Genomic DNA, 72,089 nt, shown 5'->3' on the forward strand with positions numbered 1-72,089 from the left:
AAATTCATATCTATATATAGCTGGCTAGCTGTCAATGACTTCTTTTGGAGGTTGCATTGTTGTAACGGACGATGATGTGCCTAGCTATAGGCTCAATCTGAAGATCTGGACATGCATGCGTGCTTCATATTAGCAGGCATTGACTTGGCTAGAGATGCAGGGATATATGACGGATAACATTGCACGTTGAGCACACACAACCGAAAGAAATCTGGTTTATTTGTTGGTCATAAAAGTATACCTGAGTCGGACATAATCATAATCATGTATGTACGCCGTCGGACATACGTACATTTGATATAGATCAATGATGATGTGTTTGATGATTAAGAAAAATGAATTCTTATTAAGAATTATCATATACTATTGCTAACTAGTATAGTGGCCGTGCTAACGCGGGATGAACACTACGCCAGATTTGCACATCACTGCCGGCCTCATCACTGCTGGATTTGTGAGAACCGACAGTGATGTACCTTCACTGCCGGTTATGAGCTTGAAAAATGAAAAAATGATTGGTGCTGGGCTAAAACCGGCAGTTAAGGACCACATCACTGCCGGTTTTTGGCTTGAACCGGCAGTGTTTTGGCGGGCACTCATCACTGCCGGTTTAAGCCACGAGCCGACAGTGATTGGGCATTATCACTGTCGGTTCTAGCCAAGAACCGATGGCTTTGATTTTGTTGCTTAATTAGCTTCGTTTTGATGACTACATTGCTTGATTCTCATTCTAGTTCTTTCTCCATTCTAGAGAGCACTTTTCCAATTGGACATTTGTGCAAGGCTCAAATTATGGTGAATTCATCATCCAAAAGGTTGGTGTGTATGAACACATTTAAATTCCTAGCTAATTATTTCATGGTGGTCAAGATCATCATTGTTAGTATGTGATGCTATAGTTAGTTCTTAGAAGTAGAGTAGAATAGTTGTTCTTCAATATTGTGCAATAATTGTTTTTTACTACGATTTTCAATTTACAGGGCCGGTGCTACCAATTTCAATTTTTCAATAACTAGTGTACAATAATGTTTTCCAAAAATGATACTTTTGAGCTATAATTGTTGTTCATGAAGCTCGATTTCTTATTAATTCTTTGTAATTACTGTCTCAGTATTTTTTTGTGTAGAGATGGATCGAGAGTGGATGTATCTGTCCCGAACGGACAAGCGGTACATGCATGGCGTCAGCCAGTTTATCACCGATGCCAAAGCCTATGCTGGGAATGGGAACCCTGTCTTCTACCCATCCAAAGATTGCAAGAATCATATGAACTTTCGTCAATTGAGTCTATACGATCGTACTTGATTACCAGGGGGTTCATGCCAAACTATATGATATGGACTATGCATGGCGAGGTTGGTGTGAATGTTCTGCAGGGAAACGATGATGATGTGGACATGCCTGACGTAGCCATCCACGATGCTGACGAGGAACCAGGTGTCAACACGGAACCTATGGCCACAATTAATAATGTGTTTAGGAACACGCTAGCTGACGACACCGAGGATAACGATGGCATTTCTCAGCTGCTACGTAATGTAGAGACCGGATGTCTTAGTGAAAGACAGCTGAGAAAGCTAGAGAAAATGAGATAAGATGGCAAAACACCATTGTATAGGAATTGTCCAATGAGCAAACTGAAAGCCGACATCATGCTGTTAGAGTTCAAATCGACAAACAGATTGAGCGATAAAGACTTCGATCAGTTGTTAGGTATAATAAGGAAAATGCTCCCAGAAAAAAACGAGTTGCCAGAAAAGACATACTTGGCCAAGCAAATGATCTGCCCCATCGGCCTCGAGGTTGAAAAAATCCACGCGTGTTCCAATGATTGCATATTGTACCATGGAGAAAAATACAAAGACTTGAACAAGTGCCCATAGTGTGAAGCTCCACAGTACAAGGAAGGGCCGTCATATGAGGGTACCAAGATCAGAGGAGGTCCGTAAAGGTCGTTTGGTATTTCCCTATAGCTCCCCGGATGCATAGGCTGTTTGCATGTGCAAAGTTAGCCAAGCTGTTGCGCTGGCATGGCGAAGAGCGTAAGAAAGATACAATGATGAGGCACCCCGCCAATGAGCATGACTGGAGGACTTTCAATACTATATTCTATAAGGATATCGGTGGAGAGGTAAGGCAACTTTGGTTTGCTTTGAGCATAGATGGGATGAATCCTTTCAACCAGGTTAGAAGCAATCATAGCACCTGGCTAGTGACGCTCTGTATATATAATCTTCCACCTTGGGTCTGTATGAAGCAGTCGTACATCTAGATGCCACTACTGATCCAAGGGCTAAGACAACCTGGGAATGACATCGATGTGTTTCTGGAACCAGTGATCGATGAACTAGTGGAGATGTTTGAAAAGGGTGTGCCGGATGTTTGAGACGAGTACAAAAAGGAACATGTCACGATCAAGAGAGTACTTATCGCTACAATCACCAACCTGCCAGGTCGAGGTTCGTTGTCCGGAGAAAAGACAAAAGGCTATACTGGATGTGTCGAGTGCTTGGACGACACCGATGTGGTAAATCTACCAAATAACTCAAAGATAGTTTATATGGGACACCATAGGTTCCTACCTAAGGATCACCCTTACTGCAGGAACAGAAAAGATTTCAATGGTACTATTGAGAAATGCTTAGCTCCAAAATATCGAGACGGGCCTGCGATACTTTGAGAACTCAACAAACTGGAGGTTGTCCTTGGGAAGGGGGACAATGCAGTAGCAGCGCCTGATGGGAGCGTTTGGAAGAAAAAATTAGTTTTCTGGAAACTACCTTACTAGCTATTTCTGAGTGTACGTCAGTGTCTTGATCCCATGCACATCACTAAAAACGTGTGCGCTAACACTCTTAACACCTTGATGGACACCGGGGGACATCGAAGGATTCACTAGCCACATGCCTGGACATGCAACACTTGGGAATCAGGAAGGAGCTGCATCCCGTGGAGCTAGAGAATGGCCAGTTCAAACTTTTGGTTGCGTCATGGACATTGAAGAAGGAAGAAAAGCGTGCGCTTATTTCTTTCTTCAATGAACTCAAAGTCCCGACGGGCTACTATGCGAACCCGAAGATGCTAGTGAATATGAGAGAACTCAAGTTCAACTATGGCCCTATGAAGGCCCATGACTGTCATGCCATTATGACTCAGCTACTCCCTATTGCCCTGCGTGGTATCCTCCCCCCAAAGGTCCGCGCCCCAATCATAAAGCTTTGCTTGTTCTTCAACGCGATCTCAAAAAAGGTCATTGATGTGTCCACGCTAGAGCAGCTGTAGCGGGACATAGCCAAAACTCTCATTTGGTTTGAGATGCATTTCCCACCGACTTACTTTGATATCTCATTGCATCTACTCATTCATCTTGTTGACCAAATTAGAGCCCTTGGCCCAATGTACCTGCATCAGATGTTCCCTTTCGAAAGATTGATGAAAGTTTTCAAGAGGTATGTTAGGAACAGATTTAGGCTAGAAGGGGGCATGGTTGAAGGATGGTCAACGGAGGAGGCCATTGAGTTCTGCACATATTATCTAGACATCAAAAGGGTCGGAGTTCCAGAATCTCGTCACGAGGGAAGACTACGTGGCAAAGGAACAACTGGGGAGAAATCTGTTATAGTAGATGATCCTGTTTCTTTTGGGCAGGCATAGTTCACTGTTCTCCAGCAAGCCGAGGGTGTGATGCCATACATTGATGAGCACAGACAATCGCTGCAAACTCTATATCCGAGCAGGTCACAGGCTTGGTTGGATAAAAAACATACAGTGGAATTTGTCAGCTGGTTGCGACGTCGCTTGCTTGGAATAAAGTTGGGTAATCAACTGGATGCCTTAGCCAAGGGACCTTCGAGTACATATCTTAAGTACCAAGGGTATGAGATCAATGGATTCATATTTTACACAAAAAAACAAGATGGAAAGAGCACATACCAAAATTGTGGTGTTCGTTTTGATGCTCATGACAAAAACGGCAACGTGCAGGCGACATACTATGGTTTCATAGAGGAGATATGGGAGCTAGCCTATGGTCCGTTGAAGGTAGCTCTTTTTCACAGCCAGTGGGTCTGGCTCAAGAAAATGAACACTGACAGCGAAGGGTTCACTGCTGTTGATCTCACTAAGACCGCATACAGAGACGACCCCTTCGTCCTTGCAAGAGATATTATACAAGTCTTTTATGCAAGGGACAACAAGACAAAAGGAATGCTAAAAGTAGTCCTAAAAGGGAAAAGGAAGATTGTTGGTGTCGATGGAGTGACATACGAAGAAGACTACAGGGGCTATCAGGAAATGCCTCCATTCGGGGTGAACGTACCCCTACCTATCCTTCAAGAGGGTGAAGAACTTGCTTACGTACGGATTGATCACAATGAGACCCTCATTGTTGGTGCACCTAAAGATAGTTAGATTATTGTTAACTATGTAATCATTATGTAGACGTTGTATCAGTAATTCGCACTGAATATTTAATTTATATTTTGTGGGCATCTCTATAATTTAATTATTGACTATGTAATCAAATATTAAGATGATATTCACAAACACTATTATTTGATAATTATAGACCATTAATTAATTATCATAGAATTAAATAATCAAGACACAAATTTTTGTGTTATTTTAGAATATAAACTAACTGCATTATTTCTATTAATAAATAAATAAAGAAAAGAAAACTAAGCGAACTCCCTATCCTAGCTCAGCGGTTAAGGCCGCACACTCTGTACTCTGAGACCCACGCTCGAATCCCAAGTGGGTCAAGCTTTTTTGATTTTGCATTTATTATTTAGTAGTGCATTACATTGGGATAAAAGAAAAAAATAAAACCATTCTAACCGAACTCCCTATCCTAACTCAGCGGTTAAGGCCGCGCACTCTCGACCCCGCGACCCACGCTCGAATCTCAGGAGGGCTGAACTTTTTTATATTTTTTACAAAAAGGCTGCGATGGCAGGCTCCAAACCGATAGTGTTTTTTATATTTTTTTACTAAAAGATGGCGGCAGGGCCCTTCACTGCCGATTTTGGTTTCAAAACCGACAGTGATAGCTTCTATCACAGTCGGTTGCTCAAACCGATATAGAAGGCCTAATTTACTGTCGGTTTTTAAACTAAAACCGATAGTGATGTGTAGATGCTCCTCACATGCCAACAGTGCTCCCATGACCACAACAGTTGGAACACTGCTCCCACCTACCCGGACAACTTTAGTTCAGAAATAAAAATGTACCACAACTGCTAGCCCCTATAAAATCATCCTCGGTCAGGAGCTAGCCTCTCCATGCATGTTGGTTTTAGCTAGGCCTTATCAGCCATAATACAATGTTTTCCTCTCGCAACAAACCACAGATATCGTTATGCATCGTAGTCCACAGAAACCGATAGTGATAGCCACCTTCACTGTCTGTTCTATTTAAAAACCGGCAGTGATGTCCATTCCCCCCTATATAAAACAAACTGCCAGCCACATTTGATCCCACCCACCCACGAACTCTCTTAGTCTTATTTCTCACGTTTCACTCTCACTTCTCAAGACATCCACTCTCTCTCTACGTGATTTGGTCATGGCTCCTGTATTTTTCAATGGTATTGATATGTTGTCTTCTCTAATATTCTATCTATATTCATTGGATCTATATTTATATTCATGTTTCTTTGCATTCTATATTTATATATATTCTTATTCCTTGCATTCGATCTATATTTAATTATGTTGCCACATTTTACTTGGAAGAATTTTTTTGTGCATATATTTTATGTTCATATTTTTTTTGTATTTTATCGATCAGGTGGTATGAACAACGGACCTCCCTCACCACAAGAAGCAGGTTTTCACCCTGGTGATAAGCCATTCGCTCCTAATGTGGCCATTCCACGGTTCCCTGTTCCAGCTATTGTATGAAATATTTTCCGACATCTTTTATTTTTTGATGCTAACAAATAAGTGTAATTAGTTTAATATCATTGTTGCATGCATATATGTCGCAGACTATATCCCTAATAGATTGGCTACGAACATCACTTAGCTGGTTTTTTTATCTCGGACATCATCGAGAACACGACATCTAATGCAAGTGGTCGGCTATGGACGTGCAAACTCAGTTTTTCATCCCTGTGAGGGGTTTAAATCATCAGAACCATATCCATGGGACGGGAATACAGAGCCCGGACGTGACAAGGGCCCAATTAAGTGCCGTGCGCATCTGTTTAGAGGCACTTCGATGTATTTGCTATGATGTGCTTGATTTTTCGCACTTCAAGGCACTTGCTTTGCATGCTGGTGATATCCCCACCCCGCAAGCAAGCGAATGGTTTGCGAGCTACAACCATGCAGATGTGGTAAAATGGTCACTTATACCTGAGTCGTGGTTATTTGTTGTTTATTATTGTAATAACATTCTCTAATTTTCTTCTTTTTCTCCGCATGCAGATTGCGCTACAGGACCTTACCTATGCTGCATGTGGCTTGTGGGCCATTCTAGACCAAGCTACGGAGCAACTCGGGTACGATTGGGACTTCTGTAATGGAAACCTCGGCCAGCTCACTATAGAAGGACGCTAGTACTGCATAAGGATTACTAACAGGGGCAGTGGTCATTCAGTAGGTTACATCTATAGCCGACCATTCTTTCGATATTGTGAGGCACGAGAGAGTGCACTCATACAGGCATTGAACTTCATCGATACAAGCGGATACATAATCCGTGACATCAATTACCATATATGGCTACAGAGGCATGTTAGTGTGCGTGGCCCGATCGATCTCGGCAGTGATTCCGATAGTAATTAATGTTTATTTAGCTAGGTTTTCAAGGTCGTAGTTTAATTGGATTCTAATTTTAATATGTACAGCTTTGTGTATTTAATTATTGTCATACATGTAATTCATGTAACATTTGTTGGACAATTAGAAATATACATTCCGGTGTCGTATTGGTGTCAAAATTATTCTCAGGCTAGAACGTGCCACGTGTGAAGGAAACACCAAGTTTGGGATTTTCCAGAGATGGTTTGCTACTTTACGAGGTTTAATTGAATTTCTACGCGACGAGACCGTTTAATTATAGGCTGAACTGAGTCTACCCACAAAAAGATCCGGAATGGTGCCAACCTTTTACACTGGCTCTAATGTGCCCTAGGGATAAGAATTTTGTGGAGGTAGATGAAAAAATCTATTGGGTCCAAGATGAAATTCACCATCTTCTGTCTCATTTGGCATAGAGAAAAATATAATAAATAAATAAACTATTCAGAAAAACCTAAGATCCTATGTGCGGTCTTAATTTGGGTGTAGAAGCTTGCCAAAAAAAATTTCAAGCCATTTCGACATAGGCGGAGTATACATGCTTCATAGAGGTACATGTGGCATTTCATCGAACCATGACTATACACATAGGTTATCGAGGTTTCTGTGGTTTATATGTATTCCGGTGCTGTATTGGTCTCAAACTTTTTCTTAGGCTTGCACGTGCCACGTGTGAAGAAAACACCAAGTTTTGGATTTTCCGGAGATGGTTTGCTACTTTTTGAGGTTTAATTGAATTTCCGCGCGACGAGACCGTTTAATTATAGGTTGAACTGAGTCTACCCACGAAAAGATCCAGAATGGTGTCAAACTTTTACACAGGATCTAATGTGCCCTAGGGATAAGAATTTTGTGGAGGTGGATGCAAGAATCTTTTGGGTCCAAGATGAAATTTACCCTCTTTTATCTCATTTAGCACATAGAAAAATATAATTAATAAAAAAATGATTAGAAAAACCTAAGATCATGTGTGGGATCTTAATTTGGGTGTACAAGCTTGCCAAAAAAATTTTAAGCCATTTCGACATAGACGGAGCATACATGCTTCACGGAGGTACATGTGCCCTTTCATCAAACTATGACTATACACATATGTTATTAAGGTTTCTGTGGTTTATATGCATTCCGGTATTGTATTGGTCTTAAACTTTTTCTTAGGCTTGCACGTACCATGTGTGAAAGAAACACCAAGTTTTGGATTTTTTGGAGATGGTTTGCTACTTTCTGAGGTTTAATTGAATTTTCGCGTGACGAGACCGTTTAATTATAGACTGAACTGAGTCTACCCACGAAAAGATCTGGAATGGTGCCAAACTTTTACACAAGATCTAATGTGCCCTAGGGATAAGAATTTTGTGGAGGTGGATGAAAAAATCTATTGGGTCCAAGATGAAATTCACCCTCTTTTCTCGACACAGAGAAAAATATAATAAATAAAAAAATGATCAGAAAAACCTCAGATCCTATGTAGGGTCTTAATTTGAGTGTACATGCTTGTCAAAAAAAAATTTAGGCCATTTCAAACTAGACGGAGTATACATGCTTCATAGAGGTACATGTGCCCTTTCATTGAACAGGTACTATACACATAGGTTATCAAGGTTTCTGTGGTTCATATGCATTCCGATGTCGTATTGGTCTCAAACTTTTTCTTAGGCTTGCACGTGCCACATGCAAAGGAAACACATAGTTTGGGATTTTTCGGAGATAGTTTGCTACTTTTTGAGGTTTAATTGAATTTCCGAGCGATGACATCGATTAATTATATGTTGAACTGAGTCTACCCACGAAAAGATCTAGAATGGTGCCAAACTTTTACATAGGCTCTAATGTGCCCTAGGGATAAGAATTTTGTGGAGGTGGATTAAAAAAATCTATTGGGTCCAAGATAAAATTCACCCTCTTTTGTCTCATTCAGCACACAAACAAATATAATAAATAAAAAAAATGATTAGAAAAACCTAAGATCCTGTGTGGGATCTTAATTTGGGTGTACAAGCTTGCCAAAAAAATTTCAAGCCATTTCGACATAGGAATACATATGCTTCTATTTATTCAGTATGTAAAAGAATTTTTTTAATATATATAAACATCACTGTCGGTTTCAAAAAACCGGCAGTGATGAGAAGAAACCGACAGTGATGCTGGTTATCACTGGCAGTTTATTTTGTAAACTGGTAGTGGTATATAAAAAATTTTAAAAAATTGTGCCCGTCCTCGGGTTTGAGCTTGGGTCTCGGCTGCAGAGTTCAAAGACTTAACCGCTGCGCTAGTATAGGATGAGTGCCAAGGTTTATTTATTTTTTCTTTTTGACCGTTAGACCGCTTAATAAATTATGAAATTAAACCAAAAAAATTAGGCCACCTAGGATTCGAACACCGGTATCGGGGGCCAAGTTGCGGGGTCTTAACCATTGAGCCAGTAGGAGGTATTCGAAAGAAGTGAAAAAGATAACTTACTTATGTTGTAACCGCTACACGGCAATCACTATCGGTTTAAAGAATGGTCTGGCAGTGATATTTCTACATCACTGTCGGTTTAGACTTACAACTGGCAGTGATGTACCCCCATCACTGTCAGTTTATAATTAGAACTGGCCGTGATGAGGTCAGGTATAAAAGCCCAGCACGGGTTGAAATTATCCAAATTTCAACTCCGCGCCAACCGTTCCCAGCCCTGCGTTCCTCTTCTTCGATGCCGACGCCTATGCATCGCCCCATGCCAGAGCACCCGTCCACCGCCCCTTGCGCCGCCATTCCCAGCCCCGCGCTCCTCTTCTTCGACGCCGATGCCCATGCACCGTCCCACGCCGGAGCACCCGTCCACCACCCCCGCACCACTGTTCCCAGCCCCATGCTTCTCTTCTTCGACACCGACGCCCGTGCACCGCCCTATGCCGGAGCACTCCCCAAGCCGTCCACCGCCCCACGCCAGAGCACCGCCGAGGCCTTTAGGAGCACGCGGACAGCTGCTTTCCCACCCCACGGTTAGTGCGTGGCTCACTGCCCGCTAAGTGTTTGATGAAATGCCCCACGGTTGTTGTCTTCCTAATAGCAGCCGATTCCTATTGGATTGAGTTACATGCTATTACTCCTTGGTTTAGCTATCCTTGTATGTACATGCTATTACATAAACCAGTTAGTTTTTCCCTGAAGAGATTATGCTACCTACTGATTTGTTGAGGACCTAGTAATCATGGCCCTAAACTGTTTAAGAACCATTGGTGTTATTTGCATGTTGTCGCAATAAGTTATTCCCTTGAGTCACAACTAAGTGACCTTTTACGCTGTGTGCAGTCTAAGTATTTAAACATTGATCATCAACACCTCTTGACATAGTTAGATTGAATATGTGACAATGATATTAGCATATCTATCGCAAATAGTAGTTGCATAATGTTATGATATCTCTGTACTATGTAATTATTGCAAGCAATGGAAACTATCAGTTAAAGGTACATGTTAATGACTGTGGATGTCTTATTTGTGACGGTAGGGAGTGTTCTGTTTGTGTAAGAGTTAGGTAAGACTTTTTGCTCTTGCTTAAGCAATGATGGATTCTTGTCAAATGTGTACAGGTATAATCGCTATAGGTAGAGTGTCAATTGATTTTGATGGAATGTATAGCATGCTTAAAAAAAGGCATCTATAGATGTTTGTTCCAGAAAAAAGTTAAAAACAACTTTTAAAATTGGCTCGACAGCAGCAGCAAGTATGATTACTAAACCACATTGATCTCCGAATAATAAACAGTCCAATTATTGAGGTAATTTTTTATCATGTCAAGGATAAAGAACATTAAATAGATTTAGTTTGGCCATATAACTTGAATAATAACTCTTATTCAGTGAGTTCCATTACCACTTACCACATGCCTAATTTACTTAAATGTATAGGCAACCATGGCATGGTATGTAGTGCATGTTGGTCACATGCCTGGGATTTATCGAACCTGGGAAGATTGCTATGCTCAAGTCAATCGTTACCCTGGTAATTTGCACAAAAAATACAACACAGAAGCTGAAGCTTTGAGGGCCTACTATAGTCATCCGGCCTACCTTGCAAACCATGGGCAACCAGCCTACTATGGTCCAATAAATGCAAACCATGGCCATCCGCTGGCACTGGAGATCGAAGAGAAGCCACCCGCCGGAGATGTGAAGATTAGGTGAATTGCTCCTTGGTCTTGGAAAGATGTCATGCTTTTATTTATGGCTATGGTCATCTCTTTTCTTATTTGGAAGTTGATGTAGGCTTAGTTTCGTAGAACAGTAGGTGGACTTTGTTGTATGCGGTCAATCAAATAATGAATTTGTTCTAGGTGAACATATGCTATTATTTGACTTTGTTGTATGTGGACTTATTATTAGACTTTGCATTAAACATATTATATATATATGAACATATGCTATTAGTAGCTGTCCGCGGCCAATGTCATAGCCATGACTCATCGTCGCCTATTACCCCATCGCCAGAGAATAGATCGGCAATAAGAAGCGGCTGATATCGCTGGGACAGGAGAGTCACATGATCCGACAAATGGTGATGGTGTCAATCAGGTCGGTGAGAATGAGCAGCCATGGACCCCGTCTGGCCTGCTCGACCTAGGTCAAAATGACCAAGATGGCCAGGTAACTTTGGTATCATGTGACTATGTAGCCACACACGCTAATCAATTGAGAGGGTCATAGCGTACTTGGTGTCTCTAGTAGGAGCCTCCATCGTCCGAGGAGCCAGAGGGTTCGGGTAGCAGGAAGGCCAGATCCACGCGAGGCGTGTCAAAGATTCTTGTTGGTAGGAATGCACACTGGCACATTACTGAGTTCGATGAATTCAGGGATCCACTCTCACCGCTTATAGTTTTGACCAAATACAAGACTATCCTCGGGTTACTTGTTAGGGACTTCATCCTGATTAAGTATAGGAAGTGGATTGGAAAAGATAATGACCGGTGGAGGGTTCCCAAAAGCGAGAAGGATTACATATGGGATGTCAAGATCCTAGAGTATTTTACTTTCCCAGCCGAGTATGACAGGGAGTTAGTCAAGAAAAAAGCAAAAGAAATCATGGGGACATGCTTCAAGAATTTCAAGGGGACATTGTACAAGAATTTTGTCCTCCAAAATAAAGATCCAGATTTTGATGGTGGATAGTTTAGCAAGCAGAAGGACTTCTGGTAGGATTTCAAGGAATACAGGTTATCCAAGGAGTACTTAGAACTGAGCAGGAAGAATCAGGAGAATTCGTAGAAAGCGATGAATCCTCATCATCTCGGCTCTCATGGCTACATCAAAAAGATGCCAGAATTTGAAGCAGAACTTTAAAAGATGGATCGCCTTGCTGAAGAAGACATTCAGGTTGAGACCACCGATTAGGAGCCTAGATCGGTATTATACTATATGGGGAGAAATGTACGACACGCCGAGGATGGGAGCTTTAGCTCCTCAAATCAACCCATGAGCGACCTCATCTAGAGGATCTCCCAGGTAACTGAGGAGGTGAGGCAAGGGACTCGCACTTCTATTAGGGAGAAAGACGTGCTCACCCAAGCACTTGGAACTAAGGAGCACCCTGGTCACACTAGAGGAACCGGTGTTGTTCCTTGGAAACTAGCATTCCCCCAAGAATCTAACACATACCGGAGCCGCTCGAGGGGTAGAGCGGAACAGGAGGCAGAGTATTCAAGGAGACTAAAAGAGATAGAAGACAGAATGGAAGCATAGATTGAGGCAACCGTTGAAGCGTGAGTCGAGCAAATTTTGCTATCCAAGGGGTCAGCACTACCACAAAACCCTACTCCTACTACCTTTAGCCCATAGTTTAGGGGTCGCAGCAGCTGTGGATCGACCCCGCTCGACAAAGAAGAGGCGAATGTGCCTCATCCAGTGGACGACATCACTGAACCCATCAATGTCAGGTTGTACATCCGTCAGGAATGGACAAAGGACAAGGTGGCACTCGGCCAAGCCTGGCCTGCGGGAGACAGGACAATTAATGGCCACCCAATTCCACTAGGGTACGCTCGCATCACCATTGACAGAATACTTGATAAGAAGTATAACAAGATACCCATTGAGTACCCCATAGCGGAAGACAGGCCAAAACTTGGTCAAAACAAGGTCTCTCAAGTGGCCTGGCGCAAGCGCTTCATTAAGCTTGACCATCAATTATCCTCACATGATGAGGACGACTACGAGTCTTCACCCACCCACGATGATCACTCACCATCTCCCAACAGAGATCACTTCGCTCCTCATTTGGAGCCATCACCCCTGAGAAGACAGAGGTCTCCTTCTATTCCTCCTCGTCCGACTCCATCTTCATCAGCCCCGAGAAAAGAGACTCCTCCTCCTCCTCCTCCTCCATCTTCATCAACGCCGGGAAAACAGAATTCTTGTCGTCATCCTCCTCCTCCACCTTAGCCCAAAACAAGATCAAGGACATCCTCGCAGTCGCAGAAAAGGTCCTTAGATTCGGTCACTAATGCTCCCAAAGTGGACCAACAGAAAAGAAAAAGGTCGTTCAGTGGCAGCGTTACCACCTTGATGAAAGAAAAATTTACAGCACACATCTCGAAGGAAGATTGTGTTAGTTTCTTCAATCTCTGTGCCTCACTGCCTTCATTTTTGTTGAAGTCCGAATTCAAAAGGCAAGCATAGAATAAATACGCTACAACAAGAGATGAAGAAATACACAATAAAGATTTAATGAACATACAGAAGTACGTCGAAGAGAACCCAGGATTAACCATGGAAGAGGCCATGACCATCTATTATGATGTACAAGGGACGACAACACCGACAATGAAGTAAGAAAGGGGCAATCTTTTGGTTCCTGATCATGAGTATAAAAATCTGACAACATATATGCGCCAGTTACATGAATATTACATGGCTCAAGTAATAGAGACGGATGACTTTGGTTTTGAGGTTATTATCCGTTCGCCATATGTTTTCCATTATCCTGAAGAAGAGAAGTTCGATGTCGAGTGGGAGTGCTTGTTCCTGCTATACCAGAAACGCTCTCTCGATGTTCAAATATTGACGCTGTGGACTATGTAAGTACCCTATACGCACGATTTTACAATTAACTACTCTCTCGAGACACAAATTGTTAACTTTTAAGCACTTCCCATGATTTTATGTAGGTGTATAGCAAAATTTTGCATTCTAAAAAGCAAATGGGATTACATAGGCTTCTTGGACCCCATGCGAGTCAATGAGAGGACATGTCTAGGCCTTTATGGATGTGATGTGGAAGACCTGAAACAGAGATTGATTGCTGTTTTCGACGGATTCATGATGAAGAAGAAAATCCATATACTTCTAGCCTACAACTACGAGTATGTGTTCTCGGCTTTTAATTTTATGCTTCTTTTTTCATTAAGATTATTCGATAATTAGGATTCTGTGATTGCAGCAACCATTTCATCTTCATTTGTGTTAATCTTGCCAAAAATCTTCTCGAGGTGTGGGACTCAAAGAAAAAACCATTTCATCATCTGGATGCACAGGTGGCAGTGCTGAATTAGTAAACGATCCTAATAACATATTACTTTCTAATCACACATACCGCTTTCTAATGTTTTCTCCTTTTAATGTTGCTTAGTGTCCGAAGAAGACATATCGGTGGGACGCCGGTCCCATTCAAAGTTGTTGAAATGGAGGGGAAGTACCTATCACAACCGGCGGGAAACAATGAATGTGGGTTTTATGTAATGTGGGCAATGCTTCGCTACATTGGCGGGAAATCGGAAGAAGCCGATAAGTTGGTGTGTATAATCCTCATTTCATTTATGTCTGTTAATAATTCAACAAAATAATTTACTGTTCCTCTTTGATTATTATCTTTTTTGAACGACAGCGCAAGAAATATAACCACGAAAGGCTGTTCGACATGGAGATCATCGCATTGCAATCGGAGCTGGCAAAATTCATCTTAGCTGAGGTATTGGAAAAGGATGGAGTATTTTTCCATTGCACAATCCGTGAAGTAAGGACCAGTATGGCCTAGAGCAGCTCGCCAGATTATTGTAAGAAGTCCGAGGAGCATGTGTGAAGTCTAAGAACATTTCTTTTTTATTTTGAGGGATCGAGATGTGGATAAGAACATTTGAATTGTAACTGTAACATTTGTAATGTTTAATATTGATGTACCTTTCGTCTACGTAGCGTATATAAAGCGAAACCCGATTCCACGAAAAAATATAAATTAAAATCAATTATAAAACAATAAATTGCGAACGTGACATCACTGCCGGTTATCAGAAAATCGACAGTGTTGTCGTAAACATCACTATCGGTTAGCAACAAAACTGACAGTGATGGCACTGCCGGCTCGAGCCATAAACTGGCTTAGCCATCACTGCCGGTTCTTGTCACAAACCGGCAGTGATTCTTACTACAACACTGCCGGTTGAAACACAAACCGACAGTGTTGTTGGAACTGAGCTCTACCGGGTGGTCTTATGAACCGGCAGTGTTGGTGGAAATGAACACTGCCGGTTGTGTAAAGAACCGGCAGTGAAGTTGAAGAACACTGCCGGTTTTAGGAACCGATAGTGATAGCTTACCCTCATCACTGCCGGTATGGTTGTGCCGGTTCAAAATCCGGCAGTGATGGGGTATTTTGAACCGGCAGTGATGGGGTATTCTGACGTAGTGGAACATGTAAACAACCAAACAACGATATTTTTTCCATAGTTCAACTTTCACACAACTGTATGTATATGACCATGTATATGATACGAAATACACTATGAATAGCAAGGCATAATTAAAGTGATGTCTCGCCTTAACCATCTAATTTACAATCTACCTAAGACCTCAAGTAGGTCTTGGAGATCTTCAGGGAAGCTGTGAAAACATTCATTTGCACGGCTCTTCAAAACATCCACAAAGAATTCCGTCTTTAGTAAAGTTGATAGATGTGCATGGCAAATAATAAGTTAAGTTATTAATTTGCTATGTAGTGTACAAAATATGCATAGAGAAACTTATTAATTAATTCCCAAATATAAAGAAATAAGTTACAATTGAAGACTACTCACCTTGAGGCACGACCTTTGCATTGTTTGCCTTACTAGGTTTATTATATCGAGGCATCGCCATCACATCCTCGTCAGCACGCTTTCTGTCTTCCGTCTTTTTCTACATTAACTATTTGTCTGACACCGTCTTTGATCTGTCATTCTTCTACGTCCATAATATTGATCTGCATATGCAATATTATAATATCAGCGTCAAATGACATTTTTTTGTATATGTATGCAATGACCCATATAGATATACATGTGTGAGGATATGAGTTTCTTGTGAGATTGCGTACCACATCCTCATCAGCATGCTTCTTGTCCTCGTCTTGTTCTAGATCAACTATTTTTCGGCATCGTCTTTGATCGGCCCTTATTTTACATCCATATTGATATGCATATGCAATATTGTAATATCAGTGTTAAATGCCATTTTTGTATATGTATGTAATGAGCATATGTGAGTAGCGGGAGAGATCGCTGCGGAGTGGATCGTCACCCACCTGAAATATATCATTATTAGTTTATCTAATCTTCTGAAACAATATAAAGTTAAATAACAAAAAAATAATAATTCACATGCACTACTACAGAAAATCTTTTCCGAGGCGGGCATTTTGGATTAACCGAGGCCGGCAACAAAAATGCCTCGGATGAGAGGTCATAGTAAATAGAGGTATTTTCCGAGGTGTTTTGCTGCCCGCCTCGGTTAATCAAATAAAAAAAATCCATGGACAGGCCTGGCGAGCCCATCCATGGGTTGCCGCCGCTCGCTGGATAGCTGCCAGAGCGTGTCCGGATCCACGCCCAGATCTCACCCTCCCATGTTGGATCCACACCGCCTCGCACCAGATCCATGCCATGGGAAGGGAGGAGCGCCGCCGCCGCCCGGATCTCACCACCCCGCGCTGGATCCATGCCATGGGGAGGGAGGAGCGCCATGGGGAGTGAGGAGCACCGCCGCCCCACGCCCGGATCTCGCCCTCCCGCACCGGATCCATGCTGCCCCATGCCCGGAGTAGGAGGCCAGGGCCGACGTAGCAGGTGGTGCCCGGAGTAGGAGGCCAGGGCCACCACCGACGTGGCGCGTGGCCCCACGCCGCCGGGGCGTGTGGCCACCTCACCGCCGGCTTGCCGTGGGGGAGAGGGAGAGGGGCGCCAAGGGGGAGATGGTGTGGGAGAAGGAGAGGGGCTCGGCGTGGGAGAAGGAGAGGGGCTCGGCATGGGGAGAGTGGGAGAGGGGCGTGGCTGAGGGAAGAATGAGGAGAGGAGTGAAACCCGGAGTCGCTAATATATACTCGGAGCGATATATCAGGTTGGGACAGGTTGAGATGGACTGTTTGGGTTCTAGATGGGCCAGTATTATTCGAGGCGGGCCTTATAATATGCCCACCTCGGACCGTTGCATTTGCGTTAGAACAACCGTCTCAGTTAATCGATATTAGCTGAGGCGGGCATTTTAAGGTGTCCGCTTCGGTTAGTCGATTTTGCGAGGCGGTTTTTGTAACCGCCTTGGTTAATAAAAAATAACTACCTAATCGAGGTGGTTGAAAATACTGCCCGCCTTGGAGGCCTATTTCAAAAGGCCTCGCAAAATATTTTTTTAGTAGTGATGTATACATACTAATCTCTATGATATATTTATATAAAACAAACACAAGCATTTGGAGGAACTGATATCAAAAGAATCGGATTTGTTGATTGCTGAGTTATAACAGCCAGGGTACAAAAAGGATTAATTAAACAATTATAATCCTTTGAAGAAACAATACAGAGTTAAATATCAAAAAAAATTTAATCCACAGCTAGACATACTAATCTTTATGATTTATATAAAACAAACACAAGCATTGAAGGACTCTATATTTGGATTAAGTGTGTAGGCAGTTATTAACCGAGAAATGAGAGGTCACTTCCACTACGTAGAAAACGATTTTTAGCAACGGTTCGATTTTTTTGTAGGGGCGGCTAGTGATGGAGCCGCCCCTATAGTGGTGTGCTCGGGTGCCCAGACACCAGCCGCCTCTACAAATGGAATAGCAGGGGCGGCTAGTGTTACGAGCCGCCCCTACAAATGGGGTCTGATTTGTAGGGGCGGCTCAATCACCAGCCGCCCCTGGAAATGGTATTTGTAGGGGTGGCTGGTGATTGAGCCACCCCTAAAAATGGCCCTGTATTTATAGCTCCGATTTGTAGGGGCGGCTCAATCACCAGCCGCCCCTACAAATACCCCCCATATAAAACAGATGCAGCACCTTCTTCCTCCTCGGGTCACTCACTCCAACCCGTGAAAGAAAGGTGGGGAGGCCTTGGGCACCTCCCAAAAATTGCTCTACTAAGGGGAAAGGTTTTGGTCTTAAATCCTTTGGTGGAGAGGTTGTAGAAGGTAAGAAAATGCTATTCCATACTTTTTTTGAAGTTTTAATGGTTGGTTAGTGAGTAATTAGAGTTTTGTTTTTCTCTCTCTTCTATGGTGCTTGAGCTATTTATGAGCAAATTAGACCCAACTTTTAAATGTACTAGGGTCAATTAGGGAGGGGAACAAGATCATACCCTTATTTGGTCCATGTTTCTTGATTTTAGTGAATAATTAGTTAGTTTTATGGATGTTTCATGTGCATGTGATCTAGATCTAGGGTTTGGTTTTTTTATTAATTTTGTTTTTGTAAATTTATGTTTGATAAAATTGGACTAGGGTTTGTATGAAAGATATTGGGTAAAGTATAATTATTGCTAATTGTTGTCTTTGAAATTATTTATTGTAATAAATAAATATGTATTTTAATTATTTATGGATAAATGGGCCATTAATTAATTTTCCTCTACCATGGTGTGTTTGTATGCTTCATGTAATTATATTAGATTTATATTCATATATATCTGAAGTATATATAATTATTCTCAAATAATTGTTACTTTGATTTATTTTTATATATATCTGAATAAGTAGTCCTTTAATGTTTGTTTTGTTGTTGTTGTAAAAGATGGAGTACAGGAACTCTTGGATGTATGGTTCGTTAAGGTTCAAGGCAGGTTTCCGTGAAGAGGTGGATAAATTTATTGAAGCCGCAACGAAGCATGCAACGACATTGAAAGAGAATAAGGATACAATTATTTGCCCCTGTAAAGATTGCAAGAACCATATGGCATGGACAGATGTGACTATCATCAGATCACATTTGATTATGCGAGGATTTGTTGAGGACTACACAGTGTGGATTCATCATGGTGAAACGGTTATTGTTAACGACGAGGATGAGGAGGAATACGACGACGAAACCATAGAATCCCTGTCCCAATATTCAGCAGAGCTTGATGCACGAATGGATTTTGAGTTTGGTAATGAACAAGGTGGTGATGCTGTTGGTTGGGATGGTAACGATGAAGGTGGTGCCAATAATGATGGTGGAGCACGTGTCGGAGATGAAGATGATTTAGAGGACATGATTCAAACCCTTGGACCAGAGATTTTACTAAATAGCCCGAAAGGTCTAGAAAATTTGGAAATAGTGACAAAAGCATCGAAGGAGACTGTGTATGGTGTTGAAAAGGGCTATTCGACACATTGGACATTGCTACATTTCGTGCTTGAGCTGCTCATCCTGAAGGCTAAGTACGTCTGGTCAGACTGTAGTTTCAATGATCTATTGCATCTCCTATCATGGGTGCTGCCACAACCAAACTCAGTTCCCGCCAACACATACCAAGCGAAGAAGGTCATAAGTCCATTGACAATAGGGGTTGAAAAAAATACATGCATGCCTCAACCACTGTATATTTTTTCGTGGCGAAACGTTCAAGTCACTGGATAAATGTCCCCGGTGTGGGGCCAGCCGGTACAAGAACAATGACCTTTATGGTGGGGACGAACCCTCCACGGGGAAAAAGAGGAATAAGAAGGGTACAAAAAAGGTGGTACAAGAATCTCAGCCCCCAGAGGACACTCCATTAGGCAACGATGCAAAGCAGAGAAGAATTCCTGCCCTGGTAATGTGGTACCTGCCAGTGACCGACCGCTTGAGATGTATGTTCCTAAACCCTAAAGAAGCCGCACTCATGACATGGTGGGATGATGAGCGCAAGGTGGATGATGATAAGATTGCACACCCAGCTGATTGTAGTTAGTGGCAAAGGTTTGATGAGAAGCACAAAGAATTCAGCGATGACCCAAGGAATGTATGGTTTGGCCTGAGCACCGATGGAATGAATCCCTTCAATGAGAGGATGAGCAACCATAGCACATGGCCAGTGATCTTGACCATGTACAACATCCCAACATGGTTGTGTCAGAAGAGAAAGTACATTCTCCTCACTATTCTTATTTCTGGCCCTAAACAACCAGGCATTGATATAGACATGTTCCTCGAGCCCTTGATGCAAGAAATGGAGAGGCTATGGAGGCATGGGGAGCAGATGTATGATGCGTTCCGAAAGGAGGACTTCATATGTAGAGCAATAATATTTGTTACTACCAATGATTACCCTACACTGTTTGCTTTATCTGGACAGATCAAAGGGAAGATGGGATGCTTGGTTTGCTTGGATGGTACTACATGGGTGTACCTAGATGCATCTAAGAAGATAGTTTACCTAAGGAACTGGCGCTTCTTAAAGACAAGTTACAAGTACTACAGCAAATTGTTCTTTAGATTTTATGACAATGCCTCGGAGATTGAACCCCCTCCGGAGAGACGTCATAACGGAGAAGTTGGGATCAAGCATGAAGTCTCCGCAACTTATACTCCTCAACAAAATGGTGTAGTTGAGAGGAAGAACCGGACTTTGATCACTCTTGCAAGGACAATGCTAGATGAGTACAACACCCCCAAAGCTCTATGGGCGGAAGCAATCAACACCGCATGCTATGCATCAAACCGCCTATTCCTTCAAAAGTTCCTTGGCAAGACACCTTATGAGTTGCTCAATGGGAAGAAGCCGGACGTCTCCTTCTTTAGGGTGTTTGGTTGCAAATGCTACATCTACAAGAAGCGGCAACACCTAGGGAAGTTCCAAAGACGTTGTGATATTGGTTTTCTTGTTGGTTACTCATCAAAGTCCAAAGCATATAGAGTATTTAATCATGCCACCGGCTTGGTTGAAGAAACATATGATGTGGAATTTGATAAATCTAACAGCTCTCAAGGAGCACATGAGAATCTTGATGATGTAGGTGATGAACCATTGAGGGAGGCTATGAAGAATATTCCGGTGGGAGACATCAAGCCAAAAGATGATGAAGATGATGTACAAGTCATTGATCAACCTTCTTCATCAAGTGTGCCACAAGATGATGAAAAAGATGGGAGAGTAGAAAATGAAGATACTCATGTCTCCCATGAGGAAATGGTGGTACAAGCACAAGATGTTGATGCTTTACAACCTTCTCCTCAAGTGGTCAATAGAAGAAATACACCTCTCCTACAAGATCATCCACAAGATCTCATCATAGGGAGTCCATCAAAGGGTGTAATGACTCGATCTCAAAAACTTGCTTCATTTATTGCTCATCACTCTTTTGTCTCTTGCTATGAGCCTACCAAGGTAGAAGAAGCTCTAAAAGATCCGGATTGGATAAATGCCTTGCATGAAGAGTTGAACAACTTCACTCGCAATGAAGTTTGGACTCTTGAAGAGCGACCAAAAGGTGCAAGAGTCATTGGAACAAAGTGGGTGTTCCGTAATAAGCAAGATGATCAAGGTGTCGTTGTGAGGAACAAGGCAAGACTAGTTGCAAAGGGGTTCTCCCAAGTTGAAGGTTTGGATTTTGGAGAGACCTTTGCACCGGTTGCAAGATTAGAAGCCATCCGTATCCTACTTGCATATACATCACATCATGAAATGAAACTATATCAAATGGATGTGAAAAGTGCATTTTTAAATGGCTTTATTAATGAACTAGTCTATGTTGATCAACCTCCCGGGTTTGAAGACCCTAGATATCCTAATTATGTTTATAGGTTGTCCAAGGCACTATATGGGCTTAAGCAAGCCCCAAGAGCTTGGTATGAGCGCCTTTGGGACTTCCTCATTGAGAAGGGCTTCACCATTGGGAAGGTCGACACCACACTATTCACCAAGAAGCTTGATGGGCACATCTTCATTTGTCAAGTATATGTTGATGATATCATCTTTGGATCATCAAATGAAGACTCATGCAAAGAATTTGGTGAATTGATGTTGAAGGAGTTTGAGATGTCCATGATTGGTGAGCTTACATTCTTTCTTGGTTTTCAAGTCAAGCAAATGAAAGCAGGCATCTTCACCTCTCAAGAGAAATACACAAAAGATCTTCTCAAGAGATTCAAGATGGATGAATGTAAGCCAATCAAGACACTAATGCCTACCAATGGACATCTTGACCTAGATGAGGGAGGTAACCCGGTTGATCAAACTCTCTACCGTTCCATGATTGGTAGCTTGTTATATTTAATCGCATCTAGGCCTGACATCATGTTTAGTGTGTGTATGTGTGGTAGATTTCAAGCAATCCTAAGGAAACACATTTAATTGCCGTAAAAAGAATCCTTAGGTATCTTAAGCACACACCAAGCATTGGCCTTTGGTATCCCAAAGGAGCTATATTTGAATTAGTTGGCTACTCCGATTTGGATTATGCCGGTTGCAAAGTTGATAGAAAAAGCATATCTAGAGGGTGCCATTTGGTTAGTAGATCACTTGTGTCTTGGTCCTCCAAGAAACAAAATAGTGTGGCTTTGTCCACCGCTGAAGCGGAATACATTGCCGCGGGTGCTTGTTGTGCACAAATATTATACATGAAATAAACTTTGCTAGACTATGGTGTAGTTCTAGAAAAGGTACCTCTTTTGTGCGACAATGAAAGTGCGGTAAAACTTGCAAATAATCCGGTTCAACACTCTCGCACCAAGCACATAGCTATCCGCCATCACTTTCTAACAGATCATGTTGCTAAAAATGATATATCACTAGAAGGTGTGAGAACCAAAGATCAATTAGCGGATATCTTCACTAAACCGCTAGATAAGGCTACATTTTATAGATTGCAGAATGAGCTCAATGTACTTGATTTTAGTAACTTCGCTAAAAGATGAGCTTGTGTTGTCCCTTGCATTCATTGTAATATACAACATGTTTAATTTTTTGTAATGCATATAGGGCTTGTCTAACATGGTTAAGATAACCGCCGAAAAGCGTGTGAAGAAGCTTAACCTTGGATCAAACTTGACAAGCAACTAGATTTACTTACAAGTATTGCATGTGCATGAATGTTGTTTTGTTCCAGTTGCCCTTTTATTGCCTATTTTCATAAAAATAATTATAGCCTAAGGCAAAATACTTTGAAAAACTTGAGGGTTTGAGAGAGGTCACTCACATCAGTCCCAATTGGTGTTTATTTGGATCTTATTCAAGTTGGGACTTGATTGGAAACAGGCAACGCGGAGGAACATTGAAGATTTGCTAGAAAAGAGTGATCGGACGCTGCACCGGACTCTGCAGTCCAGTGTCCGGTCAGTTCATAGGAGGTGAACTCGCTGCGAAGGAGTGACCGGACTCTGTCTTTTAGCGTCCGGTCAGATGACGTCTCAGCATCCGGTCGTGTGAAGAAGACGAAGGCTAAGTTGACCAGACTCTGGCTGCGTCCGGTCGGTGTCCACCGGACGCGTCCGGTCGTGATTCCAGAGGAATTGGACCTCTCTGGAATCGATCGGACGCTGGGTGGTAGCGTCTGGTCGCTACCACTGGAGCGTCCGGTCATTAGATCTCGTGCGGTTTCAGAACTCCTTCTTCGATTCTTTTTTTCTGATCCGCTGGGGGCCACTATATAATGTCGCGTGCTCTTGACCTAACCTATCCGCCGTCATCACCGTATGCCTGTGCCCCAAGCCGAACGCCGTCGTGCTCGGCCCTGCCCTAGCCACCAGCCCGCGTGCACTCCGCCGCCTGCCCGCACGCACGCCGTCGCCAGCCCGCGCGTATGCTGCCGCCTGCTCCTACGCCGCCAGCACCTCCCAGTGCCGCGCCATGCCCTAGCCTCCACAAGCCTCATCAGTGCCACCCTCCACTGAGCCAAGCTCCACCATAGCAGCATTGCCATTGCATTTGCCCCAATCGCCGAGCTCGTGTCCTTCATCCTCTCGGCTGTCGATTCACCGCTTGCGTCGCCAATCTTTATCGAGTCAAGTCGGTGGTTTCCCGCGGATCGCTTTTCTTTTCTCCTCGGATCGTTGGTTCGTCAGGTAGCAAGCCAGTCGCTTCAAATTTCGTACCTACATTGCTTGCTCTCATAGGGTTTCGCATCTATTAGATATATCGTATTTACTTGTATATCCTTCTATTCCATCGTGTAGCGAGTCGATGCCTTTGAGGTGTCAGTGGACAGTTGGTCTTTTCAGCAGCAGTGTTTCTAGTCAGATCAGATGGCTCACACCAAGAATGTTGGTGGTGGTCCAGGAGATGAGGATCAGAGGCCCCCGCCTCACCAGCCTGTAGGACCTAAAGGCAAGGCGATGAAGAAGACTGCATCAAAGAAGCGCAAGTACCCTAATGCAGAGACAGTGAGAGCAACAATAGTTGCAGAGGCCATAGAGCGTGCCGAGAGAGGAGGTGCCCGCAGTGGAGTTGTCATTGTAGATCATCTGTCACCAGAGGCACAGGGCAGACTTAAGCAGATTGAGAGTCTTCATGGTAGTCCATCTAGGACGGTCATGATGGCAGGACAACGTCTTCCCATTGTGGATCCTCAGCCTAAGGGGGAGTCACAACAGGAGTCACAGCAGCAGCCCCCACCAGTAGAGCCTCAGCCAGCTCAGGAGACACAGGAGGGACAATAGTCATAGCAGCCTTAGGAGGGTGAGGAGGGTCAGCAGGCCGAGGAGGCCGAGGAGACCGAGCAGGCACCCCTGCCACAGCTACGCCGCTCTGGTCATTCCCGTGTTCCAGTCTCACCGAGGCCACCGACTCAGCGGAGGGGATCTCGTCCACCGCCTAGACCATAGGGTCCACCTCCAGTGACCCACCTTGACTTGAGGGCCGCCATGGCCAAGCAGGTTTAGCAGCTTCGCTTCGTGGAGTTTGATGTGTGGTTTCCACCCAGGAGGGATGAGAGAGCAGCAGAGGGATTCTACACGCCACTGTAGGAGGATTTCTATAATGTCTATCTGAATAGTGGAGCAGTCTTCAGATCTCAGAGAGTCTGCAGTATAGAGGCTATAGTCGCAGCAGCTGGAGAGCACATTCGCCCCTACCTTGCATATCTGTTGGGGCTGACAGATCTGATTGGCCGGACAGGATTGTATGTACCATCTTGGGTTCGGCAGTTCTATGCTTCGCTCTACATTGACCCGCATCATAACTTTATACACTTTGCATTTAGAGACAGAGACTACAGGATGATGAGTCATAGGGCCAGGGAGATACTAAGGCTATAGGAGTAGCCTGTTAGGTTACATGAGATATGTTATGGACAACAAGAGCCTCCCAGGCGTCCTCATGGTGGTTTGGTGCCCCCTACAGATCTTATATGCCATTGCTTCAAGGAGCCCTTTGGTGAGGGGTCGAGGAGGAACCCCAGTGACCTTACTCCTACAGCTAGAGTGCTAGAGGCTATCATAAGGAGGACACTACTTCCCAGGATGGGATACAGAGAGGGCTTGACTCGCCTCTAGCTTTGGCTCCTCAATGCCCTGATGCAGCAGACAATGTTTGATATTTGGGATCTTCTTCTATCTGAGATGGAGGACACGATAGCTGAGGGCTTCAAGGGTCACAGGCAGCTTCCATATGCACATTGGATCACATTCCTTATGCTCAAGGCTATGCATGTTAGGACACCAGAGATGGTTGCAGAGTACAGAGGTGCCACCACAGAGTTTCCAGCTTATAACATGGCACAGAGGATCAGGCATAGCACACCACGGGCACCCACTCAGCCTCGCCGTCGTCCAGATATACCAGAGTCTACAGCTCAGCAGGACGAGATTATCAGAGGCATAGCCGCTACTGAGGAGGAGCAACTTGAGGCCCAGGAGGAGAGGAGCGAGTCTAGTGACAGTTCAGATGATGACTACCTACCTATTCCTCATATGCCTCCACGCAGACATGATGCAGAGGCCAGCAGTTACAGCTCCGCTCCACCTGCACCGTAGACGGACCCCGCTTTGATTGCTATCCTTGAGCGGATGCAGCAGGATCAGGCTAGACAGGCTCAGGAGACCGCTGCCAACTTTGCACAGTTTCAGGCTCGTCAGGACAAGTTCCAGTGCCAGCAGTAGGTCCTCCGACAGAAGCATCAACAGATGCATCAGCAACAGTTACTCATACAGCAGCAGCTTTAGGGATTCATGCAGCATGTTGTGACAGCCATTGGGGCCCCACAGCCACAACCTTCGCCCTAGATTGGTCAGCCTACTACCACTATGATGACTCCAGCAGTACAGCCTAGTGGGCTTCAGAGTCAGGGACAGCCTCCAGCTCCGTTTGCTTCTCCCACAGTATAGGTGTCCCAGTAGTTATCCTCACTAGTGGTAGCCCCGCAGTTCACACCATATCAAACGGGCTTCACACCGGATCAGTCACCCTCGCTATTTGTACCTGACACGTCAGTCTCCAGGAGTCTTGGAGCATCTTTCAGCGAGTTGATAGGGATGCCTACACCGTCACATATGCATGCCCTAGGTCCTTCTACAGCAGCTCCCGTCGTCGTGACTACTCAGAGGCTACCTTCTTCTGTCGCATCTTCAGATCCTACGATAGACATACCAGCAGCACCTGCCCTAGCTCAGACCCAGACCGCTTCAGCGACACTTCCAGCCACAGAGGGTCAGTCAGTACAGAGCTCAGGGTCAGATGATGATGGCGCCTAGTTCTAGCTTGCTCCTCGTACCTCAGCGCCCAGCTCATCCGCTGCAGCCCCGCCGACCGACCCTTAGGTTTTGGTGTTTGATGCCAAAGGGGGAGAGGGTTTGAGTATGTAGACTCAGGGGGAGCGACTTTTAGGGGAGTCTAGTTAGCTATTAGTCTATTATATACATTTGGAGTTTTATTTGTGTGATACACTATTACTATTATGCATTCGTGTGTTTACTTTCATGCATACTATTATATCTATGTGATAGTGATATCTACATGATTGTGATATATGACATATGTGCTCTCTACTTTGTATTCATTGATATGTCATATCATTTGTGTTATGCTCATTTGCTTTTGCTTTCGTGTTTATACTCCGATGCAAATGAGATTTATTATTTGTACTCATGCTTATTTCATATCCTTTGAGTACATCGTGTTGGCTTGGGTCATATAAGCTTGCCTAACTATTTTGTTCTTATTGATAAAAGCTTATATGAACCAAGCAAGTCAAAAACCTCACTCTTTCACATACTCGAGGTGGTATTATCATCAATCACCAAAAAGGGGGAGATTGAAAGCATCTAGGCTCCTAGTTGGGTTTTGGTGATTAATGGCAATACAAGATTACTATGACTAACGTGTGTTTTGCAGAGGCAATTAAGTTAGGTCATGGTAATGGAGATCAATTGGGCAATTGAGGTGGTCATGCCCCTACGATGGAAATCGTTTTGGTTTTCAAAGGAAGGACGACAAGGTTAAGGATGACTAGTTCTAAGTGTCGATTAGAGTTAGAGTGACACTTAGAGTAGTTTAGGACTTTGTTTTTCCTTTGGCCGTACTATTAAGGGGGGTATGGATGGGTAGCTTGACCTAGATGAGTCTAGTGAGTTAGGTGTGGTGCACACTTATTAAAACTAGCACTAGGTAGCTCCTACATATGCCTAAGATCCAATGGAGCAAACTTCATTCACATATGATCGAGAGTTGGAAGTGAATGGAGGGTCAAATGCTGACCAGACGCTGGCTCCGGTGCGACCGGACGCTGGCTGCAGGGTCTGGTCAGTTCATTTGATCAAGGAGATTGCGTCTGGCACGACCGGACGCTGAGTGGTCAAGTGACCGGACACTGAGAGACAGCGTCCGGTCGACTCTAGTAAGGCTCCAGAAGAGAATATCTGCGACCGGACGTGTCCGGTCAGTACTGACAGGACCCTGGGGGTTCAGCGTCCGGTCGAGTACAGTAAGGTTCCAGTGAGGGTTTAATGCAACCGGACGCGTCCGGTCAGTGGTGATCGGACCCTGCCAGTGTCTGGTCAACACTTAAACACTGGTGTGCGGGTTGAACTGACCGGAGCGTCCGGTCAACATGACCGAAGCGTCCGGTCACCCCGCAGAGGCACATAACGGTTCGTTTTTCAGGCTGCCTTATAAATAGAAGCTTCACTCGTGTGTGGAGTCACTTTTGCTCATTCCAACAGCTGAGAAACACGTTTGTGAGTGCCAAGAAGAGCATGGTCCTAGTGAGGTGATTGAGATTTGAGAATCCAAGAGAGTAGCCTCATTAGTGAATCAAAGGAAGCAAAGTGTGCATCCACCGTTCTCATTAGGCTTTGCGTGGTCAAGTGAGAGTTCGTGCTTGTTACTCTTGGTGATCGTCATCACCTAGACGGCTTGGTGGTGATTGGGAGTTTGGTGATCACCCGGCGGAGCTTGTGGGTGACCCAACTCAAGTTGTGAGCGGTTGTGGGTGATTCACCGCGATGGAGTGTCGAAGAATCAACCCGTAGAGAGCACTTGATCCTTGCGCGGATCAAGGGGGAGCTACACCCTTGCGCGGGTGCTCCAACAAGGACTAGTCGGGAGTGGCGACTCTCCGATACCTCGGCAAAACATCGCCGCGTTCCTCTCTCTCTATTTACTTTGAGCATTTACTTTGAGCATTTACTTCGAGCAATTCAATACTTGTTTTTACATTCATAGAATTGCCATGCTAGAGTAAGTTTGGAACATAGGTTGCAAGTCCTTTGTGCGTTAGATTAATAGAAACACCTTTTTAGGCACAAGGGGTTAATTGGGCTAACCATAGGATTTAATTATTGCAAGAAAATTTAGAATTAGCCCAATTCACCCCCTCTTGGGCATCTTGATCCTTTCACACCTAACTCCAACTCCAGGAATGAGTTGTTTCCTTGCAAATGGTCTATTATGCCCTTGATTAATGTTTGTTGTATGTTTTGATGTCTGTGGGGCATATATATAAGTGAATATTTATTGCCAAATAAAATCTGATGTAAAATATATATAAGAAATTACACTTAATGGTATTAATCTCGAGAACACGGCCATCTTGGATGGATTAGTAATCCTCAAGATCAAATCAAATGCCTCTACTCCAACTCTAATCGAGTGATTCGTTGCCTCATTGTGAGTTGTGGCAGGTGACCGGGTTTGGGGACATGTTCTAGTGCTATGGGCTCCTGATATATTCCTGAGCCCAGCACCGCATTGGATGGTCATGCGTGTTCTTAGTGTGGTTGTAACAGGGCAACCGAGGGGGCGGTGGAAGAGGAAGACAACTAGAGCCTGGATCTGGAGGTGACTTCGTTTTTGCCTAGCGTGCATGTGGAGCGGCGGCGGAGAAAAGAAATCACACGTACTGGGAGGGGGAGTCGCACAGCTGAGAAAAAAGAACTGGTACAGATCATTAACGAGTGGCAAGGTGGGTAATTACCCCTTAACTCCATGTGGAAGTACAAAACTCAGAAAACTCTAGTCCCCTTTGAGGTGCTACAGAAAAAAAACGTGGAGTTGGCCTCCAACTCCACCTTTTTCTTGGAGCGGAGTTCTTGGAGCTTAAGGTGTTTGGCAACGCAGAGCTGGAGCGGAGCTACAAAAAAAACTGGAGTGGAGCAGCCCCAAACACCTTCTATATACCTGCATTCTGTCCTACAAGCTCTTTTAAGAGAAACCCTACCAGGCCGGCTTGTCTTCCAAGAAGATATTAATTTTTCTGTCATTTAGATAGAAAGAATCTAGGCTCAGCAAGTGAACTCAATTTAGCATCCCCCAAAAGTTTGGATTGCTAGTTTGCTTTCAACTTGTGCTATTTTCTTCTTTCAGATATATTTTTCATGTAAGATTGTACCACATCCCATATTCAATAGCTGGCTTAAAAATCCACTTACCTCATACTCCCTCTCGTCCCAAAAAGAAGGACGTTATGAGATGGGTGCAGGTAAAAAATTTTCAACTTTAACTAGGTTTGTAGAAAATGCGTGCAACATTTATATCTCTAAATAAGTTTATTATAAAAGTATATTCAACGATCTATCTAACGATAATAATTATGCATTATAAATATTAATATTTTTTATATATAATTAGTCAAAGTTAAAAATATTAATTTCTCAGGAAGCGAGAACGACTTCTATTTTGGCACACATGGAGTATTACCTTATATGAGTGCATTGAGTTATTTTCACATTAAATTCTTAATACCAAAACACTTGCTCTTTAGGTTGGCATAACATTGGCCCACTTATTAATTAGTCTCTGTCTGTGTTTTTTTCCCTATGCTCATCACTTTGCCGAAAGAATCTTGATCTACAGTACTCTTTTTTTATCCTACCTTCCATGGCAAGTGTACCAAGCAACAAGAGAGACGAAAGAGAAACCCAGGTCCACACAATAATTAATAATATGTATTACGTACGCGACGTGTGTGTGCGAACGACACTCTCTTCAGCCTGAGAGAATGACTAAAGAGTAGTTTACAGCCTGAGATCTACTTCCCCAAACAAATTTAAGTGATAGCTCGACTGGTTCTAGCAGCTTGTCCTGTTCAACCAGCCAAGCTGTGCTTTATGCCATTTGAAATTCTTGCGCAGTTCAAATATACCCATATATGCAGGCTATGCTATAGCCAAGAGCCATGTGTTAGCTAGTTCATCCTAAACAAAATGGCCTTGTGAGTATACATGCATACAGCAGGATAGCGTAACAAAGGGTGCTCGTTTTTGGCCCGAGAGTTCATAAATTCAAGTCAAAAACATCAGCTAACTCAATAAACTAGAATTAGACTTGTCCTCATTTGCTACTGGCCTAGTTATTTGTCATTTTTATAGACAGTACATGAAATTGTCAAATGCATTGAAAACTAAATAAACCTTCAAGCGGTAATGTCGAAGGAAAGCACGCTATATATGGTTGACTTTATTCCACCAAGTGGCAATACAATATGCTTGTCATCTGACTGCATTAATTATTATATGGTACGGTGGTATGTGTGTGGTACTAATCTCACAATTATCGTTTTAGTAAGTGTTTCAAAAAATAAATTAAAATGCAACAAGTACTCTCTGCATGTATGATTTTAAGGTTTGTGCTCATCCTCATCATGTCCTCATCCATAGATACAAATACCCTTATTTGGGAGGTCACCATCAAACATTCTCAGCACGTCTCTCTTTGTAATAGCCATCACATTCCCGTTCGGCTTACCCCATATTCGACTTGTTCGGCTTGTTTTTTCAGCTGAAACAGTGTTCTCTCTCACAACAATTCAGCCATAACAGTGTTTTTCAGCCAGTTTCAGCCAAGATTTAGCAAGCCGAACGGGGCCAATGGTTTGAATTGTCAAATAGCTTGAATTGTGAGTGGCGACTGGTGGCCCACCTGGCAGCCGCATCCGTATACACAGCTGTACAAAAAAATGCCACATGGCATTCCAAATAGGAATTTAATTTAGTTTCTGCCATTACGATAGAAAGATTAATATAATCTGTACCTACTATTTTTTGTGAAAGAAAGAAACTATTACTTACCAAGTGAACTTCAATTTTCATTAAGCATCCCCAAAAGTTTGGATTGCCCGTTTGTTTTCAACATGAGCTTGTTCTTTCATCTATGTTTTGTTTACAAAAGATTCTGCCACATCCATCTTGATCAGTAGGCTTAAAAATAATCTTGCGCTGATTAGGGGCGTTGAGTTTGCACATTTAAGTTCTTAATACCCAAACCCCTTGTCTTTATTAGCTTGGGATGACATGAGCCACTTTATTAATAAATTAAGTAATATGTATGACGTATGCTACTCTTCCGTTCAGTTGACATTCTTCGGATCACCTGAGCAAAGTAGTAGTTTATGGCTTGAGATCTACTTCCCGGCCAAACAAACCTAAAGTGATTACCAACTGGAATCTAGACTGTTATGTTCAACCTAGCTAGCCGTGTTTTATGCAATTTAAAATTCTTGCACACAGGTCATATTAGGGATGAAAACGGATCGGATACGGACGGATATCACCGATATTATATTTGTTTTCATATTTCTGTCCGGATTCGGATTCGAATACGGATAGTGTCAACTATGTCGGATAGGATACGATTGGATGTCGACATCATAAATATGCGATTTGAGTATTTGGATATGGATACGGTATCGGATGTTGGATATCTGGACTCGGATACGGACAGATCTCAACCCCTCTAAACGGATTCGGTTTCGAATACGGTCGGAAAATATCCGTACCGTTTTCGTCCCTAGGTCATATACACCCAAGCTAGCTCAGAACCATGTGTTAGCTAGTTCATCGTGAACCAAATGGGCCTTGTGAGTACATACTAGGACACCATAAGTCCATAACAAAAGGTGGCGTGAGAGTTCCTAAATTGAAGTCAAATTGCAGCTAACTCTAAACTAGAATTTCTCATGTCCTCATTTGTCAGTGGCCGCGTTGTGACATTTTCTTACACAGTCCATTCCTGGAGTCAAATGCACTAAAAACTAAAGAAATCATATCTGAAGTCATAACGGAGGAAGGCATGCATTCTACACAAGAAACTGGCAAAATAATGCTTTTTTGTACAAGAGATTGACGAAGTCACCACAGGCACTTAGCTGTCGACGGGCATGTCGCCTACCACTGAAAGAATAGCGTCGTTAAACCCTGGAATAAATCTAGGAAAATATGAGTACCCGTGTTAAGTCGGACACTTGAACCCGGGTGGGCTGGTTCCACCACAAGAAAGCCAACCACCTAAGCTACGCTCAGTTCGCGGCAAAATAATGATTGTTATCTGACAATAATCCAAACAGACAAGAGAAGTGGCAGATACATTGATCTAGTGGTTGATCTAGGGTCGGGCCAGGGCTGCAGCGTTTGGTGCAAGGCCAAACAAGCAACTTAACGTAGATCATTGTTTGGGCCACCAATTTGTTTTGTCCTCCACATCTCCAAACTACCAAACGGTTTCTCTCAAAACCTCTCCCCACAAGAGGCGAAAGAGGGCGACTCCTACTTCCTGTGCTCCCATCGGGCCGGAGCATCGACCCCCTCCGCCTCCGGCGGCCTCCTGGCCTCGGATGTGTTGGGGATCTACGTCTCCTTGCCTGGCAGTGTAGATTAGGTCCCTTTGGTTTGTATCCTGGCGAGTCTGCTTGGTGGAGGTGGTGCGACTTATGTGTAATAAGATTCTCCTCGCCCCGATCCACCTCGTCGTCTTCTCCTCCGAGGATGACGATGGGCTTCTGAGGTGGAGGTCGACCGGATCTGCAGAGATTCAGATTTCAGTGACTCCTGTGTAGGAGTGATGGTGTTGGCAGCACTACGAGGGGAGGCTTGCGGGGAAGTTATCAGGTTTGCGATGGACAGGTACGATGGACTGGCTCCCTCTCCTCCCAGTCTCCACTGGAATGGCCAGATCCAGCCTGGGTTTGCAAAGGGTGTGTCCCTGGCTGATGTTTGCTACGGTCTTTCTTCCCATTCGTTGTGGGATGCTACCACGGCTCTTCTCAAAGCCTCTGGACAATGGTGCTCTCCTGGGCGTATGGATAGGAGCCCTTCGTCTTGGCTTTCTCTGGAGACATGGTCGATGGCAGAAGTTGGCGAAAGGCGGCGACTTCAGTGGACACAAAGGCTCTCAAGGACTTCCTTATAATTTTCTTTTTCAATGAGGGCCTTTTGTGTAGTTTGGATGGGGCAGCTTCCTCCCATGTATCCTTTGCGTATGTGTTTGTATGTGTGCGCGCATCAGTATGTTTTCCTTACTTTGTAATATATGTTGTGCGTATTGTGATAAAAAAATTGTTTGGTCCTCCGATTGGATGAGGAAAAGTCCATTTCACGTTCCTCGACTATTGCGTGTCAGAATTGCCCTCGATCACGAAACCAATTTTTTATACTCTTCAACCCTTAAAATCGTCCTATTGATCTCCCCAAAGCGGTTTTGATTGACGTGGCGTCACGTTAACTGTCCTACGTGGCACCACGTGAACCACGAGAAAGATAAATCAGACTTTCATAATAGTTTATTAGAGAAGTCAATTAGATTTTATAAAAAAACTATAGAAATAACTTTTCAAAAAATTATCAAAATATTTTTGGAATAAATACACATTTAAAAATACTAAAATCTGATTTAATATTAGAAAATTCTTAAAAAACTTGTTTTGACTCAGAAAAAATGAAACCAATTTCATATCTTACATGAAATCTTTCTCTATGTTTTCTGAGCTAGGAACCATTATATGGAGCATGATTTTAGGAAATGCACGAGGTCCGGCGTCCCGAGCCCATCAAAATTGCTTTCCTACTTGCCCATGTGCTCCCGGTGCATGCGCAAAACTTACAGCGGCGATGACAAACGAGCAGTTGCATCCATCCGGATGTTGTCTACCAAGTCATAGAAATCAGATCGAGAGCCTGAGAAGTCACACACCAGCTGCCGCTGATGGTCCAATGAGCCGGCACACATCATGGTCAATGTCACGTAAAGAAGGTAGTGCTGCTACAAAGTTAAAATATATGATACATGTTGTTAATGTACAATCATAGCTAATTTTTTTTATTTTTTGAAACAAAAGGCAGGAGCTCTGCCGCTCAATTAAGATGAAAGAAAGTAATAATGTACAAGAAGGTTAGCCAACCGAGTAGCCAAAATGGCACCCAAGGGGCTAACCACCCCACGCGACGCGATTGAGCACAAACACGACACACTGCCATGGATCGTCGTTGCCAAGCATGGAAGCAAAGCTGCCAGCAGCTTGGACTTCCCATGGCAGGCCACCCACTGGTCACCTCCCGACGGGTCCAAAGGAACGACCGCCACCGGTCATCGTTGCCAAGCTCAACCCACGAAGAGCAGCTCCGACTTCCAGTCGCAAACCCATGCCTCGCATCGAGGCCGCGGCAATAATCCAGATGCGACACCTTCAGGAAGGGAGCGACGCCGATGGCGCCACCGTCGCACGTCCAAAGTGGACCGGGTTTTCACCCTTGGATGACATGCTAGAGGGGAACACGACGCCCCCAACAGGGAAACGACGCCCAATGGCGTCGCCGTCGCCAAGGCTTTCGCCCAAGAATCCTCTAGCACGAACGCCGGGTCGCGAAGCCGGACCCCCTGCCAGCCAACACCGCCATCGTCGCCATCCCGCCGCCCCACGGAAGCCCCTTCAGAGGGGCATCGACGCGCCGGCTGCACGCAGCAGCCGCACAGCTGCGTCGGCCGTCACCCCCTCTGTCCGGGCCGCGCATAGCCGGACCTGGCTCCGCCGCTCGAGTCCCAGTGCCGCACGACGAGGCCTCCACAGACCATCTTCGCCGGCCCAGGCACCACCGATGTCACAGCCGACCTCGCCGCCAGCCGCAACAGGGCGTGTGCCCCACCATCTCGGGCGCCGCCCCCTGCCTTGGGACCGCCCGCGGTGCCCCCCAGCAGATCTTGGGCCGCTCCGGGCGCCCTGGCCAAGAGCCACCACTATTGGCCGACCTGCCCGGCCGCCGCCGCCGGCGCTGGCAGGAGCCCCGCCTGCCGGACCTTGCCACGGGATGGCCAGATCCGGACGAGCAGAGCCAGATCCACCGCCGCTTCGCCGGAGAAGGCCACTGCCGCCCGTTGACTGCCGAGGTTCGCGCCTCCTCCCTAAAAACGGATCCAGGGAGAGGCCATCGCGCTGCGCTCCCAGCGCCCGCCGTCCAGCCCTGGCCTGGCACCGCACGAATCCTCGCCGGAGCAGCCAGGACGCGGTGCTCCCCAGCAGATCTTGGGCCGCTCCGGGCGCCCTGGCCTAGAGCCACCACCATTGGCCGACCTGGCCGGCCGCCGCCGCCGCCGGCGCTGGCAGGAGCCCCACCTGCCGGACCTTGACACGGGATGGCCAGATCCGGACGAGCAGAGCCAGATCCACCGCCGCATCGCCGGAGAAGGCCACTGCTGCCCGTCGACTGCCGAGCTTCGCGCCTCCTCCCTAAAAACGGATCCAGGGAGGGTGAGATCCCTGCCGCCGCCGTCCTTGGGAGCCGCTCGGGCTTCCAGTGGCCGCCTCCGACGGCGGCGAGGCGCTGGGACAGGTGAGGAGGGGCGGCGCTGGTGGCTGGAGGTGGTAGCCGCCCGTGTCGCTCGTACGGAGAGCGACGCGGGGGCAGGGAAGAAAGTACCTATACCTGAATCCTAATTTTTTTTATCACTAGTAGAGAACAGACTTTCGATTTTTAGCTTTAGTCCTGGCCGGAATTTGGCCCGGAAGTAATAGGAGATTTAGTCCCGGTTGAAACCACCAACCGAGACTAAAGGTTGCCTTTCAATCCCGGTTGGAACCACCAATCGGGACCAAAGGTCCCGTTAGCCTTTTATCCCGGGTTTTAGCTCCAACCGAGACTATAGGTTGATCCTTTAGTCCCGGTTGGCTCCACCAAGTGAGGCTAAAGGTCCTCACCTATATATACCCGCTTCCACTGTTCCCCAGCCCGAGACACAGGTCAAATATTCACTAGTACAGAAACGAGTTGAACTCCCAGTTGGGAAACCCCTTCAATCCCGGTTTCCCAACCGGGAGCACGAATGCGGGACTAAAGGGCCCCTCCTTTAGTCCTGGTTTCTCGCCCGGGGCTAAAGAGGCCTCCCGGCCTGGCCACGTGGGTTGGCCCTTTAGTCCCGGTTGGTATTACCAACTAGGACTAAAGGTTTTCTTTTTTTTCTATTTTCAATTGATGATTCGTTTTGGTTTTCGAATAGGTTTTTGAATACGCATTCTACGTTGCTAATAATATACGTATTCTACACGCTTATAATGTTCGAACATTTTGTACAAACTAAAGTATGAAACTAACGTATATATTACATGCATATACATATATTGTACGTTATTTTATGTACATATAATATATATATATATATATATATATATATATATATATATTACAAATAAAGTTTGCATTGTATATTCTATCATATCCTTGGGATAATAAATTCACTCCATCTGGTTTGGCTTCCATGTTTCGTTCACGTCGTTGTAGAACTCGCCGGCGGGGTTTAAGACCTGATCATTAAGAAATCCTGCTATGGCCTCTTGAATTGCTTTCAGTTGGTCACGTCATATGACTTTTTCCTTCGACCATAGAGTCTTCAATAAAAGTTAAAGAAAAAGTATTAATATATATATATATATATATATATATATATATATATATATATGTGTGTGTGTGTGTGTGTGTGTTGGTCACATGATTACTTATATATATGAGCAATAAAAGAAATTGTGAATATATGAATATATTATATAACGTACTTTGAGGATCTCTTCAGAGTTCTTTTTGCGTATGCCATGATGAACTCACAAACATAGTATCCGCAGTAGTTGGTCCCCTGTTCTTACCTCAGAACCCACTTTTACGAGAAAAAATATCTGGTGAATTAAAAGCATGCATGGTGTTAATTGAATTATATATATATAAATATAGCTAGTACTTACTTTGTGTGCGATTACATCCAGTGGTGCTTTGCAATGTTTCATGTGGTGTTCCTCAATGAAACTTTTCCAAACACTGCGCCTAATAAAATAAAAAATTAATTTGGCCTTTAATAATTGTTGCAGTTAAGAGATCGGGGTATATATAGTTGCTAGAGAGACCAAATTATCCTTGGATAATATCTATCATGTCTTGGTACTCTGTTTGCTCTTTTCTTAACGAGTCTAAGATGCTCAACCGACTATTGGCCATATCGATGACCATCAATATCCAGTGATTGCTGCATATGTTTTTATACACAAATATGATCGACATTAACCAGAGTCAACATATACATATATATATATATATATATATATATATATGAGAGATAGCTTAGCTAGTAAGCAAATAATTGAACAAATGTCCATATGATCGACATTAATTATTTAACACTCACTTGAAGTTGTAGGGGAAGAGTATGTCCTTGTTTTATTAGTTCACTAAGAACCTCATGAGATTTTTCTCGAGTTCAGCCTTCCATTGAGGCGGGGGATTAGGGTGTTTGAATACGACATTTGGATCAACGAAACCAACATCATTATCCTTTCTCTTTCTGAGTTCTGTCATCTCATATCTGCATATATAAAAATATAGTGTGAGGATATATAATTTATATATATACATGTAGCTTTATATATATACACTTTAATAGTAGAAAATAATAACACTTACAGACAATAGCAGCTAATGAGACTTTTGTCGAGAGAGTCCAGGTGGCATAGTTGGTGTAATTCTAAAAACTCGACATATATAACGTCATCGCCACGAAAGTAATGTTGGTTTCTAACTCTGACAGAAACAAAGGCCTCTCCCCGTTCACATGCCACCATGTAGCACTTGTTTAGCAGGTACATTTGCGTACCCAGTTCACCTAAGGCCTCAGGGTTGTATAAACTCTTTCCATGTTCAAATTTCTTCCAAGGATCCACTTTCGGAGCAGATGGTCCTTTAGCGAGCACTTGGGCAAGGTCCAAACCAGTATCCTCGTAAAACCAAACCAGGTCCTCAAAATCGACGTCCAGTAAGTCTAAGTTTGAACCATATTCATTACTAATGATAAGAGGGGGGACTGATTGTTGTGATTGTTGTCCGAGTTGTGCAACACCTTTCCCTGCTCTAGTCTTTTTCTACGCCGCCTCAAATGACTTGGTGAGAGAGCGGTCGTAGTCCGATTTTGGCAGGGTCTTTTGAGATTCCTGCTTTTTTTGGTCCACCTTCTTTCTTAGAAGATCTGGAGGTAGGTAGAAGTACGGTTTCTCTGGGTTCTCCCTCGCTTCTCGTTGCTTTCATACTTTTTTAAAGAAATTGTTCACATCTTTTTATACTACAACATTTAATTCCTTTTCACTTTTCTCGTAAGATAATTTTTGGGGAATAACTGGATTAGAGGAGGCTTTCTTCTTTAACGGCTGGTGGGCCAACGGCTTCGTTTGCGGGGCGGACCTCTTAGGAGCTGGTTGCTTCTTGGTCATCAAGGGAGGTGGGGAAGCCGTTGGAGACCTCCTTGGAGGCGTTGGAGACCTCCTTGGAGGTGGCGGCGGTGGAGACCTCCTTGGAGGTGTTGGAGACCTCCTTGGGGGTGGCGGCGTTGCATAATCATTGCCCGAAGCACTATGATGATCTAGAGATTGAATAATTGGACTTAGGTTGGCGGAGGCCCTACTGTGTGAGTACAAAAAAGAATAATTAGGTATAAGAAATTGTTATTATTTGTTGTAACATGGCCTCGGTGGGTGGCGAAGGCCTCCGACGGCGGAGTGTCGCCAAGGCGTCTTCGACCGTCTTAGGGTGGAGATCTGGCGCTGACTAAAGGAACTTTCCTGGCTATGCTCGTAGGACGCTGCACGAGGCTCAGCGAGCTTGTCGTGGATTGCACCCGGGCCAGGCACAGACATCTCCGACCGCTCAGGCGGACGCCGCCCCATTTCGGCTGACGGGCATCTCCGGCGATGAGGGCGGAGGCCGCCCTACCCCTGAACTAATTAAACAAACAGTCTTGCCTAAGTGTGTGTAGGTACCTAAGCGCAGGCGCCCGTGTCCACACCAGCGCGCCAGCATGGCCCCTGCGCGGCTGGGCGGAGACCTACGGATGATGTCTCCGACCGGACCGGCAGAGACCCATGAAGGCAACGGCGCGCCCCTAAAGACGGAGGCCAGCATCGGGAACCCAGGCCTCTGGGCTAAAGACCGGGGCACGACGGGCCGGTGTCTCCGACCTCTGGACCGGCGGAGACCCGCGAAGGCAACGGCACGCCCCTGAAGACGGAGGCCAGCGTCGGGAACCCAGGCCTCTGGGCCGAAGACCGAGGCACGATGGGCCGGCCGCTTATCGAGGCCCGTTACTTGAAGACGGTGTGACAAGATTGCCCCACAAACAAGAGACTAGTGGCAGAATATTCTGGGAATGTACTGTAGCAGTAGAGGGGCATTGTAATAAATTCTGTCAAGAGGTAGTTGAGCCCTATAAATAGGGAACACTTGTAACCGTGCAAGGGGGTGGTGGATGAATTAATGAAACTATAGCTTTCCATGCCAGCTTCCTACACGCCCACCTGACGTGCCTATCTCGAGCCTCCGCCCGAGGGTGATGCCTTGCGGGCGGAGGCCTCTGTCTTCCTCATGCTGTCTGAGACCGCTAGTCTCAACATTGGCGCCCACCGTGGTTTGGCCGAGACAAACCAACGATGGCAGGGAAAAGAAAAACCACCACCAGAGCAGCAACGACCACGGGTAAGAGAGGTAGGCCTAGGTGCACCACTCGCAGCACCTACGCAACCTCGCCAGCGGAGGAGGGTACCAGAGCAGATGCCCAGGGTCAACAACCGGAACCCCAACATCCATAGATCCAAGATCCGGAGGCCCAACCAAACTCAGGTACAACACTCGAGCAAGAGCTGCAATAGCTGCAAGCACAGTTGCAAAGAGCGCAACAAGAGAGGGATAGAATGGCAGCAGCATTCGCAGCTAACCAGCAAGCTACTCAAGCGTCAGCACAAGCAGCAGAAATAAGGCAGCAGTTGGCAGTCTTACATGCTGAGATGCTAAGTATGCAGCATGTAGGACCACCGTCAACCTCCATGATCCCAGCCTCTGTAGCAACACCAACTGCAACCATGCCTCCGCTAGTGATCAGCCCAACCACGACCCCATCTCAGGCGATGCGGAGGCCTATCGATCCCAAGTCCCCACTCTCTGAAGGCACACAACAATCGCCATGGCCAACAGCGTACAAGCCAATCACACTACCAAAGTTCAACGGAAAAATAGACCCCCATCAGTTCATTATGAGTTACGAGGCAGCAGTAGCCTCCGCCGGTGGAGACGACACCGTCCTAGCAAAGTCATTCGTTATTGCTGCCGAAGGGGACGCGTTGGCTTGGTATTCTATGCTCAAACCAAGCACGGTCTATTCTTGGGAAAATCTCTGGGACAAGATATTGGCAAACTTCAAGGGGCTAGCAGCACAGTCGCTGACATCCACAGATCTGTTCCAGTGCAAACAAATGCAGGGAGAGACACTGCACGACTACTTCTGGAAATTCGTACAACTAAAGGCGAAGGCACCAGACGTCCCAGAAGAGATCGCCATTGAAGCAGCGATCAAAGGCCTCCAAATCAGGCTGTTCGCAGCACACCTAGCAAGAAAGAAACCAACTTCCATACAGCAATTGTATGACGAGTTCGAGAAGTACTGCAGATTAGACAATGACCTACGGAAAAGGCTAGAGGAGCAGGGTCAAAATAGACAGCAAAACAGCAACAATAACTCCTAGAAGAGCTGTACGAACCAGAATGCATCAAATCAGAAATCAGGCTAGGGGCAGGTGCTCAGCATCGAGGGTCAACCTTACCCTGAACAAGGGCAACTGACAGCGCCAGTAGCGCCGGAGACCCAGACCAGGAACCAAGGTCAGCAAGGTTACCAAGGAAAAAACTGGAACAAAAACCAAAACCAGAAACAACGCAGGCCATATTGCATTTTTCACGGCGAAAGCGCAGGGCACAGCACCAAAGATTGTCCGGAGACAAAAGAGACACAGGAAAGAATGAAGAACAAGCAGACTGCCCAACCTACGGCACAGCAGAGCGCAAGAGAGGTCAACAACACCTACACAACTGGCCACCAACAATACTCCCCGATGTACCCAGCGCTAAACGCAAACCAAATACATCCCTCCACATTGGCCTCCGCCTACAACCCAGAATTCCTACCGGCATGGCGGTCAGCGCCCTCGCAGCAGCCTCCGGCGGGCAACTATAGGTCTGAGGCAAACCTGACCTACATAAACCCAAAACCTCCCCACATAACCTACCTCGAAACAAACCAACCGCCACAAAACCAAAATAGGTTCAAGCATCCGCCGCAACAGCAGCACATGCAGCAACTGCCTCCGTTGCCACCTCACAACCAACCCCCAACACCAAAAAATGAGCCAAACCCAGAAAACCAAGTCAACCCTCATGGAGCACTGCCAACAATAGGCATGATACTGCCAATCATCGGAGGATCATCAATGGAGTTTCAAACAAAAAAATAGAAAAAGGATCACCTCCACTAGGTAAACAATGTAGCAGTCCAAGGCCCAGCGAAATACACAGATTGGTCCAGAGTCCCAATCACCTTCACAGAAGAAGATCTCCAGCTAGAGAGCTACCCTCATGTAGACGCAATGGTAATCAAGACCAACATAGCAGCATGGGAGATAAGCTGAGTACTGATCGACACTGGCAGTTTAGCAGATATCATCTTCGCAAATATCTTCGACCAAATGAAGCTCAGCAGAAATCAATTACAACCCTCTGAATCTCCTTTAATAGGATTCGAAGGCAAGCAGATACAAGCACTAGGAAAAATCTCACTCCTAGTGTCATTTGGAACCCAAGCAAATGCTAGAACCGAGTACATAACCTTCGACGTCGTCGATTTGTATTACCCATACAATGCCATCTTGGGCAGAGGATTCACAACCAAATTCAACACAGCCTTGCATATGGCCTACCTGTGCATGAAAATACCAGCACTCCATGGTATTATCACAGTCCGAGGCAGCCAAAAAGAAGCAAGAAACATAGAAAAAGCTATCTACAGAGCCCAAAGAAACATCAATGCAGTCGAGTCGGCAGACAAAGAACAAGAGCCTCTGGACATGCCCAGAGGAAAAACAGATATGGTAGGTCAAGAAGAGACAAAGCTGATCCCTCTAGAAAAGGAGTTACCAGACAGAAAAGTAACAATTAGCTCAGAATTGAGCAAGGCAGAGGAGGAAGAGCTCATGGAAACTCTAGTAAAAAACAAGGATATCTTCGCCTGGTCAGCCTTCGACCTCCAAGGAGTCAGCAGGGACATCATACAACATGAACTGGATATCAATGAAAACATGAGACCAAGAAAGCAGAAATAGAGAAAAATGTCGGAGGATAGAATCCTGGCAGCAAAGGCGGAGGTGCAAAGATTGCTAGATGCAAAAGTGATCAGGGAAGTCAAGTATTCAGAATGGCTTGCAAACGTAGTACTAGTACCAAAGAAGAATGGCAAAATGAGAATGTGCATAGATTTCATAGATCTGAATAAAGCTTGCAAAAAAGACCTTTTCCCATTGCCAAGAATAGATGCCTCCATCAACAAGGAAGCCAGATGCCAGAGATTCTCTCTCCTCGACTGTTTCTCTGGGTATCACCAAATCTAGATGAAAAAAGAAGATGAAGACAAGACAAGTTTCACAACTCCATTCTGAACATATTGCTACACCAGAATGCGAGAAGGCCTCAAAAATGCCAGCGCAACCTTTGCCAGAATGACAAAGGAAGTTTTGGGCTCACAACTAGATAGAAACATCATAGCCTACGTCGATGACATAGTGGTCATGAGCAAGAGCAAGGATGATCATGTCTCCGACTTACAGGAGACCTTCGCCAACCTCAGAATAGCCGGCCTCCGTCTCAACCCAAAAAATGCATATTTGGAGTCACAAAAGGAAAGATGCTCGGATATGTCATAAGCAGCGAAGGCATCAAAGTGAACCCAGACAAAACCAAAGCAATAATGACAATGGCAGACCCAAAAACAAGAAAGAAGTGCAAAAGCTGATGGGAAGAATAGCAGCGCTCAACAGATTCATCTCAAAATCAGCAGAATGCAGCCTACCCTTCTTCCAAGCCCTGAGGGGCGAAGACAACTTTGAGTGGGGGTCCAAGCAGTCGGAAGCATTTCATAACTTAAAAGAGTATCTGGCAAGCTCACTGGTGGTCTCTGTCCCAGAATCAGAAAGCCACCTATTGCTGTATGTGGCGGCCTTCGACCATGCAGTCAGCGCAGTCTTAGTTCACGAGCTAGAAAAAGAATCAGGCAAAACTCAAAAGCCAGTTTATTTTATCTCAGAAGCACTGTCCAGAGCCAAGCTAAACTACACGGAGGTGGAAAAAGTTGAATACGCAGTGCTGATGGCATTAAGAAAACTAAAGCATTATTTCCAAGCCCACGAAATCTCAGTTCCAACATCGCTGCCATTGCAAGACCTGCTCAGAAATAAAGAAGCCTCCGACAGAATAGGCAAATGGGCTACGGAGCTATCACAATTTGGTATCTCATATGTCCCTAGAACAGCAATCAAATCACAAGCACTAGCCGATTTTGTAGCAGATTGGACACCTCCGACAGAGACCAAGGTACAACCAACCACTCAAGGCTGGATAGCATTCACGGATGGAGCCTGGGGCCAAGCCAGAGCAGGAGCCTCCATCGTCCTAACGGCACCCTCCGGTGTCAGACTGAAATACGTAGCAAGGCTAGAGTTCAAATCAACAAACAACATTGCAAAATATGAAGGCCTGATCTTAGCGCTGAGCAAAGCAAAGGCCCTAGGGGTAAAAACATTGACAGTCAAAACATATTCTCAAGTGGTCACTGGCCAAGTAGAGAAAGAATACACAGCAAGAGAGCCAAAACTCATCAAATACCTATCCGTTGTCAAAAATTTGGAGCGGAGATTCGAGGGCTTCACCCTAAAGCACATACCAAGATCAGAAAATGCAGAGGCAGATGAATTGGCAAAGGCTACGGCAAACAACCTGCCACTGCCACCAAACACTTTTTACCAGATCTTGAAGTCTCCAGCAACTGCGGAGACATCTAAGGCACCAAAGCCCATACTAGACCTGCAAAATGAAGATTGGAGAAAGGCGATAACAGAATTCCTAGAAGGCAAAACCAGCGAAGAAGATGAAGCAAAACCAGCAAGAATACAGGCCAGAGCAAGAAATTATACAATCTTAGATGGTGTACTGTACAAGAAAGGAGTAGTCCAGCCTCTCCTCAAGTGTATATCGCATAGCGAAGGCATAGAGTTGCTTCAAGAAATACACTCAGGAATTTACGGGTCACACATTGGCTCTAGAGCATTGTCAGCAAAGGCAATAAGGCAAGGCTTTTATTAGCCAACACACATACAAGACGCAGAGCAGACAGTCAGAACATGCAAAGCATGCCAAACATTCTCTCCAGGGCAGTCAAAACCATCATCGGAGACCCAGCTTATACCTCCGACATGGCCGCTGCAAAGATGGGGTATGGACCTGGTCGGCCCACTACCGCCATCCCAAGGAGGAAACAGATTCGCAGTAGTAGCAGTGGAATATTTTACAAGATGGATAGAGGCAAAGCCACTGGCGAAGATAACCTCAGAAACTATCAGAAAATTCTTCTGGCAAAACAACATTTGCAGATTCGGTGTATCGAGGATTTTAACAGTAGACAATGGAAAACAATTCGATTCAGAGAACTTCAAAGAATTATGCAAAAGCATAAGGACAAAACTAGCCTTCGCCTCTGTATACCACCCAGAGTCCAATGGTGCTGTGGAAAGAGCGAATAGAATAGTGTTTTCAGCAATATCAAAAACATTGCTGGGCCTATGCAAAGGAAAATGGGTAGATGAATTACCCAGAGTTATTTGGTCACACAATACATCTATCTCAAGAACAATAGGATTCACACCATTCAAATTGCTTTATGGAGAAGAGGCCATGATGCTAGAAGAAATCAAGCACGAAAGCCTCCACGCAACGAGACAGCTAATGGTGCAAGATGAAGAGTATGCAAAAGAAACAATAGAAGCCATAAGACTGAAAGCAGTCGAAAACATTGCAAAATATCAGTCCCAAACCAAGAAGTGGAGAGACTCTCAGGTGGTAAGGAAAGACATAAAACACGGAGACCTCGTGCTCAGAAGAAAACCCAACGCACAACTTGTTGGCAAACTACAACCGAAATGGAAAGGCCCATACACAGCAATGGCAACAGGCCGCCCTGGCTCTTTCCACTTGACCGACAGCGAAGGTGTCATGATAACCCACACCTAGAATATCGACAGCCTCCACAGATATTACATCTAGGCAGTGTAACAAAGGGCAACCTCCGCAAATAATAAGCGGAGGCCCCTACATTCATTTACCTTTTAGTTTATTTTTCTTCAACCCAAAAAATGTAAAAGAGCATGTACTCTTTTCCTCACAGGGGAACTCCAAGCGAAGGTGAGGTTTTTAACGAGGCAGGCTCAATGTAAAAATCCTCTACAAGTATAAAGAGGTAATCCCCAAAAAAGAACGCTTGAAAAGTCCAAAACCGAAAGCAGCCAGCTCTGGCGCTGTAATATTCGGTGAACAATAATAAGCACAGGTCCCTTCAAAGCCCCCGCCCACAGGCATCGGCAATTTGAAACGACCTCTGTGGCCAAACAGGCCTCCAACACTTGAAAAAGACCTGACCAAATTCAGGCATCAAGGCAGAAATCAACTTGGCCAAACAGGCCTCCGACCCTTGAAAAAGACCTGACCAAATTCAGGCATCAAGGCAGAAATCAACTTGGCCAAACAGGCCTCCGACCCTTGAAAAAGACCTGACCAAATTCAGGCATCAAGGCAGAAATCAACTTGGCCAAACAGGCCTCCAACCTTTGAAAAAGACCTGTCCAAATTCAGGCATCAAGGCAGAAATCAACTCGGCCAAACAGGCCTCCGACCCTTGAAAAAGACCTATCCAAATTTAGGCATCAAGGCAGAAATCAACTTGGCCAAACAGTCCTCCGACCCTTGAAAAAGACCTGACCAAATTCAGGCATCAAGGCAGAAATCAACTTGGCCAAACAGGCCTCCGACATTTGAAAAAGACCTAACCAAATTCAGGCATCAAAACAAAAATAACCTTGGCCAAACAGACCTCCGACCTTGACGAAGACCTGAACAAATTCAGGCAGCAAGGCAAAAACAAAATCGGCCAAAACAGGCATCCGAAATCAAGAAAAAACCAACCCAAGCATCAGGAGCAACAACATTATGGCGCAAGAACAAAAAAAGGTCTCTGCCATAAAAAACAGCAAAACGAGGACAACGTCCGACAAAACCCTGTCGCTTAGGTACTAGGCCTATTTACTTCAAAAGATCTCAAAAGACACGAACAATACAACCAAGATATAGGCCATTAAAGCCAAGATACATTCCAACAAACGACGTACCACAAATTTAATAACCGAAAGCCACCACACCACTATAAAACAGGTTCCCCCAACGCCCTTAAAACCTCAGTCAGCATAAGGCGCAAGGGGGGAAGAAGGCAGAGCACAAGCACAAGCCACAGCAACGACCATGGAGGCAGGGGTCTCCTTAGATATCTAAAGTCGGCCATAGATATTGTACGAAAACTCGTAAAGTCAGAGGCACTAGTAGATGGTCGGAGATAGTGGGAAAAGATACAGGAACTACGGCACGGTGATGAACAGCGAAGGCCTATGGAAGAAGGGGGATATCGCATGAAATCTCGTAACATCCCCCTGACGCCGGAGACCTAACCTGCCATCTCCACAAATAAAACAAGTCCCACGGGGGTGCAGCGTCGGAGGCTCATGCCACCAGAAAGCTAAAACACCTAGCTAAAGAAACACCAAAAGTCTCCGCCGTCTGCACAAGCTGCGCCAAACCTCCAGTCGGATCAAACACCGATTCAGCAAGCCTCGCCAGGCGGACTTCAAGTACGCCTCCGCCAGTCAAAAAACTGCCAACACTTCTACCCCGGCCATCAAGCAAGAACAGAGAAGGAGAAAACATGGGGCAAAGGTCCTGGCCACCACCTCTGTATCGCGTACGTTCGCCCAAGCAAAGGAGAATGGTGTGCAAACTCGGGACTAGACGAGATATGTAAACTAGCACAGCAGGCTCAAGCCCCCGCACAAACAATCAAGAAAGTAAACCTGTCTTATATTCCATAAAATGGCAAGAAGCATTCTTACAGACAACCAACTTGCAATAAAATCCTAACTATTGTGGCGGAGGTCCGCGCCAAGCAAGCGCGCGAGTAAACCCAGCGCGCTCGTCGTCTATGTCAAACTTAACTGACTCAAACACGTCGCGCGCAATGCTACGGGGAAAAGCCAAACGCCAATACTCCCAAAGCTCTCCGCTCACATAAATACCGTCGTTGTAGAGAGTCAAAGGCGCAACATCTTGCGCAGGCTCCCGATTCGGAACCTGCGCAAGGTTAAAATTTCCCACAAAACCATTCAGAACAAAATAAACTTTATTCACAAGAGTCCAACTGGACTACAATATACACGCCAAAACAACTAAGTGCTACAAAGACCCTAGACCTTCGGCGCATCGGCCGTAGCAGAAGTCCCTGGAACGGAGCCCACATCAACCGCGAACGGGCATGGTGCCGGCGGCCTCCAACCACTACCACCGCCGATCGTAGATCCCACCACAGCACCAGCGGCGGCAGAGATACCGCCCACGGTCGCCGAGCGCGGAACTGACGGAGGCCTGCCCGCAAGACCCTTCTGCGCATCCTGCAGCACAGGCTAAAGTATCAGGGACACAAGCAATGAAAGCCTTCGCAGCTTCGTAGAAAGCAAGGAGACAAAAATAGCGGCTACAAAGACTAGAAATACCTTCGCCCTCTTTTCCTCCGCCAGTTTCCGGGCAGTAGATCTACCAAATGGAGCCCAAAAGTGCCCAATGAAATTTCTCAAGGTTTTTCACAAACCAGGAGAAGTCTCTCTGAGCTCCTCTGGACCTGGCAGTGCTCCCTCCGGAACACTTTCTATATGCGTACACCCGCCGCCCACCAAAAGCTTGATGTAATTCGCTACTCCCGCCAGCGCCCCGTAGTCCATGCAGCCATTAATCAGACCGGGGAGCTTCGCAAGGTGACGCTTTAGCTAGGAGGCGAGGGCGTACACGTTGTCTTCCTTCGGAGGAGCGGAGGTTTCACCTCCGAACTCGGCGATGGTGGCCCGGTAGTGGCCAACGGTTGTAGCAAGGACCCCCTTGACCGAGTCCAAACGCCTTATCGTCAAAGACAGCCGCTCCCCCACCACAGCCGCGGATTCCTTCTCAGAGGCAAGCTCTCGCCGGAGACCCTCAGCCAGCTTGTTCGCCCTATGGGCCTGCTCGGCGGACAAAACCTCTGCATCCCAGGCCTTGGCGAGATCGGCCCTCAAACCATCCCTTTCTCATTCCTTCTCTGCCAAAGACAGGCGGAGAGCTGCAAGGGAGTCAGACAGACCCCCTTTTTCACCTTCTAGGCGCTCGATTTCTGCCTTGAGCGCTTCAATCGCAGTATCTCTGTCGGAGACCTCACAAGTGTAGCGCTCTTCCATAACAACGGCCGTGTGATACCCCTACGACCAGAAAGAGGAAGACCAAAGCGATTAGCAACAGAATCAAAAACAGGTCTAAAAGCGAACGTAAACAAAAAAAAGAAAGGGGCAAACCGCCGAAGACGCACCAGGCTCTGGTGTTCTAGATGAACACGGAGAAGTTGGAAGAAATCCATGTCCCTCAGATGTTGTTTGAAGCGATCTGTTCAAACAAGAACAAACAAACATGAAACAATAAGGTGAGAAGCAAATCTCACGATAAACACACCAACAGCCAAAGACCACCTCCGATGTCTCCAAGAACACCAAGATAACACTCTTCCCAACCTGAGATAGAGGTGTCGGAGGAGCCTACATAAAAAAAACAACAACAACAACAGCTCAGGTTAGAGGGCAGATCAGAAATAGGCAATAACAACAGGCCAAATGATGATCAAAATAAAAACATTCTATACTCACTCGGACCCGGCGCCATCAGCCCCAGCTGCCCCGGACCAAACCTGACGTCGGCAGCGGCCGCTCGCTCCTCTGGGGTGAGGAGTCCAGCCATGACATCGCCTACAAAGCAACAAGTACACAGTATTAGCACTTGGCACGATATGCAAACAAATAAACGGGGCAAAGACAATAAACACAAAAATGTGCACCAAACAAACAAACTCATAAAAAGCCCAGGCTAGGCCGCTTACCGCGCCCCCTGGGCAGAGGTCTCCGCCATATCATGTGGCGAAGGCCTAAAGGGCTGGATCTCCTCAGCCAGCGGCCTGACGGGCGGAGGACTCGAAGAAGATTGAGCCGCCGGGGCCTGCTCAGCAAGCACGGCCTCCAACTGCCCGACGTCGGCCACCGGCATGGGCGAAGGCGCAACAACGGCGAGAGAAGGAGCGTGCCGCAAGACGGCCTCCGCGCCCTCTTCAAAACTTGAACACAGCCCGCCAAGAATGTCGGGCATAGGCTCGGCGGCGCTACCTTCCGGCTGTTCGCCGACACTCACAACACCATGCGAGGAGTGCGCTGGAGCAGCGCTGGCTCCCGGACGCCCAGCACCGCTCACAACGCCGCTCACAGGGCACACTGGAGCTATAGGAGAGCAGCGATCCTCTCTGCTCGCAACCCGCACGTCCACTGACGGGACGGAGGAGCTCTGAACGTCTTCACTACCAGCGGAGGCAACGCCCACACTACCGGCAGAAGACACGGCCGGCGCGATCAATAGAGCACCACTCTTCTTCTTTTTTGTAGGCGCTCGAGCAACGATGGCGCCCTTCCTCTTCTTAGACTCAGCCTCCGCCGTAACATTCTTTGCGAAGGCCTTCTTCTTCTTCTTCTCAATCGAAGCTAGGACCTCGGCGGGAACCTCGCGCTCCCGATAGACGATCTCGACCTCCTCAAAAACTCGATTGAGCCGCGGCATGGTGCCCACCACGGCCCTCCGAGATGTGTACTCACATTCAGAAATCTTGCCAACCAACCCTACGGTGGCTTCCTCAACCTCGGAGATGAAACTGTCTTCCATCACCCCCTCCCCTAAAGACTGGCCGAAGCGGGGGAACGGAATCCCGGCCTCCGGCCCAAAAATGGGAACCTTCACCTGTTCCAGCCGAAAGGCTGGGTTGTTTTTGCCCAGGGGCCAGTAGTTGGAGGCCATAATCTCCTCCACTAAGTCGTGGCCACCGGAGTAGCGGCACGCTGCCGCAAAAGCCTGGTCGCAAGCCTCCCTCGCCGGAGACGCCTCCTCCGGTAGATCCACGCGCATGTGCGGCGCCATCTCCTCCATCCTTAAAGTCAACGGATACTCCGAGACCTCCATGCCATCCTCGGTAGTGCTATGGACCCCGTAGGTCTTCACGTAGAACCATTGCTCAAGCCAGCTACGGTCCCACTTGCCCTTCTGGCAAAAAGAGATCTCTAGGCGGTCTACGCCTTGGTTCCTCTTAGACATAAAGGTGCAACTACCGTACTGGTAGGTCACCTCCACCTCCTTGCCCTCTCGCACCTCCTTCTTCTTTGGCTGCTTCTGCAGCTTGTAGTACGCGCAGAAGGTGTCCACATCCGGCTCGGCACCATAAGAAACACATGCCCAATAGAATTTGCTAAGCGTGAGGAAGGCAGTAGGAGTCAGATGTTGGAGCTGGACATTGAAGGTCTCCAACACCCAGCGAAGGAAGGGAATGTAAGGAAGGCGGAGGCCATTGGTGAAGAAGTCCCGAAAGACCACCGCATATCCCTCCTTCGGTTCCGGAACGGTCTGGCCAGGCAGGGGGATTTTTACCCTCGAAGAAGGAAAACATGATTCCTTCAACATCTCCGTGATTGCCTCTTTAGTAATGGGGGAGGGGCCAAAATCTCAAGACTTTATCACCATATCTCTGGAATCCATGGCAATCAGGTCTCCAACGGAAGCAGAGATACTCCCCAAATCCTCCTCCACTAGCTTTTCAAACTCCAACACAGAGGCAGAGGCAAGCATGCACTCCTCAAAACGCGCACCCCAGCCGGCAGCCCTAACACCGAGAGGGTGGCGATAGGGTCCGAAAAAGGCGGGCCGGCGAGATTGTGCGGAGGCGGAAAGGAAAGCCACCGCGACAGCAGCCTAAGCGCAAGACGCAAGCAGAAAGACGGAATGCGTGAGGGCAGCAAAAGGCGAAAGCGAAGAGAGCAGAGAGCGATTTCTTAGAGGCAAGGAAAGCGAATGAGCAATGCAGGGGGGGACCCCACCACCAATAACGCCCTTATATAGGCCGCGGGCAGGCGGTCCGGCTCCCGCCATACAACAGTCATCTCCGGAGAATTCGCCTACCGCACAATGGTCATCTCCGAAAAAGTCGCGAGGTATAAACAGAAACTGATACGGCAAAAATGGCCACACCGTAGGACAACGGCTAGATTTGCTGCCCAACGGCTACTTTCAACGAGACCAGCGGCCGCGCCAGAGCGGGCTAGGGGGGAAGTAGCGGGCCTTGCTCGGAGATGCCAATGCATGTGGCCTCCACCCCTACGGGCGCCTTTGGTCAAGATGTTTTGAGCTCACGGCACGCTCAGGCGAACCATGGTCTCAAAAGGGGGGAACTGTTGTAACATGGCCTCGGCGGGTGGCGAAGGCCTCCGATGGCGAAGTGTCGCCAAGGCGTCTTCGACCGTCTTAGGGTGGAGATCTGGCGCTGACTAAAGGAACTTTCCTAGCTATGCTCATAGGGCGCTGCACGAGGCTCAGCGAGCTTGTCACGGATTGCACCCGGGCCAGGCACAGACATCACCGACCGCTCAGGCGGACGCCGCCCCATTTCGACTGACGGGCATCTCCGGCGATGAGGGCGGAGGCCGCCCTACCCCTGAACTAATTAAACAAATAGTCTTGCCTAAGTGTGTGCAGGTACCTAAGCGTAGGCGCCCGTGGTCCACACCAGCGCGCCAGCATGGCCCCCGCGCGGCCTGGCGGAGACCTACGGATGATGTCTCCGACCGGACCGGTGGAGACCCGCGAAGGCAACGGCGCGCCCCTAAAGATGGAGGCCAGCGTCGGGAACACAGGCCTCTGGGCCGAAGACCGAGGCACGGCGGGCCGGTGTCTCCGACCTCCGGACCGGTGGAGACCCGCGAAGGCAATGACGCGCCCCTAACGACAGAGGCCAGCGTCGGGAACCTAGGCCTCTGGGCCGAAGACTGAGGCACGGTGGGCCAGCCGCTTATTGAGGCCCGTTACTTGAAGACGGTGTGACAGGATTGCCCCGCAAACAAGAGACTAGTGGCAGAATATTCCAGGAATGTACTGTAGCAGTAGAGGGGCATTGTAATAAATTCTGTCAAGAGGTAGTTGAGCCCTATAAATAGGGAACACTTGTAACCGTGCAAGGGGGTGGTGGATGAATTAATGAAACTATAGCTTTCCATGCCAGCTTCCTACACACCCACCTGACGTGCCTATCTCGAGCCTTCACCCGAGGGTGACGCCTGGCGGGCGGAGGCCTCTGTCTTCCTCTCGCTGTCTGAGACCGCTAGTCTCAACATTATTAATCATGCATGTCAATAGAAAATTAAAGAAAAAATTATTTTGTTCACTTTTGTCGGCACCTATTGTCTGGTAGTTGAGGAAGCAGCGGTGGACTAGGGACCCCGGGAATAATGATATAGCGCTTGCACCATAGTATGAATGTCTTCTCTGCTTCTCCTAGAGTCTTCGCCCCATCACCTCCTGGAATGTCAAGAGCCAGATCACTAAAACCTTTGTTAACTCTATCCACTGAGACGCTAACATATCCAGGTGGTATTATTGCCCCATGGATTCTTGGTGTCTTGGTAGGATCTGGAGGAAAAAAACACTGAGAGCCACCATGATTGTGGCATTCTCTTTTGGAATATGTGGCTCACATGATGTAAACGGTGCAGTGATGTCATCCACGGGGAAACATAGCATTGCGTCATGTTGATTTGGCAACTCCGTGGAAGCGCAGCTGCTTTTCAACTAATCAGTGGGGCTAATATTAATGTTGATTCCTAGATCTGATGCATGCCTTTGGGCACTCATTGCTATTTGCACTTGCTTTATGATTTCGTCCTACATTCTAGCTTGCATGTCTTTTTTGTGCTCCTGTGCTTGAAGCAATGCCTCCCGTGACTCACGAACATATTCCTCCAACCTGCTGATCCACGCTGCTTCCTCATCCTTCCTTCTCTGCCAGCTTCTGTAGGTATCGCTGTCGTTAGGGAAACCATGCTTCCAAGAAATGTTCCATCCTAAACCTCTCGTTCGGCCACTGTGTTCAGCGGTCCCGATGGCATATGTTAGTTTATCCTTCTCTCTATTGGGCCTGAACGCACCAATAGCTTTAGCTTGTAGAGCATAAGAAAATCTTTGTGTTGCTCTTTCGAGTTTTGGGCCATGAACCAGCTTCCCGGTCTCTAGGTCCAGTCTTCCCCCATGAGCGAAAAACCCATTCTTCGCGTGTTTGGACCAATTGAGTGATTCTGGTGTGGTACCCTTGGCAACAAAGTCCGCTTCTATTTTTCCCACTTGGGAATGGCCGTCGCGTAGCCACCTGATCCCATGCCATGGTGGTATACCTTCTATCGGGCATTCTCTTGGTTCCTTTTCACCCGTTCCTCACCCTCTTCCGATGTCTTGTACTGTACAAAATTATTCCAGTAGGGCCTCAACTTCGCGAGCGGGCCCCTAGTATTGAAATTGGGCGTTAGGTTTTTCTTGACGTATTTCATGTATAGGGATTTCTTCCAAGTCTGGAATTGTGTGGCCATCTTCTTCATAGCCCACTTTCGAACTAGCTCCTTCAATTCATCATCGTTGATATCATCATAATCATTCGCTTGCAACGTGAAATGTTGAAGGATATCATCCCAAATTAAATTCTTATCAAGATCAGAGACAAAACTAACATGAGGCTCGTTGATCTTTTGCTTCCATTCATGGGCACTGATCGGAAGTCTGTCCCTTACAAGGTACCCACAGTGTTTCACGAATTTCCTTGCATGTGGACCAAGTGGTTCGCCTGTCTCGATATTGAATTCTGATATTATGTAGCGCCCCTCCAATGGCTTTTTCGGGCCTCGAATATTTTTGCTTTTCGCCGTTGTGGTCGTCGATCCAGAGGGCTACGTATAAAAAAAGAATAAATAAATATGATGTGTACACATAATAGATGATAGATATTCAAATATATATATAATATTCAAATATTACCTCGCCAGTATTTTCTTGCACGATATTTTCTTGATTATTTTCAAGAGCGAGGTATTGACTCCCGTCATCTATATCCTGCTGGTCACCAACGGCAAATTGAGTGCTGGTGTTGATAATATCCATCATTTCTTCATCCATGTTGTCTCTCGAGGCAGCCATCTAGCTTTTACACCACTAGATATATCTATAAAAATAAAAACCATATATCTATAAAATGGATCGAGTCATGTGCTTAAAATTAATTAAATAACTACACTCGAAATTCAAGTCTCCAAAGCATAACTTTGATTTCTTATTTTCTAGAAATATTTATTGGCAAGTGATATATATAACAAATTTATATATATAACAATATAAATTTAAAACTCTCTAATATGTATAACAAATATATATATAACAATACAAATTTATAACTCTCTAATATGTATGTATAACAAATTTATATATATAACAATATAAATTTATAACTCTAATATATATGTATAACAAATTTAGATGTATGTATAACAATTTGGTGAAGTAGCATAAAAATTGACCCATGATTCGGTGTACAAACAGTATAAATTTGCCTTTTTGGATTAAATATTAGTTTAATGTCTCACAGTATTGTTATCTTAACGTGTGATCCGTGTGTTTTTAGAAAATAGGCGAGGTAGGAGGACGTCGTGTCAAGCCCATGGGATCAAGAGGGAGTCACACGAAGCTACTATTTTTAGCTCCTCTCTCTCTCTCCTGGCTCCTCTTAGAGCGACTCAGAAACTTCTTTGGCGAAGTGGAGCGGTGGGGGGCTAACATGAAGCTGCTCACGGAGTTTACCAAAGGCACCCTAACAAGTTGCATTTGAAGAAAATGGTGACATTTTTATTTTGCACACAATAATAATTAATCTTTGTGAACCCGTTCCCAATCAACAAAAAGTAGAAGGCTCAACTCAAATTCTTGGATGACACGGATAGTGTTGGTTGGTAGCTAAAGAAAAGTAATAGGTCCTGCTGTTAATAAATCTGTATATTTGTAATGGTCTCACGGTGAATGGTGATGGTGGTCCTTCCTACAAACAATGGAACGGAAAAGTCCCGACAAGATTAAAATATTTTTGTCACTGATGATGGCTAAGAAATGCCGTGTTGAACGAAGATGATATATTCTTCTCAAAAGTAAGTGGGAGGGCAACCCCACGTGCTACTTTTGTGATTAGGATGAAAATATCCCTCACTTTGTTCTTTTCATGCCCAGTTGCCAAAGGTGTATGGTCCATCGTTGCATTATTGCATACAACCTTGGCCCTACTGATAGAGACGACCATGCAGTTTGACTCAGGTTTAGAAATGTGCCAATGAACTGCCTCAAACTCTAACAAAGTTCATGTTTTTGGGACTACAACAGTATGTCGGGAAATTTTGAGAGGAAGTGGTGAAGCGGCCTACTGAAATCACCAGCCTCGCCGCGCTCACACACATACGGCCGGCCGGCACACATCTTGAACGCACTTCGGCCCTGGGGTGCCAGCAGGTACCCGCGCCGCGCCGGACATCGCCACAGCCATGCGCGCGGCCAGCGCAGATATGGAGATCACGCCGAACCATCGCAGCACGCACCCACACAAGCCCCGCGGCCGTGAGACGCGCGCCAAGCACGTACGCCGCCGATGCCGGCATTTTGCCGAATGGCTGGTATGACCCCTAACGCTCATTTTCATGGCCTGGACCGCACCACAAGCCGGAGCTAGAGCTACCAGTGAGCGGCCTGCAAACCTACCAATGGGTATCCGGGGTAGGCTAGCCCAACTCGAGGTCCGGATCAACGCAGACGTGCTCTGCTCCTCAGCGGCGGCGCTGGACTCGGGTCCGCCGGTCTCAGGGAAGATGAGACCCGCGGGACGGGACAGGGTCTCGTCGCCAGCTCTGGGGCTCCTCATCCTCGGCGGTGCGTCGGCTCGGGCGGCTCCTCCGCTGCGGCGTCGGGCTCGGGCGCGGGGAAGGTGCGGCGTCGGGCTCGAGGAACGCGCGGGGAAGGTGCGGGGTAGGCGCGGGGAAGGTGCGGCGTCGGGCTCGGGTGCGGGGAAGGTGACGAGGGCGGCGGCGGCGATAGTGGCAGTGGCTGTGGGGGATATACCCCTGGGTACCACAAGATGGTACATGGGCCGCACCATCCGAGGTGGCCCGGCCTATAAGATCAAGGCGTGCACATCAAGATTATAAGTTGTACTAGATATTGTAATAGTACCAAATTGGATATTTTACTTGTAACCTTGTCTCTTCGGAGTATATAAGGAGAGACAAGGGTCCCCTAGAGGACATGTTAATCCATATACATCTCAATACAATACACCAAAGACACAGGACGTAGGGTATTACGTCGACCAGACGGCCCGAACCTGTCTAAATCGCTGTCTCTGCGCCTTGTGTCACCATCTGGTTTCTGATTACACGCACCGTCTACCGATAATCTACCACCACGGGCACCCCCTCGGTGGACTGCCGACCATATTTCGTCGACAGTGGCGCGCCAGGTAGGGGACCCCTTTAGGGGATCGTGCGCGCTGATCTACGGCGAACCAGATGGGATCTAAAGATCGACGCCGCTCGTGGCAACCTGACTTCCTACGGCGACGTGCTTCAGAAGCCTGACAGGCTTGATATCACTCGGCGACGGAATCGATCTACTTCGGTGGCAACCCGTGCTTCACGACGGCAACCCTCTAGCTTGTGTCGGGACTTCACCCAGCACCATGCATACGAGGTACAACTGTCGCGCCAGCTGAGTCCGATTTCGACTTGCAGTAGACCAGCCTGCGCCCAAGTACTGGCTTCCGAGTCAGGCGGCGGCACCAAGTCTCGGCTGGGTTCTCGACGATTCAAGACCCAGATGCGTCCATGAAACTAGAGCTCCGACCCGACGTATCCACCTACTTCAACGAGTCAGCCGAACGAACAACAAGCCAATAAGGAAGGAGCAAGATAGAAGGCATGCAAGCTAATCATGCATATACTTGTATATGCATCACGTACAGTCTAATCTTGCTTGCTGTTTTCATCCAATGACTACTCGATCCAGAGGCTACCAGGATGTGCACAAGTTTCTACATGTGCATGAGGCACTGCTGCTGCTCAGCCCCAACTCCCTAAACTCCGTCAAGACCAGAACCGACAAAGCCACAAGCAAACAAGGACTACGTGATCAACAACATGGCTACGTACGCAAGCTAATTAAGCCTGCATGTACGTGCGTGAGCCGCATACACGCGTACGGCGGCATGCAAGCTAGTTAAGTCTTGAGGCTTGTATACATGTGCACATGCACGGATGCATCTAACATGCATGCAACGCGTATGTCTCCCCACGCGATGGACTTCGTCAGGCTATGTCTCGGCTACGCATGTCCGTAGGGCTCCGGCCCTCGGTCCGACTACGACTACAACTCCGCGCACCCGTTCGACCACGTCCCAAATGGCTACACCGAGCTCCGACCATCAGACCACGTCGACCACGTCCCGAGCGGCTCCGCCGAGCTCCGACCACCAGACCACCAGACCACATCCCGAGCAGCTCCGCCGAGCTCCGACCACATCGACCACCAGACCACGTCGCAATGATAATCGCCACGAAGAACGGCGCTATGACAACCGCGACCACCGTCACAACAGGCCGAAAAGTACGAGGATCGGACAACTTTATCGCCATCGACCAGATTTCTATCCAAAGATAAGTACACTTCTAATATTTATATTTAACATAATTTTCATTACGACGTTTCTCCACAACGTCCTTGTCATGATTATTCTTCAAATAACGTTTGTCCATGTATACCATCTTAAATATAACATACAGTTATACTTAATGCAAATCCTCGACCAGTCATGTTGACGCTCGATGCCTCCAGAGACGGTCCTATCTCCGGCTCCTCCCAACACGTGCACGAGCGTCTGCCCTCTGTGGTATGGGTGGTCGGCAGCGGCTCCTTAGCGACGCTTTGTTCTTTCTACACGTGCACGGGCTCCGCGCCCCATGTTATGGTTCACGGGCTAGCTAGGGCTGGAGGCTCAGCTACATACTAACTGGTCGGGCAGTTTATATTAAGTATAAACACAAACTTCACATTAACACTGATGTTTATAAAGCATCGACTGCTTTATCACATCATGCTCATTTGCAAATGACTGCTGAGCGTATTTTCTTCACCGCTGATTTTTTCTCCATAATTTATTATTTTGTACATCATGTACTACCATTCTACATATTTATCTACAGGATTTTCGAGCTATGCTCGAGGACTTCGTCGCTCGCTCCTCGACCCTCGACCTGTGCTCGGGGACTGCCCCGACCATTCTCCGACCATGGCTCGGGGACTTTGCGTCTCGCTCCTCGACCTGTGCTCGGGGACTGCCTCGACCACTTTCCGACCACGGCTCGGGGACTTTGCGTCTCGACTACATGTGACTGGCAACTCGCATACAGTTGGGATATTTTTTTCTCACTTAGACCTTGCTACAAGGCTCATACCTTGCCTTCCAGCAAGCTCGGGGACTACATCGGTATGATGCACCTGCCAGTGCATCTCGTATCGCCTGTACGACGATTGGGTTCTCAACTTAACTAGGAATTCTTTTTAGACCCTGGCACCACGTGCCTACGTCACCTACTACCAGGCTCGGAGACTAAGTGGGCACACTTCACCTTGTGGTGAATGTGTTTGTTTTTCGACCCCTACGCCTCTGATGATCAAGGACGCTACGCTTCAAGACGCACTTACATTTCTTTTCAGAAATACAAGTGGACACACTTCCCAGGACGGAAATCTTTTTCTTTCTTCTTAAGAGCACCATACATTCTTCGGACAACCTACTTCTCCGGTGACAACGGTGGTCAGAGATGTCAAGAACTCAAGCCTCACTGTTCGGAGAAGGTTAAAATGGCGTGTCGCATCAGAATACATGGCGCTCGGGGACTAGCTGTGGGGGATATACCCCCGGGTACCATAAGATGGTACATGGGCCGCACCATCCGAGGTGGCCCGACCCGTAAGATCAAGGCGTGCACATCAAGATTATAAGTTGTACTAGATATTGTAATAGTACCAAATTGGATACTTTACTTGTAACCTTGTCTCTTCGGAGTATATAAGGAGAGACAAGGGTCCCCTAGAGGACAGGTTAATCCATATACATCTCAATACAATACACCAAAGACACAGGACGTAGGGTATTACATCGACCAGACGGCCCGAACCTGTCTAAATCGCTGTCTCTGCGCCTTGTGTCACCATCTGGTTTCTGATTACACGCACCGTCTACCGATAATCTACCACCACGGGCAACCCCCTCGGTGGACTGCCGACCATATTTCGTCGACAGTGGCGATGGGCGATGAAGACGAAGAATGAGGAGGAAGAAGAAACAGCCACCTTATATAGGGGAGGGACCTTTAGTCCCGGCTCCTGTAAACGCCCAGGACTAATAGACCTTTAGTCCCGGCTCATAATACCAGCCGGGACTAAAGGTTACCTTTAGTCCCGGCTGGTATTACGAGCCGGGACTAAAGGTGTATTTTGGCGGACCGCAAAAAATGCAGCCCACCTTTAGTCCCGGGTGGTAGATCTACCCGGGACTAAAGTTGGGCTGCAGTTTCACTTCCCGCCCGTTTCAAGCTCCATTTGTTTTTTTATATATTTCTTTCTATAAAATGTTAAAGTCTTGTTAATTGCACAGTAAATTAAATACAAGGCATAAAATTGTTTTAAAAGAATATGGATTTACTTTTGCTTTATTGCACACAGGAAAATTGTGTGACCTAAAGTTTTTTGTTTTTTCTTATAAATATTGAAACATAATGTCATTAATAATTACTATTTCATTAATGCAAAAATGTAGTGTTTAATTTAAATCGTTAAAACTTTTGTTTTCGATTGGAAATTTGTTTTCACACCATTTTAACGTAAATCTTTTCATTTTTCATCACTCATTGTCCAAAAGCGACATGGAAATCCCACCATCAAACACAAATTTAATCTGAACATAGAAAAAAGGAAACACCTAATAAACATCTCTGAATTCACAATTATTACATAATACCTCTAATACACACTATTAAACATCACTATATATATCAAGTGGGCATAGTAGTGAACTTCTTAACGTATATCCCTTGGTTATGATCACGCCGTAACCATGGAGTGTCCTCATCATTTAGCTGGATGCTTGGGTCTTTGTTCACTGTGAAGGGTGGAATTCGGTCATCCTTTTCATAATCTTCTGATATGTCTGACTTGTCTTCAATTCCGACGATGTTTCTTTTCCCTGAAAGAACTATGTGGCGCTTTGGCTCATTGATTGGGTCGTTGTTGTTTTTCCCCCTCTTTGGTTTTGTAGACATGTCCTTGACATAGAACACCTGATTCACATCCTTGGCAAGGACGAAAGGTTCATCTTTGTACCCAATATTGTTGAGGTCTACGGTTGTCATTCTATACTGGTTGTCGACTGCTACCCTGCCTCCAGTCGCCTTTACCCATTGGCACTTGAACAAAGGCACCTTAAAAGTAGGTGCATAGTTTAGTTCCCATATCTCCTCTATGCGGCCATAATATGTTTGCTTATTTCCATTAGGGTCGGTGGCATCTATGCGGACACCACTATTTTGGTTGGTGCTCCTTTTATCTTGGGCTACTATGTAAAATGTATTCCCATTTATCTCGTACCCTTTGTATGTGAGGATATGCCACGATGGCTGCCTAGCCAACAAATACAGTTGCTCATCAATACTCTCATCACACTGACATTATTTTCGCAACCAGTCGTTGAAAGTTTCCATGTGCTGACACGTAATCCAAGCTTCAAACTTCCCTAGAAACTCGGATCGGAGCAACTCTTTATGTGTCTCGGTATACGGATCCACCAAGGAGGAGTTTTGTAGAACTATGTAGTGTGCTTTATTAAAATAATTTACCTGCATACCAATATATGGTTTCTTCCCTAGTGTCCCCTTTCCACTTAGTCTCCCCTCATATCGCGATTTAGGAACACCAATCGGGTCAAGGTCGAGAATAAAGTCAACACAAAACTCAATGACCTCCTCTGTTCCATAGCCCTTGGCAATGCTTCCTTCTGGCCAAGCACGGTTGTGAACATATTTCTTTAGGACTCCCATGAACCTCTCAAAGGGGAACATGTTGTGCAGGAACATAGGACCGAGAATGCTAATCTCCTTGACCAGGTGAACTAGGAGGTGTGTCATGATATTAAAGAAGGAAGGAGGGAACACCAACTCAAAGCTGACAAGACATTGAACCACATCATTCTGTAGTTTAACTAGATCCATTGTATCGATTGCCTTCTGAGAAATTGCATTGAGGAATGCACATAGCTTCACGGTGGCTAGACGTACATTTGGAGGTAGAATTCCTCTTAATGCAACTAGAAGCAATTGCGTCAAGCATGTGGCTGTCATGGGACTTTAAGTTTAGAAATTTCTTCTCTAGCACATTTATTATACCCTTTATATTCGAGGAGAATCTAGATGATACCTTGATGCTTGCTAGGCATTCAAACATGCTTTCCTTCTCTTCTTTGCTAAGAGTGTAGCTGGCAGGACTTAAGTAATGGCATCCATCATCTGTCTTCTCTGGATGCAGGTTGTCTCGTTCTTTCAAACACCGCAGGTCCTGTCGTGCTTCAAGTGTGTCCTTAGGCTTTCGATACACACCCATGAAGCCTAGTAGGTTCACACAAAGATTCTTTGTCAGGTGCATCACGTTGATTGCGCTATGGTCCTCTAGGACTTGCCAATAGGGTAGCTCCCAAAATATGGACTTCTTCTTCCACATGGGTGTGTGACCATTGGTGTCGTTCGGAACAGGTTCGCTGCCATGTGCCTTTCCAAATACTACTTTCACATCCTTGACCATATTGAGTACATCCACACCAGTTCGGTTGCCCAACTTGGTCTGGTGGTCTGCCTTACCTTTAAAATGCTTGCCTTTCTTTCTTATGGGGTGATTCGTTGGAAGAAATCGATGGTGGCCAAGGTACACGACCTTTCAACATTTTTTCAAGAATATACCTTTAATGTCATTGAAACAGTGCATGCTTGCATTATATCCCTTGTTTGATTGTCCTGAAAGATTACTTAGAGTAGGCCAATCATTGATTGTTACGAACAACAATGTTCGTAGGTCAAAGTGCTCCTGTTTGTGCTCATCCCACACACGTCACCTGGTCTATTCCACAAAAGTAGAGGTTCTTCAACTAGTGGCCTCAGGTACACATCAATGTCGTTGCCAGGTTGCCTTGGGCCTTGGATGAGCACTAGCATCATAATAAACTTACACTTCATGCATAACCAGGGAGGAAGGTTGTAGATACATAGAGTAACAGGCCAAGTGCTATGACTACTGCTCTGCTCCCCGAAAGGATTCATACCATCCGTACTTAAAGCAAACCTTAAGTTTCTTGCGTCATTTGCAAACTCCGGGAATTCTCTGTCGATTGCTCTCCACTGGGACCTATCAGCAGGGTATCTCAACATATTATCTACCTTACGGTCTTCTTTGTGCCATCGCAACAACTTTGCATGGTCTTTGTTTTTGAACAGACATTTCAAGCGTGGTATTATAGGAGCATACCACATAATCTTGGCAGTGATTTTTTTCGTGGGACGTTCGCCCTCAACATCACCAGGGTCATCTCGCCTAATCTTATACCGCGATGCATGACATACCGGGCATGCATCTAACTTCTCGTACTCCTCGCCACGGTAGAGGATGCAGTCCTTAGGACATGCATGTATCTTCTAGATTTCTAATCCCAAAGGGCAGACTACCTATTTTGCTTCATACGTAGTGGCAGGCAATTCGTTATCCTTCGGAAGCATCTTCTTTTGGATTTTCAGTAACTCCCCAAATCCCTTGTCAGATACACCATTCTTTGCCTTCCATTGCAACAATTCCGGTGTGGTACCCAACTTTTTCTGCCCCGCATCACAAGTTGGGTATAGCAATTTCTTGTGATCCTCTAGCATGAGCTCGAACTTGATCTTCTCCTTTTCACTTTCGCATTCTCTTTGTGCGTCACAAATGGCCTGACCAAGATCATCAGCAGGCTCATCTTCTACCCCTACCTCTTCTTCAGCTTCCCCCATTGTAGTATCATTGAAGGCACCATATTCAGCAATTATGTCATCATCGTCCCATTGTTCTTCTTCACCTTCTTCTTTTACAACCCCGGTTTCTCCGTGCTTCGTCCAGCAAATATAGTTTGGCATGAAACCTGACTTCAACAAGTGTGAATGAAGACTCCTTGAGCTAGCATATTCCTTCAAATTCTTACATATGGCACATGGGCAGCACATGAAACCATCACGTTTGTTTGCCTCGGCCACACATAAGAAAGAATGCACGCCCTCAATGAACTCTTGGGAGCGGCGATCAGCATTGTACATCCAATGACGGCTCATCTGCATTACATGACATACATACCATATTAAAACCTAGAACATAATTAGTTAATTATACGACATGCATGCCACCACACAAGGTATTAATTTATGAAAGTCTCGCTATAATGTAGACAATCCCAACTACCACTAAAAAAACTAAAGCTAAAATGCACTTCAGCAGCATAAGGATTTCACGACCAATTCCAACTAAAACAGATAGATCATGCGTTTGTTCAACATCTATGGGCTTCTTCCATAGGATCACTGCCTCATCAGCCACTGTAGCCGCCTGTGCAAGAGAGTTTGGCACGTGTTCAACATACTCTTCCTCCCAGTACCAGCCTGAACATCCAGTGCCATCCCACTGAAATTAAAACAAAAAATTAGAACTTTAATCACAATCATCATGAAAATAAGTATAAATTAACCATAATCATCAAATACGACAAAATAACTCACATTGCGATCCGAACACTTGTAGAAGATACGGCCCTTGTTGGGACACTTCTTCCTCACCCGGTACTCCATCACAATCTTCTTCTCACACTTGACGCATGCAATGAGAGGGAGGTCCGGCCTCAGTCGCTTTGGAACCTGATGAGAGGTCGAGGACCCGGAAGCAGTTGTCATGTACTCTCTATACTCATTTTTAATATAATATAAATTTCTTATTTTATAAACAAATAAAATTAAAAAAACTCTAAAATTCTCTGTATCTCTAAACCATGAAGTGTGCTATGCATGCTAGAAATGAAAGCTGAATACTAGTTTCGAATAACTACTTTAACCTTCCTTCATCCAAATATGCAAACTTTAAAGTAATTTTGAGCTTAAATGGCTTACAAATAAAAAAATCCACCATGAAAAACTACATATATCTAGTCCACAAAATGAGATATGCTACTGATGAAACATGAGAGTATAAAGTTGGTAAGAAGGGGTATATAGGAGGGGATCTTTAGTCCCGGTTGGAGACAGCAACCGGGACTAAAGGTCCCTTTCTAGTCCCGGACGGAGCCTCCAGCCAGGAGTAAACTTTTACTCCCGATTGGAGGGACCAACCGGGAGTAACAGTTAACCTTTAGTCCCGGTTGGTAGATCCAACTGGGACTAAAGGTCCCCTGCAGCAAAAGCCTGCCGTAGTAGCCGTTGGGTAGGGACCTTTAGTCCTGGTTGGAGCTACAAACCGGGACTAAATGTCTCTCTAGTCCCGGGCGTGAAAAATACCGGGACTAAAGCCAAATTTCGAAGTGGATCAGAAGTCGTTTCTCTACTAGTGATTTGGTCTTTGCTTGTTCATCCGTGTTCATTTGTGTTCTTGCTTTGGGAAGCAAGTTCTTGCTCTAGGCCGCCGGCTTCATCTTCAATCTTCTAAAGATTAACAACTTCATTTTCTAATCTTTCGTTGCTAATAATATAGATCGTTTCATGCTTTAGTAATAAGCATAGAAATATTCAAATATGTGGTTTTTTAGATTAGGAATAATAATGGTGGATTTTATTTTTAATTATACATAATTTCTACATAATCTTAAACATTTATTGTTTTCTAGATCTTTGTTAGCAACATTATTTCTTGACCAGAGTTAATAATCATTAAAAAATTTGTGAGCAAAATGTTTAAGTTTACTTGACATGTATATATATATATATTAATGATTTATTTTTTATATGTTTCTCTAATATATATTGTTTCATGGTATATTTATATGGGGGTTCTATATTTATTGGGATGTTTTTTAGTTTTTTTAGTTACGATGAATGGCGGTGGACTTCCCAAGCCATAGGAACCAGGTTTCCACCCTAGCGATCTTTCATTCATGCCATCGCCAGATAGGGCCGTTTCGTGTCACCTAGACCCATCAATAGTATAGAATATTTTAAGTTTTGCGTGCTAATATAATTTTTGCATATATACATTCATTCATAACATGATTGTTGCATGTCATAGACTATAAAACCGGTCAAGTGGCTCGAAGCAGCACTATGGCTACTCGGGGTGTGGGATATCTTTGAGACGATGACAAGTGAGTTATGGACGTGCAGTCTCGCCTTTGACATCCCCAGTAGGTACAATAATGAGGTGCATCAGGACATCGTGCAGACTGAACGATAGTCGCCGACCAAGAAAGGCGCCTAGATCGATGTCGTACTGCTTTCTTTGTAGGCAATTGAGCGAATTGGCTACCGTATGCCTGATTTCTCGTCCTTGAAGATAGAAGCTTTATGTGAGCATAGTCTGGATGTGCCGTGAGTAAGCGAGAGGCATGCGACATTCAACCATATGGATGTGGTACGTCGTGTATGATATGAGAGTAATGTTTATTTATTCTTATTATTATATGAGCGCTTCCTGATATTTTTTGTTTGTTCGCTTGTAGGTTTTGCTCTATGATTTCACGTATGCTACATGTGGCTTGTAGCCCATTCTCACGCAAACTCTTAAGTGACTGGGTACGCCCGGGACTTTAGGAAAGCGATAGGCCAGAGGACGACAGCTGGCATCTAGTATTGCGTGCCATTTAGGCAGAACTAGGTCATCGATAGTCCGTCAGTAGGCTACATCTATGGAATACTAGAGGCAATGGAGAGTGTTGTAGTGCGGGCCTTGCATTACATAGACAAAGACCGTAGTTACACAATCCGAGACATACGCTACTAGTAGTGGAGACAAGCTAGGGTTATAGCGGGTTTGTAGGATCCATGTGTTAGTTAGGTTTATTCGTACTGTTATGTTAAATTAGGTTTATTTGAATGGTTATATTTAATTTGGTTTATTTGTATTCAACTTAATTATGTTCATTAGGTTTATTTGTATGGATATTATAATTATGTTTGTATGATTGAAATTTAACTCGTATGATTGAAATGCATATACAAATAAAAAAATCAGAGAAACAACCAATACGAAAGTTGTAGATCTAAAAAATTTATGCAACTTTGTTGTTCACAACTTTTTCATTTGGAATCATCTACTATTTCGAAATTCTATTTGAAATTAAAATTTTAAAGAAGTTTGATTTCTCTTTTTAACCTGTGGCCAAAACTTGTAACTAGTCTTTCTCCGTGATACTAACTTCAAATTTGATGATTTTTTCCCTAAAATTTTCTAAATTCATGCTCTATCAATTTATTGTGTTCTTATAGCTTTCATTTTGGCCATCTTTTCATGTGAATTTGTTTTATCAATTCAAAATTTTATTCTAAAAAATTAGCAACTTCAAACAACATTTTGTAGAAGTAAATGAATTCATTTGGGAAATTCATAAACATAAAATTGTAGAAATGATCAAGATCTACAACTTTTATTTTGGTCATATCTTTGTCCGACAAAGTGGTAGTATACATTGTTCACAAATTTACATCTCTCTCTTATAGTTATAGTATAGTTATAGTAACTACAGGAGAGAGATGTAAATTTATGAACAATGTACACTACAACTTTGCTAATGAAGAAATGACCAAAATAAAAGTTGTCGATCTCAAAAAGTTACATAACTTTGTAGTTGATAACTTTTTGATTTGAAATCATTTTGTCAAGAAAAACTATTTTTGAATTTCTAAAATTTGAAATTTGAATTTTTAAAATATCCTCAAATGGAGAAATGACCAAAACAAAAGTTGTAGATCTCGAAAAGTTATATAACTTTGTAGTTGACAACTTTTTCATCTGAAATCATCTTGTCAAGGCAAACTATGTTTGAATTTCTTAGATTTGAAATTTGAATTTTTAAAATCTAATTATAATTTATAGTATATGTTATTAAACATTTAAAGGATATGAAAGCAATTTTGTATATGTAAGAAAATTTGTATTGCAATTTTTTGAGCTATATTTTTTTACTGTGCAATTTCAAATTTTTAGCCTATTTATGTTAAAGGATATGTTATAAACAGTTGCATGGGCGGAAAACAAAACTGTCGGGTAGGCAGCAGTTTCGCCGCGTGCCAAAATTTGACTTTAGTCCCAGGTTGGGCCATCAACGGGGACTAAAGGCCTTTTAGTCTTGGTTGGTGGCCCAACCCGGGACTAAAGGTACCAACCCAATATATACTCGTGTCTTCTCTTCTTCTCTCCTTTCAAGCGTTGCCGGATCTGTGCTGCCACCCCCGCCATGCGCCGCCCGTCTGACATCGCCCCCTTCTCTGGCTCCCACGGTGGCTCCTCATCCTCGGCCTCGGCTCCAGCGTGCACGGCTCATGCCCTCCTCTCTGGCGCGCCCGGCTGGCCCTCGTCCTCGTCTCCCCGGTTTATGCATTTTGGTATAGGATAAATATTGACCGCAGTGATTTGAATTTTGATATATACGGTTTAGTGTTGTGAATTTTGATATTTGTAGACTTATGAAAAAAATGACTTTAGTGATATGCATTTTCGTGTATGAAAAAATTGTCTCCAGTGATATAATTTTTGATATATTGACTTTAGTGAGAAGAGATGGCTAGACGTCGACGTTGTGGTCTCCCTTCGCCGAAAGTCATAGGTTTTAGCGGCTATGTAACGTGGATAGGATTTGATCTAGTGTTGCCGAATGTACCATTTAATCATCCAAGCATAGTAAGCAACTCTATATGTTTTCGATAAATTAATGTATCAAATACGCTTGTATAAATATATTTTCTGATATGTATATATATGTGATTCTTAAATGTACCGTAGGTAATTGACCCAATCATTTGGCTTGTAGCACCCGGTTTTAAGAACAAAACCAGATACACACCATATATGAGCCCATAAAGTCAAATCTCACATATAGCTACAAATAAGGGTAATATTGATAGACAATGCTCAATATATAATGTACATAGTACAGAGAATATAACCTTAGATAGCAAACGGCGGAAAGACAACTCCGATCTTTGAGTGAAGATTCCAATTCCACAGGGACACTGACTAGTTGATCACAAGCCTAATTCCTCCAAACTCAAGCAATATGGTACCCATCCGGGATTTTCATCCAAATATTTGAAAAGTAAAGCAAGCGTCAGTACATGTCGTACTCAACAAATATAACATGGGGTTCATGAGGCTCAAAAGGCTGACACTGGTTTAACTGCGATTACCTTTTAATTATCACAATTTTAGCAATTGAGTAGCAACAAGTTTATCACAAGCCCATATAAACACATGATCAGGTAAACATGAATAATAAATAGCATAGATAGTAATCATTAGTGAGCATCTTCATCATCAGTATCATCAGCATTCATCATCATTAACCATTAGTGATCATCTATTCCGTAAGGGTTCCAAGGCCGCTCGTGACCGTGAGCACAGCTGATATACCAGTTTTACACTCTACAGAGGTTGTACACTTTCACTATGAGTCATGATTTACCCTTTCACCCGAGGTAGCTAATCTCTTGACCCACTTCCAAGGAAGGTCGGTAGGGTTCACTATGAAGCCTTTCAAAGGTTCGTCTAACAAGTTATGGCCATTAGATTCATTCGGCAAACAGATGTAGGAACCCCCCCTTCCCGATGACATAATGACACGCAGCCTATACACAAGGGGATAGAGGCTATTCTATACCCGATTCGACAAGCCATTCTTACGCCAATAAAGGTAACCACTAACAAGCTAGAAAAATTCCTCATACTGAGCTAAAGCTAGAGCCATGTAGCTCTCACAGCTGTATAATAAGTCCTGGATGATCACTTACAGATAAGTCCTTAGGGAGAGGAATCTCGAGCACCATAAAACAGCCCAATGCTCTAGCCCCCTTATTTCATATTGCTAAAAAGTATCTTTTAATGTTTATTACATATTCCATTAGTCAAGTTACAAGATCATAGTTGTAGTTGAGCACTGGCATCATACTACCCAATGCAATACCCCATAGGTATCAAGGCACAAGGTACAAAGTACTAGAAAATCCTTAGTGGTAGTCAAGGTAGACACATGCAATATGAATTAAGTGATTAAAGGGGTATAGGACAACAAAAAAGATCCCATGCTATACTAAACACTGATCCTTCGGTAAGCTTTAATCTTCAACGTTCTTCTTCTTCTTGATCACCACGTATATCTCACCGACTGGATATAATCATAAAGCACTACACAAACATCCATACAATCATACACGAAGCAAACAATAGAACTAAATCAAAACAGTACACCAATTATAGAAAAATAAGTAAAAGAGTTTGAAATATGATTCTACGCATCGCTACGAACACACAGTTGCGAGAAGCACACTAATCGGAGCTACGGTTGAAAAGATACAACTACCGAGAGATCTACTTATAAAACTATTAGCTTCATGTGTTTTAATTATATAAAAACATATATAAGATATTTTATAGATAATATAATTTAAGTCAAATTTAGGTTTAAAATATAATACTAAAGTAAAACAAATCATATTTTATTTATAAAACCCAGTTGCATAATTATTATTCAAATTAGAATTTAAACCATGAAATTCTAGAAGTAGTGACATGGTAAACACTGTTACTAACGCGTAGATCTCGTCGCTATGAATCTAGCACAACTTGAACGGGCTAAAACGGAGTTAAAACGCAGAAGATATGAATTAAACAAGATTTCCTTTATTAAAATAATAGATTAAATCTAACCTTGAATTTTAAAAGTTGAAAACATATTTAACAGTAATATAAACATGTAGATTATGAAATTACGAACCTAACGCAAGTTGAACGGGTCAAATTAGAGTTAAAACGGAGAAGTTATGGCTAAAACAAAATCAGTGGCAAATCTGTAAATAAGTGAAAACATATTTTGGATCTAAACCGATGAAACTACGCTTTCCAAAGAAGAAGACCTAATCTATTAAATATGCAATGGAGCGCGGGTTCTATTAACAAAAATCCGAGGGTCTCTTTTGAAAGAAAGATAGGGACTGCGGGTTAATACTTAAATAGTTGTAAGGGGTTTTTTTTGCAATACTCGCAGCGAAGGGGTAAGTTCTATTCCTAGCCCTTGATTCTAGATTTGGACGGCCAGGATCAAAACAGGAAGAGGAAGTGGCCGGAACAGGGCCGACGGCAAGGTGTCCGCGGCGGCTCCATGGCCTGGCACGACGACGTTCTTGGGGAGGAGCCTACGGGACATGAGAGAACTAACTAGGGACACGGGGAGAAGGAGAAGGAGATGGCGAACACGACTAGGGCACTGGTGCGGGCCTCCAAGCACCGGAGATGGCACTCCTCGAACGACAGCGACTCGGCAACCTCGACGAGTTCGTGAAGGCGATTCGGAGCGAGAGATGGGGAAAACAAGTTATGGCAGACTTCTTACCACCACTCGAAGCTTCGGTAGGGGATCAGGGCGGCGGGCGGCAGTGAAGCTGCGGAGGCGTCTCGGTGGCGTCGAGCTCCACCCGGCGGGATCCAGGCGGCGGCGCTGGCTAGCTCAGGGCAAGGGAGATGCGAGATAGGGCGCGGGGATAGGCGGCACGGCGCGGGCTCGCTATTTAAGGAGCGAAGGGACTTACGGCGCAAGGCAATGGCGTGGGGTGGCCTCAGACTCTCGGCGGCGGCAACAGAGTTCGGCGGTACACGGCCAGAGGTGGAAGACGTGACTGATCGGTGGGCCAGACACGTCTGCGGGAGAGGGCGGGGCTTGGCTGCACGGCCTTGCTGGGCCGCTAAACGGGCCGTTGCGAAAAAATAAGAGGCCCCGTGAGTAAGCCGCCACGCGGGTAGGCCGGCCGATCTGGGCCTGCGGTGGAAGCGGGCCTGTGGAGGGGAAAGAGCGGGCCGGCGCTGGGCCAGAAACCAAGAAGGAGGGAGAAGTAAAAGAATTTTTTTCATTTTCAAACCGTCTTCGAATATGAATTAAATCAAATTGGAATCGAGTTTAAAATACATTTTCTAGTTCAAATAAAAAT

The sequence above is a fragment of the Miscanthus floridulus genome, chromosome 16 (genome assembly GCF_019320115.1).
Source record: "Miscanthus floridulus cultivar M001 chromosome 16, ASM1932011v1, whole genome shotgun sequence".
Taxonomy (NCBI): domain Eukaryota; kingdom Viridiplantae; phylum Streptophyta; class Magnoliopsida; order Poales; family Poaceae; genus Miscanthus; species Miscanthus floridulus.